This window comes from Furipterus horrens, unplaced genomic scaffold (genome assembly GCF_987537825.1).
Source record: "Furipterus horrens unplaced genomic scaffold, mFurHor1.1.pri manual_scaffold_7, whole genome shotgun sequence".
Taxonomy (NCBI): domain Eukaryota; kingdom Metazoa; phylum Chordata; class Mammalia; order Chiroptera; family Furipteridae; genus Furipterus; species Furipterus horrens.
Genome location: NW_028327177.1, coordinates 46,063,978 through 46,136,066, shown reverse-complemented (window position 1 = coordinate 46,136,066; position 72,089 = coordinate 46,063,978). Strand labels below are relative to the sequence as shown.

General features: G+C 37.1%; 1 protein-coding gene across 1 annotated transcript; it reads left to right on the top strand.

Annotated features, from left to right (window-relative positions):
* The first annotated feature begins 20,673 nt into the window (after nucleotides 1-20,673).
* UBXN2B (UBX domain protein 2B) lies at nucleotides 20,674-51,908 on the top strand. Its single transcript, XM_090283663.1, has 8 exons — nucleotides 20,674-20,783; nucleotides 29,463-29,566; nucleotides 35,585-35,735; nucleotides 37,502-37,585; nucleotides 38,393-38,502; nucleotides 40,718-40,855; nucleotides 45,472-45,633; nucleotides 51,409-51,908. Exons 1-8 carry the CDS (start codon nucleotides 20,703-20,705, stop codon nucleotides 51,569-51,571), a joined length of 993 nt encoding a protein of 330 aa, XP_090139789.1. The 5' UTR covers nucleotides 20,674-20,702; the 3' UTR covers nucleotides 51,572-51,908.
* Nucleotides 51,909-72,089: the final 20,181 nt, after the last annotated feature.

Genomic DNA, 72,089 nt, shown 5'->3' with positions numbered 1-72,089 from the left:
AGAGACTCCCTATGAAAGTAACCCTATTCTGAATGCTTATGAGGCTGTGGTCTGACCCCATTAAGTTTTTCTCTGTTGTGAAGTTATGCATTCAATCAGAACTTTGGTTTATTATCTTTACTACCTGTGTATTTTTGCTGACATCACTGGGTTGAACATTGCCAGTCAGTGCAATGTAAGCCAAATTTATCTTTTGTTTCTGAAGTTTCATTTATTCTGCAACCTAAAAAAAAGGACAAATTTAGCTTTATCCTTGTTTCTAAGCTAGTGGTTAGCAATTTCTAGAAACTTAAAAAGAGGTTGGAACCAATGGTTTCAAATTCAGATTAATATATGGTTATTTAGCCACAAAGGAAATAACGACATCTAATCAGGATATTCTTGGAGTCAGTAGGGCCGCCTGCTTCCAATCAGTAATCCTATATGCCAAAACATTTTCTGAGAAGTGCATTTACAGATGTATTTTTGAACTTCCTGTATGTCTTGCTATGAGAAGAAACATCCCTAAAAGTACAATCCTGCAAAACAAAAAGGCGAGAGAGCTGTGGTTCATGACCCTCTGAGACGTCCTTTTAGGTGATAGTTAGCAATATTGTGTCACATATGATCTGGCACAATAGGAAGTCACAAAATCTAATGTGTCAGCAAAGGTATCTGACCAGAAAACAAACAAACAAACAAAAAAGATGTGTATGTATATGCATGTATGTGTATGTCTGAGACCTGAAAAGAAAGTACAGTTCATTGTTTAAAATTTTACACTAAGGGGATTCTATGATCAAAAGTTACTGATTAAGTTGCAATCAGTATTTTTGAGCTATTATTTTATGTGAAGAATTGATCTAGACTCCATAAGGCATACAAGAGAAGGCTTATTAGGGACCCTCCTTCAAGGAGCTTATTGCCTAATTGGGCCAAAAATGCTAACACATAGAAAGATGATAACTTTCAGAGGCAGAATGTAAATGACTGTGAAGTGACAGAGACAATAAATGCTGTGCCTCAAAAAGATTACTTTAAGCCAGGAAAGTCAGTAAATATTTCCAAGAAGAGGGAGATATAATTGACCCTGAGCCTTGCTAGGCAAAAGCTAATCCTTTACATTCTAGTATTTAATATCTGGTGTATTAGGTAAATTCCTTGATCACAAATATAATTTTTAAATAGTTTATTTTTATTATATTTTTCCATTAACATTTATCCCCCTTGTCCCCTTCTTGTCCCCTCAATAACCACACTGTTGTCCATGTCCATGAGTCCTTTTTCTTTTTTGCTCTAACCTTCCATCTTCAACCCCCCACAGAACTGGCCACCTGCTCTCTACCTATGACTCTGTCCCTATTTTTTTGTTGTTGGTTCAGTTTGTTCATTACATTCCAAAAGTGAGTGAAATAATATGCCATTTGTCTTTCTCTGACTGGCTTATTTCATTTAGCATAATTTTCTCCAGGTCCATCCATGCTGTCACAAAGAGTAAAATTTGGTTCTTTGAAAAGTTAAACAAGATTGAGAAACCTTTAACCAGATTCATCAAGAAAAGAGAGGACCCACATAAATAAAATTAGAAATGAAAGAAAAGAAATAACAACTGATACCAAAGAAATACAAAGGAGTATAAGAAAATACTGTGAACCGCTATATGCCAACAAACTGGACAACCTGGACAAAATGGATAAATTCCTAGAAATACACGATCTTCCAAAACGAAATCAGGAAGAATCAGAGAATCTGAATAGACAGATTACACCTAATGAAATTGAGGCATTAATTTAAAAATTCCCCCAAAACAAAAGCCTTGGACTGGGTGGCTTCACAAGTGAATTTTACCAAACATTCTGAGAACTAACACCTTTCCTTCTCAAACTATTCCAAAAAGTTCAAGAAGAAGGAAGACTCCCAAGCTCATTATACCATACCAGCATTATCCTAATTTCAAAACCAGAAAAAGACATGACAAAGAAAGATTATAAGCCAATATCCTTGATTAACATAGATATTAAAATCCTCAACAAAATATTAGTAAACTGAATACAACAATACATCAAAAGGATTATACACCACGATCAAGTGAGATTTATTCTGGGAATGCAATCTTGGTACAACATTTGCAAATCAATACATGTGATTCACTACATAAACAAATTGAGGGACAAAAACCACATGATTTTATCAATAGATGCAAAAAAAAGCATTTGATAAAACCCAGCACCCATTTTTGATTAAAACTCTCAGAAAAGTGGGAATAGAGGGAACATACCTGAACATAATAAAGGCCATATATAACAAACCCACTGCCAGCATCATACTCAATTGACAAAAACTACAAGCATTCCACTTAACATCAAGAACAGACAGGGATGTCTACTTTCACCACTCTTATTCAACGTAGTACTGGAAGTTATAACCATAGAAATCAGACCAGTAGAAGAAATAAAATTCATCCAAATTGGAAAGAGAAAAGTAAAACTGTCATTATTTGTAGAAGACATGATACTGTATATAGAGAACTCCAAAGATTCCACCAAGAAACTACTAGAACTGATAGATGAATTCAGCAAAGTAGCAGAACACAAAATTAATATCCAGAAATCAGTTGCATTTTTATATGCCAATAATGAACTAACAAAAAAGGAAATTAAGAAAACAATCCAATTCACAATTGCTTCAAAAAGAGTAAAATACTGAGGAATAAATTTAACCAAGGATGTAAAAGACCTTCACTCAGAAAATTTTAAGACACTAAAGAAAGAAATTGAAGAAGATACAAATAAGTGGCATTAGATACTATGTTCATGAATAGAAAGATTAACAGCAGTAAAATGTCTGTTACCCAAAGTAATCTATAGATTTGATACAATTTCTATCAACATTCCAATGATGTATTTCACAGAACTAGAAAAAGTATTTCAAATATGTATATAGAACCACAAAAGGCCCCAAATGGCAATACTGATCTTGAGAAAGAACAAAGTTGGAGGAATCACTCTACCTTATATCAAACTATACTGTAAGGCCATAGAAATCAAAGCAGCATGGTGTTGGCATAAAAACAGTAAAAGATCAGGAAATGAGTGAAGATACTCTCATTAGCAATATTTAGAATAGTGTTTAAGATATACTAGCATAACAAAGTCAACTTCCAGTTAAATGGCAAAAGCAGATGATGACTCTGTGTGTGTGTGTGCATGAGAGAGAGAGAGAGAGAGAGAGAGAGAGAGAGAGAGAGAGAGAGAGAAACGGAGCAATCCAACCATCAAATAATAGAGATGTTAGAGGAAATAGAGCCAGCAATTCTAAAACAATACTCAAGGAAATAAAGTTCAATGGATACAAAGAGAATCCCAGTAAAGACATTATAGAAGAACCACCAATTTCTATAAGAATAACACAAGCCTGGAGAGAATAGATGACATGAACAATTAGCTGCACTAACAAATATAGCAAGGCCAATGAGGGAAAACATTACTGACAAGAAAATATCTGGTGTATTGGATATCAGTATGAAAAATAAATAAATTAGATCCAAATGTCACATCATACACCATAGTAAACAAAAGCATAAAACACATACTAAAAACTATATATGTCAGAAAAAATAGAAAACACATTTATAAAATGACATGGAGAAATGTTTTTAAAAGAAAGCAATGAAATTTCAAACTGACAACATAAGTAATGAAAGTTTCAAATTCTGAATATATAAAGAACAGATATAAATAATGTCAATGCAAACATTTCACTGGAATTAGAAAAGAAATATAAATCAAAATTTAGTTACCACGATACAGCTGTGAAAGCAACCATAATAAACACTATAAATAAGAGTCAAATGTTAAAAACAAAAAATCTGCAGGGAAAGAAAGACATTCTCAGTAAACTACTTGACTTAATGTGAAACAATATTTACAAAGCCATACTAACATAGAGTGTTCACAAGGTAACATGCAGAGTGTGAGGGCAGGCATGAGAGTTACAAAAGCCAAGTGGATGCAGTAGTTAATTTCTAACATTGTAATTAATGCAAAAGCAATTTAAGCCTTCAAAAATACATGGACCTAATTACTGAAGAAACAGACAAAAAGAGTTCAAAGTCATGACTGGAGGATGGACTTGTGGAGGAGAAATGTGGAGCCGAAGATTGCTGGGTTTTTGTTTTGTTTTTTAATAAAAGTTTTAATTCTAGTTAGCTTTGTGATAATGCTTTCTTTGAAAATAAATTATTTTTCTAGCACAATTAATTTGAGAACGACTTGAGCATACCATAAATTTCCCATTTCCTTATGTTTGATTTTGTCTGCAAAAAGACCTAGGAACACTGCACCCAGCTGAGATGGGAAGTAATACACAAAACACACATACACAGCCTCAAATATCTACCAGCTCCCTCCGTGCACTATGAGTAAGAGCCATACACAGCCATATCCCTTACTATGTAGAAATATTACTCACAAAGATGAGCAACAAACACTAAGTACAACTACTTCTTCTTTGTCAAACCAAGATTGACTATTTTAGTTTTTATAACTTTTGATTTTAACTAAAGTATTTTTAAAATAGAATTTTTTTCAATCATTATATGTCAAACCATTGTATGTCATTGATAAAGTATTTGAGTGCTGTGGCCCTAACCTCATCTTTGCCTGGTGATATTTGTTTATTATTTGTTTTTTTTTCAATTAATACTTTTTTAGAGCAGTTTTAGTCTTAGAGAAAAATATAGCAGGAAGTACAAAGAGTTCCCAAACACAGTTTCCCCTGTTATTAATATCTTGCAAAAGTGGGATATATTTGTTACATTTGACTAGCAATATTGATGCATTATTATTAACTGAAGTGCATAATTCACTCTTTCTGTTGTACATTCTGTGGATTCTGACCAAATGTGTTCCATCTACTCATCGCTCCAGGCCCCCAACACCTGGCAACCACTAATATTTTTGCCGTCTCCATAGTTTTTCCTTTTACAGAATGTCACATAGGTGGAATTATATAGTATGTAGCTTTTTCAAATTAACTTATCTCACTTAGTAATATGCATGTAAAATTCTACCATATGTTTTGTGACTTGATAGCTCATTTTATTTTATTGCTGAATAAAATTCCCATTGTATGGATGTACTAGTTTATCAATCACCTACTGAAGGACATCTTGGTGACTCACAAGTTTTGGCAATTATGAATAAAACTGCTATAAACAATTGTGTGCAGATTTTTATATGAACATAGGTTGTCAGCTCATTTGAATGAAATTGAGTTTTCAACTCAACGAGCATAATTGCTGGACCATATGGTAACGGTATGTTCAGTTTTGTAAGAAATTGCCAAAGTATCTTCCAAAGTGCTTTACCGTTTTGCATTCCCATGAGCAATGAGTGAGAGTTCCTGTTGCTCCACATCTCTGCCAGCATTGGGTGTTGTCGGTGTTTTGGGTTTTAGCCATTCTAATCGTTGTGTAGGATTGTAATTGTTTTACTTGCAATTCCCTAATGACATAATGTTGAGCACCTTTTCACGTGCTTATTTGTCATCTGTATATCTTCTTTGCTGAAGTACCTGTTCAGGTCTTTTCACACTTTTTAATTGGTTGTTTCTTATCTTATTGCTGCATTTTAAGAAATCTTTGTGTATTTTAGAGACCTGTTCCATACCAAGTGTATGTTTTGCAAAGATTTTCTCAAAATCTGGCTTGTCTTTTCATTCTCTAAATAGTTTCTTTGGTAGAGCAGAAGCTTTTCATTTCAAATAAGTCCAAATTACCTTTTTTTTTCCTTCTGTGGGTCATGTACAATTTTGCACAACTCAACAATTTTTAGGAATTCATAGTGTGTAGTAGGCACTGACAGCATTTATCCTTTTCAACTGTTTATTTATTTCACCAGATAATTTAATTTTGAGTCAAGTCTCCAAAATAATTGATGAAGGTACTCAGTAACATAATGTATAGCAAAAAATTTGAAACCCAGTGCCAAGCAGTTGAGAATGGATAAGTAATACAAGAGAATATTAACAATCTGAAATATATATGAAGAGTGTGTTAAAGATTGCTAGCATGTCAACATCCTTTGCATATAAAAATAAGTTCATGGAAATGTTAAGCAAAGAAAGTAACATATAAAATATCATGACTCATTAATTTCAACTAAGAAAAAATATAATTTGACAAATAAAAATAACAATTCAGGAACATATACTAGTTAGAATAAGTAGCACCAGTTGCTGTAAAACAAATCCCACATCTCACAGTGAAAGTTTATTTTTCATTCATGGAAAGTTGAACACAAATGTTTCAGTCAAGAATTAGCCAAGGGACAAGCTCATCCCATCTGTGGCTCTTCCATGGAGTCCTTGGCCAATTCCATGGCCAATTCCTTCCTCTGCATTTGACTGGGAGATGGACAAGAGTCTGAGGAGAAATCACACAGGAAGCTTTATGGGCCAAGTTTGGAAGGTTGAACTCACTTGCATCTAAGTGGTCACACCTACATTCAAGGCAGGGTGAGCTAAATGGTCTAGCTGGGTGCCCAGGAGACAGAGGAATACTTTTGTGCCCACAAAGCACCTGACAAAATGAGACTTAGGTTTTCTTAGGCTCCTTTCTCTTTTCAATTTTGCTTAAGCTGTAATAGTACATAAATATCCCATGTTATCTTACTCCATTTTGTTCCTGAGTCTAGAGTACGAAGAGGTTGGCTACCTCTTATCCTAAGTTCCTGTGTTCAGATAGGAAGTTTTGATAGCTAGAATGTATTCTTTAAAAAAAAAAAGAAAGAAAGAAATTTGAAATTTGCAGCCTCTCCGAGCTCATTCCCTATCCTTCAGTTCAGACACCTCTTAAACCAACTCAGAGTATTACCTTTCCTATTTAAAAATTTTTACATTAAATCACACATCTTACCAAGGAAACAATGTGTAAAATCCTTTCAGTAAGTGATGCTTCATTCATAACCTAAATCTTTTTGGTTTTTTAAGATAAAGCACAATGTCAAAAATTGTTTTTCTAAGTAGCACAAAATAACCCTACTTAAATCTTCTAACCTGCGTATTAATAACTAGTATTTGGTTATGCATTGGTAACATTCATTAGTGTCAATTCTTACAGAAGTTTTTATATTAACATAGATACTTCATATAAGAATCTATAAACATGCTATATTTTAGCAGTGAAACCTCTTTATCATAATTCATTCTAAAATGACTTTCTTCTATTTTAATGATTACCTTAACATTGTTCTCCAGTTATCATTTAATTTCAACAAAATTTTTGTAAAGCGTTTGGAAATTTTATAAAGTAAGTTAATTATTATTATCTTTTTATAGATTTTTTTCCTGTTTTATTTCACCAAATTTGTTCACAAAGCTATACTTAAACAAAACCTATTTGGCACTTACTATCATGAAGATGTAACCAAAGAAAAGTCTACTAAATTTTAATCAATATTAGTTCAAATAAGAGTTTTAGTACAGTATACTCTCCTCAGAAATAAACCAGTATTTTCCAAAGTTCTTCTGAAATATGCAACACTGCATTTTCTCACAGAAGATTGTAAATTTCAGTGTGAAACTGCAAACCCAGAGCACTGTTGCCCTTGCTAGGGCTAAATGTACACCTGTAAAACTGCTTAAATTAAATATAAAAACAAAACAAAACAAAACCTGATCTGTTTTGGTTGAGAACAATAAGTGTCCAAAAAGATTTTCAATTCCTGAAGATTCGGGAAGGCTGACGGGCTTTCTCCACATACTTTTTCATCCAAGTTGCTTCTACTTGAAGAACTAGGGAAACACTACATACATCCCGTGTATTCTTTTAGATGATTCTATAAAACTTAGGTTCGACGTCAAAGCATGAGAGTGTGTGCTATAAAATGGCTAAAACCTGTGAAAAGAAGCCACCACTACACAAAACATCTGGCCAGATCCCAAGGTGAGGCTTTCAAATGGTGTCATTTCTTTTCCTGCTGCTTGATACACTCCAGCAAATTGCAGCACCCTATTTATGAGGTCTGAGGGCGAAGAGGGCCAGTGATTCAGCGGGGACATGGGCGAAGAGAGAGGACGCCAGTACCCACAGGAACCCAATACCATACCACATCTCTGAGAAGCCGCAGAGAGAACTGGAGTTGGAACACAGGGTCTGTTGCCCGCTCGCGGCTTGAGCTTCAGGCTGAGGAACTGACTGACCCAGGAGCTCTGCCCTCCTTGTGCTCCAGCCTGCAGCCGTTCACCGGGGGACATATGTCGGGGACAGCCCCTGCCCCATGTGTCACCTGGCTCACTCTCACTTTCAGCCTGCTTGCTCCTCTCCCTACCTCCACCGCCGCAGCTTCACATTCTGCCTAGGCCTTCTTCCAATTACTATTACTACCTTAAAAAAAAATTTTTTTAAGTACTTGCTTCCTGTTTTTTCCAGATTTTATTATTGTCAATTTGTATAAAATGTTTCACATAGGCTCTTAATGCGTGTTTACATTTCATCCATGTATAAAATAAACAGTATTTTTATGTTTACTATAGTTAATCTCTGTAATTATGAGGGTCTTCTTTTATTTTTCCTACTAAGGTTCTTATTATATTCTGTTAATATATATTTTATGCTCCAAGATAAATCGCTACTTATTTTTGCAAGACTTTTGTTGCTAAGTTATTACATTTATTTCTCTATTGTCTAATTCCATGTCATTAATGTTAGTATGCACTTGATTTTTGGAAGATTATATTAAAATATTTCAACTTTGTGATCTTCCAATTTTTTTATTGATATCCTTGATTTATGTACAATTATACAAGTAGTAAAAGTTGACTTGCTAATAAGATATTCAGAGACCTTATTTGAAGCTCTCCTTCAATTGTCTTATTACACAGTGTTTTAATGTTTCAATTAAATAAACAAAGTTTAATCTATAGCCACTTAGTCTCCTAATTAAATAGATTAATTAAAAACAAAACTCTTTATAAAATTAACTGAATTAAACTGCGAGAGATAGAAAATCATGTCATCTGAAGTAATTGGATTTGAAATTTGATATCTGTACACTAAACAAATTAGCAATTAACTGATATCCCAAGAGAATATATTAAATGTAACATAATAAATTTTATAAATGCACTCTTTGTATAACATTAAAATTTTACTATAATAGCAAAGACTATTTCTAAAACAAATCCTAAAAGGAGAATTGCTGTCAGTTACTAGATCAGCAACTATTTTGAGTGTTTTAATATCACCACCTACTGGAGAATGAAAACCAGAAGGGTTTACTTTGGAAATCCTCATTGATAGCAATATTTGTTGAATTTAGACGTTCCTAGGTTCATAATATTTTTAAGGTGTTGAGTTCCTAACCTTTCTCTTTATAAACATGAGAAAATATACACAGAGAGACTAAATGGTTCAATGGTTTGTCCCAAATCACACTACTAATTATAGATTAAATGATTATATAAGACCAATTATATATAAGCCTATACTCCAGGTCTACTAGTTCTCACCCCCATGATCTGTGTTCCTTACTTTGCCCTCTGAGGATGACAGACACCATGTTTATTGTCAGTGTTCATTATAATAATGGATAAAACACTCCTAAAGTGCAAGCAAAGTTGGTTTTCCTACCAAAATGATTAACCATAATTTCCCATTTTTTACTGCCTCATAGAATAATTAAGAGTGAAATTTCTAAGAAGTTTTTATGTTTTATCCTACAGATGACCATTGATAAAATTATTTAGTATAAACAATCTAATATTTCATGTCTTCCTTTTATTTTCTCACCCATAAATAAAGAAAGAATATAGCACTTTCCAACTCTTTGATTGACAATTTAAAAGGTTATTGGAAACTGTGTGGGAAAACAGGCTACCTCTTAAACTGTAAGTTAGAGAATAAACTGGTGCTAAAGTATGCTAATAATTTCACAGTATGTATCAAAAATTTAAATCATATAGCCTGCCAACCACAATTCCACTTTTAGAAATTTATTCTGCAAATATTAATTTTAACATTATTGATGATAGAAAAAATAAAACAAATCTGACAACCTAACTGTTATTAATAGAAATCTTATAAAATAAATTACAGGTCATCAATACAGCCATACTATATGGAATACTATGCAGCTATTTTTCGAATTGACATAGTGCTGTGAATATTTATAAGAGTAAACTTTATGATTGAAGAAAAAAAGCCAATTTTTGCATTATATGTGTAGTATTACTCCACTTATGTAAACATATCTATGGTTTTATATATTTATCACATTTATGCAGTTATATACTGTATACATTTATAGTTACATATCTTTCTATGCATAAACAAGTGCATTTTTGTTTATGTATATATGCATTTATAAGCACACATTTATATAGTTATAGACTAAATGGTTCAATGATTTGTCCCAAATCACACTACTAATTATAGATTAAATGATTATATAAGACTGATTATATATAGGCCTATACTCCAGATCTACTAGTTCTCACTCCCATGATCTGTGTTCCTTACTTTGCCCTCTGATGGTGACAGACACCATGTTTGTATACTGTAAACAGTATGTAACTGCAGTCACACATTTTAAAAAGTAGGGAGGGAGACTTGAGGAGCGTTCCCAACTGCAGACCAGACTACACAGCTCACAGTTCCCGCACCAGGGACAATAAAGCCTCTTTGCTTCTGACTGTGCAAACCAGTGGGGGTTGGGGCGGAGGAAGAAACTGCCAGTCTCTCAGTGGAGTCCACTTGTTTAAAGGGCCCCCACAGTCCTAGAGTGTCTGCAGATGCACCCACTCCGGGAACAATGGCCAGGGCAACAGCTAGAGGGGCGCCAGTCCCATAAAGAAGTGGGAAAAGTCCCTGGAAAAGAGGCGAGTGCTGAGCAAGCAGCACTGTTCCCTCTCAGACCCCTCCCCCACATACAGTGCCACAATGTGGTGAAACAGATTGCCCCATACTGATGAATACCTAAGGCTCTGCCCCTTACAATGTAACAGGTGCAATAGCTCTACCTAAGACACAAAGGCAAACACAGGAGCCTGTCAAGTTGAGGAGACAGAGAAGTATGGCCCAAAAAAGGAAACAGATGAAAGTTCCAGTGGGAGAACTAAGTGATGAGAAGATAGTCAACCTAACAAATGAGGAGATAGCTAACCTAATAGATGCAGAGTTCAAAACACTGGTGATAAAGATGCTCACAGACTTGACAGACATGCTTGAGGAAAGCAAGCACAGAAGGAAAGAAGTGAAGGCTATGCTAAGTGAAGTGAAGGAAAATCCACACAAAATCAATGATGAAGGGAAGGAAACTGAGATTCAAATCAATTATTTGGAATATAAAAAAGAAATAAACAGTCAACCAATAGAGAATGAAGAAACAAGAATTGATTTGAAAAAGGAGAGACTTAGGAACCTCTGGGACAACTTTAAACATACCAACATCCGAATCATAGGGTGCCAGAAGGATAAAAGGAAAAGCAAGAAATTGAAAACTTATGTGAAAAAATAATGAAGGAAAATGTCCCAAATGTGGCAAAGGAAATAGACATACAAGTCCAGGAAGTACGGAGAGTCCCAAACAAGCTAGTCCCAAAGAGGACCACACCAAGATACATCATGATTAAAATGCCAAAAGTTCAAGATAAAGAATCTTAAAAGCAGCAAGAGAAAAGAAAAGAGTTACCTACAAATGGGGTTCCTATAAGACTATCAGTTGATTTCTCAAAAGAAACTTTGCAGGTAAGAAGGGACTGACAAGAAGTATTCAAAGTCATGAAAGGCAAGAACCTACAACCAAGATTACTCTATCTAGCAAAATTATCATTTAGAATAGAAGAACAGATAAAGTTCTTCCCAGACAAGGTAAAGCTAAAGTAGTTTGTCATCACCAAGCCATTATTACATGAAATGTTAAAGGACTTATTTAAGAAAAAGAGGATCAAAACTATGAACATTAAAATGACAACAAACTCACAACTATTAACAACAGAACTTGGAAGAAAAAAAAAACTGAGCAAACAACCAGAGTAGGAACAAAATCATAGGGTTTGGAGGGTTATCAGCTGGGAGGAAGAAGGGGGAGAAATGGGAAAATGGTGCAGGGATTAAGAAGCATAATTGGTTGGTACAAAATAGACAGGGGGAAGTTAAGAATAATATAGGAAAGGGTGAAGCCAAAGAACTTATATGCATGACCCATGGACATGAACTAAGCAGGGTGGGATTGCTGGAGGGAAGGGCATTACTGGACAGAGGGGAGCAAAGGGAAAAGAAATTGGGAGGACTGTAACAGCATAATCAATAAAATATACTTAAAAAAAGAATGTGTTTTCTAGCATAAATTTTTGTCTGTTTATTTTTAGACCTTTATTGAGGGACAACTGACAAATAAAATTGTAAGATATTTAAAGTGTGTGTGATGATTGGATATATGTGTGTATATAGTCTGTCTGGAAAAAGTCCAATTATTGTTAACATAATGAGAACGGTTTGCATGCCATGAATGTAACCTGGCAGCCAAGGAGAGTGGACTGGAATGTATATGTATGAACAATGACAACTTTACTGTACTAGCCAATGGGGGCAGTAGATGCCGTTGAGTGAGCATGTGTATTGTGTGGCTGTCACATTTAAAATGACTGAACAAACAGAGCAATAAATCTTCATCAAATTTTCCTTTAAGCTTGGACTTCCTTCACGGAAACTAGTTAAAGATGATTAAGAAGGCCACAGCTATGGGTAACTGGTGATCGGCAGCTTCATCATAACATTCCCACTCACACATCACGTCTCATGCAGATTTTTTTTAGTAAAATATCAAATCACCCATGTGACTCAGCACCCCTTACAGTTCAAATTTGGAACCCTGTGACTTCTGGCTTTTCCGAAAACTAAAATCACCTTTGAAAGGGAAGAGATTTCAGACCATCAGTGAGATTCAGGAAAATACAATAGGGCAGCTGATGGCAACTGGGAAAACTGTGTAAGGTCCCAAGGTGCCTACTTTGAAGGGGACTGAGGCGCTATTGCCCTATGTACAATGTTTCTTGTAGCTTGTATCTTCTTCAATAAATGTCTCTACTTTTCATATTATATGGCTGGATACCTTCTGAACAGACCTCTTGTATATATATGTACATTGTAAAAATATTCCCACAATGAAGTTAACACATCCATAATCTCACATATTTACTTTCTTTTTTCTTGGAGAGAAGCCTTAAGATCTACTCTCATAGAAATTTTCAGTTATACAATATAGTATTATCAACTATATTCACCATGTTATTCATTAGACCTTATTCTTCTTGTAGGTGAAAATTGGTGCCCTTTTGTCAACCTCTCCCCATTTTCCCCACCCCCAGCATCTTGAAACTACCATCAATTCTGTTTCTATGAATTCAGCTTCTTTTTAAAAAAATTTCTACATATAAGTGATACCAAGCAGTATTGTCTTTTAAATTTCTCTGGTTTATTTCACTTAGCATAATGGCCTTAATTATTATCCCCTGAGCTCCCTAGGTACTATATCTTTGTAGTCAGTGATGTTCTTTGAAAATCTCTGACTTGTGCCTGGGAAACAACAATGAAAATATCCATTACTGCTGCTTTGCACAGGCCTAAATGCATCCACTTACTTTGGCCATATTTACTTATTTAATAGACATACTCCTTTAATCCCTCTGTCTAAACTGGTACTCCCAGGCGCAGACACTGTTTGTATAGCTGTGCTTAGTCTGAAGAACTCGCTGATGATTTTGTTGATAGCTGGAGAACAATGGGAGCCTGAAACTAAGTCTTCTGATCAGATTAATTCATGCTATTTGGCAAGAAGTAGGACACAAAAAGTGAAGAGAGGGAACCAGCAAGAGCTTCCCCCTATCTCCTCTACTGTAAAAAATTTAAGAAGCATAGACAGGAATAAGGTCAAGGCTGTCTCACTTTGACCTAATCTCTTCCTGGCTATAGTTGGAGTCAAACAGCAGCAGGCCCAACACATCTCACCCAGTTTCAAAAGCCAGACAGTTCTTTCTATTCAAGAATACAATTTTTGTTTTAGTCTTACATCTCATAAATCTCAAAGATTTTCCTTTTCAGATTTATGCTGCATTATGACAATGATGGTTCTATAAAATGTAAAAGCAACTGTCAGGCTCACTTCTCTGGGCATGGAGGATCCTGGTGTCATAGTGGGAATTTAGGGTGAAATTGTATATATTGCATTTTGTTATTCATATTTACAGCCCTAATTCTGGTCCTTACTCTGAGAGTGGGGAGTGGGAGCGTTTGTCCTGAGGTTAAGGGACGGAAATGAAGGGTGGGAGTTGGGGAGGGCTTGGGGCAATAGAGAAGCAAAACCTGGGCTGTTTGTTAAATCTCTAGAGAGAGTGCTTTTCTCAAAAAGATGGTTTAAGGAATAGCCTGGCTAAAATTTGTAATCAATCAGTTAATAAAATTCAGTTACACTAGATGCTTTAAATAATTTTTTAAGCTTTCTTTCTTGAGCTATTATGAAATGAATGAAAACAACCACTGAGAATTTCATATCAGTAATTCATTTTCTCTCTCTCTCATTTTCTCTTTAATGCCAAATTCAATTTTAAATTTCTATATAATAATCACAGTAATATATTTATCCTCTCATGTATATTTGATCTAACACTGTATTCTTTTGTTCAGTCAAGAGCGGAAAGAATGTGAAGCTGGAGGGGATTCTCAAGTTACATCTGAAATCTGTGAGCTGGTGCTCCCTCTGGTGAACTTTTTTTGCATTGCATATGCTTATTCCCCCCCACCTTCTTTTTTTTTTTCTTTTCTCTTCTTTCTTTTCCTTTTTTTAAATACAGGAACACCTCATTTACAGGCCAAGAAACATCTCATAAAGTCATGAACAATCAAGAAGTAAACTCAAAAGATCACTACATGATAAAAAATGTATGAATCTGATAAGATTAAGATGATTGTATTCACAATTCTTCTAAGGGAACTTGTTAAAAGTAATGGCTTGATAATAGCTCCAGATGGTAGATAAAACCACAAGGGACTTCTCAGTAATCATTATTTTGAAACAATTGTTCTAATTAATAAAGCAGGGGGGATTTGGATTTTGGGGTTGAGAAGGGAGAAATTCCACCTTTACCCTGGGACAGTGCATAAAGTAGATGGGGAGCCGCAGAAACACATGCTAACTAGTATCTGAGTGAACCGCTTGGAGTAACTGAGATGTCAAACCCTTCCATAGATCCTTAAAATTCTCAGCAGAGAATACAGAAAAATAGAGGCTTTTGTAATAAACCTAAGAAAATATAACAGACAAACCACGAGCTTGGATGTGAATCTCTGACATTTCTGAGGAGTGAGGAGGGTAAGGTATAAGTCAGAGAGGATGACATGTGCTCTGGCATAGACAGTCATTGATCTGTGGAGCTTAGAGAAAATCTTTTTGTTTTATACAGACTGGGAGCTTTCTGAATGCATTTTGCTATAATTAAAAAAAAAGGGGAGGGGTAGAGGGGGTTGGATCCCGAGCTAGGAGCAAGCCCTGGGAAGTTAATTTACAACTTTATAGACAGTGAGGGATCCAGAGAGAGAACTCTAGAAGTTCTCATGGTATGTGTTTAGATGGCAAGGAAAAATGAGGCCCAGGACTGTGGCGACATCTCCATGTTATAAAAGAGACACCTGAGAACCTGTTGCCCTTGGAAAGATATATTTACATACCAGAGGTTTTGAGTGAGAGCCCAGCACCCTTTCTATCCCATCTCGAGGAAGCAAAGGCTGTCTCCCTTCTTTCAGGCAGTTGCCCTTTTGTCCTGTATATAAGGAGAAAAATTACATTTTTCTCTTTCCCTCACCTTTGGAGCATCTGGCCACTTGTCATTCCAGGGAAATGGGAAAAAAAAGGCTTGGTTTGAGATAGCCGAATAAAAATAACAGTTAAAAGGACAATTTGAAATATAATGGCAAAAAGTAAGTGTTGGAAAATAGATTTGGAAATCCTCAAAACAGTCAATCCTCTCCTCACAGATTCCATATTGCAATTCACCTACTCAATAAAATGCATTTGTAACCCCAAATCAATACTCAGTGAATTTCAAGCCACCAACAGGCTTTCACTGAATGTGGAATAAGGAACAGATGTGCAGTAGCATGCCATTATATTGTACATGCACAATAAGTGTAAATAGCCTCAAGAACATAGCTAATAATAAACATTATTTAAATAATCAGGAAATAATTTTTGAGTATTCATTTTTAATATTGTTTCATTGTAAGTTTATATAATTTAATGTTTAATAATAGCTGTGTTTAACTATAATAAAATCCTGAAAATTTAACAATAGCCTCTCACGAGCCAGTATAAGCTGCCTCCTGCACGCTATTGACTTTAAGTACTTTGAAAATACAGCCTTTACTATCCTAGCTGTCACTCTCAAATCACTAAAATACAGGTTTTCCTCTCTGTGCGATTAGTAGCGACCTTTGCAACAGCAATCTCCTCTTTCCTTAATCCAGTGGATACTTTTCAGTCCTAATCTTACTGGATTATCTGTAAAAAATGACACTATTCATCTCTTCCTTGAAACCTCCTTGTCACTATTTTTTCCAGTCTCTTCTCTCCATCTTACCTCTGAGCATTCCTTAAGTCTCCTTTCCCCATTGAGTCCTTCAGTGCTAATGTTTCTGAGCATTCTCAGACCTCACATCTTGTCACACACCACACTGCCCCTGGAAGCCTCATCTACTACACTATCATTTATATGCAGTCAGCACCAAATCTATATCCCCAAACCAAAACTCTCTCCCAGCCTCCTAATACCTACAAATTTACAATGGCACCATGACATATTTTTACCCTACGGTCCCACATAGATTTCAAATTCAAAATGGCCATAACATAGTTTTTTTCTTTAAAGTTTACTTTTCCCTTTCAGCTCAGTAATTTGCAGGTTGCGCCATTAATGAAATTATCTAACCAAGACCCCTGATGTCATTCTTTATTCTTTCTTCTTTCAAGTGTTCTCGACATGTCAGATCCTAGCACCTTTTAGTCTGACCCTAATGTCTCTACCAACTATTGCTTCTCTATATACTCACTGCCAATGATAAAATTTAGGTCCTATTTACACTTCATTGCTGTAATAACCTTTCAATTTCCCGATTCAATCAACACAGTGATGCCTCTATGATCTTCCTAAATCAAAAATCCATTAATAGCTCCCAATTGCCTTACATCAGTCGTTCTTAACCATGGGTGGACAGTAGAATTAGTTGGGGAGGTTTTTTCAACCAACTTTATAAACGTATAGTTTACATACAATAAAGTGCATTCATTTTAAGCATATAGCTCAGTGTGGCTTTAACAAATACCTGTGTGATTGCCACCACAATCAAGATATGAAAGATTTCCATCACCTCAAGAGGTTCCCATATGTCCCTTTTTCAACCTTCCCAAGTTTATTCTTCTCCAAAGAAACAATCTCAAGCAACTGATATGAGAAAAATTCTGAGGTGTTCTAAATTTAATTACAGCAGGCCTGAGAATGAGGGAGAGAGACAGGGATGTTAACCAGTTAACCTCTGTGAGCAGAAACAAAAGAGTTTACATTCAGTTTACATTCCTGAATGTAAGCTGAAACTTTGAAGCAACATGCCATGGGCTATTTCAGCTATTATCTAGAGCAGCAGTTCTCAACCTGTGAGTCGGGACCCCTTTGGGGGTCGAACAACCCTTTCACAGGGGTCACCTAAGACCATTGGAAAACACATATACAATTACATATTGTTTTTGGATTAATCACTATGCTTTATGTTCAATTTGTAACAATGAAAATATATCCTGCATATCAGACATTTACATTACAATTCATAATAGTAGCAAAATTACAGTTATGAAGTAGCAACGAAAATAATTTTATGGTTGGGGGTCACCACAACATGAGGAACTGTATTAAAGGGTCGCAGCATTAGGAAGTTGAGAACCACTGACCTAGAGGGAATAGCTAAAAATCAGAGGCCACCACATCTTGCATGGCCCTTACAGAATGTAGCCTACAGGCAACAAAAGTAACAAACATTTCTTTCTTAAGGACTATGCCTCTATCCCAGAACTGTCTCCACTTCATCTTTTCCCATTCCCATTATCTACAGCCACTGTAAGTTCTTTTAAAATGATTTACTGTATTTTTTTGCACTATAAGACACACCTGACCATAAGACACACCTAGGTTTAGAGGAGGAAAGCAAGAAAAAAAATATTCTGAACCAAATGGTGTGCTAAACTATTTAATAAAATATAACAGAATAATATTTCAACCATGTAAAATGAACAACAGTCAACAGAGGTATTTAGAACCATCATCACTGTCATTAACAAATGAGGAGAGACTTCAAGGTTCAAGGAATTTTCTGGGGACCCCAAGAACTCATCATTGCTAGTGTCGGAATTTATGAAGCTTAGTTGCTCACAATCACTGATATCACTTTCTTAGCTATCTTCATACTGACCGAACACCCTGAGATTCAGCAGTAAAGGGGACATTTAAACGTCCCCAGGGTTTTCCTCTTCTAAGAGCTGTCGCCACTGTTGACAGGTCAGGTAACACACATCACGGTCTGTGACGCAATATTTGCTCCATAAGATGCACAGACACTTCCCCCCACTTTTGGGGGGAAAAATGTGCATCTTATGGAGTGAAAAATATGGTACATCTTTCTTCCCCAAACTCACTGTATAAGAAAATACTGATAGCCACAGGACAGAAGATGTGTTTGGCTTTCCCAGCTGGCCCTTGCTGGTGGTTTGCTCTTGGCCATGAAGATTTTTGTTTAACACAACCACCAGCTCTCTGTCAGTAAAGATTAGTCTTGCCTATTCTAGAATTTCATACAAATTGAATCAAACAATATTTACCCTTTTGCATGTGGCTTCTTTTACTCAAGATAATGTCTTTGAGATTAATCCATGGTGTATGATTTCTTCCTTTTTACTGTTGAGTAGTATTCCATTGTATGAATTTATCAAAATGTTATCTATTGTTTGTTGATTGGTTATTCACAATTTGGGGCTGTTATGACTAAAGCTTCTATTAACATTTGGGTATAAATATCTTTGTAAATGTGTATTTTCATTCCTCTTGGATCTGTACTTAAAAGTAGAAATGCTAGACCTTATGACACCTGAATTACTTTAAAAGAAACTATTTTCCAAGATAGCTACCCCATTCTCCATTCCCACTGCATTGTAGGTGAGGGCCAGGCAGAAAGCCACAGCAAACCCAGCTCATCTTGCTTGGTACCCTTCCCTGGAAAATCACAGGCCTGTACTGACTCTTACTCAAACGTCTGAAAACAATTGTTTCATATTTTGCTTAGTTTTTTATTTGTTGCGAGTGGACGGCAAGTTCCATTCCAGGTACACAGTCGCCTGAATCCAAGTCCACTTGGAGAACATTTAAAAAATATAATGCTTGAGTTCCACCACCTACTAATTAAATCTGATTGCCTGTGGTAAGGGAGAAGGAAAGTGAGTTTTAATGTGCAGCAACAACATTTGAGAATCACTGGCCCAGAGGTAATGTTTAATTTCTTCGCTAAGGAAAGATCCTTCAGAATATGTCTTAAGCTTCCTCTTCACTCTAGATCCACATAACCCACCCCCAAACTATCTTTTGTCATTTCTCCTAAGCGTCAACCATGCAGTTGTTTATCAACATGCACATGATATTTCAAATATATGCTTTTTCCTGTGCTGCCTTTTGGTCCACAGTCTACTGAAAATATTTATCCTTTAAGATTTAGCCAAAATATTATTGGCTCTATTGGACATAAAGAAGATCCAGGGATTTCTAAGGCAGAATGTTGTATTAAAAAAAAAATTGGGACAAGAAATGCAAGTTTTACTATCTGGTACTGCCATTTACAGCAGGTAGAGTTAGTCATCATTTGGTTTCCTCAGGCATAACACGGTAATTAATAATACTTATCTGACAGAGGGATAAATGGAATGCACCTAGCATGGAGCACACAGTAGGCACCAGCAGAATACTTCCCTTTACATCCCACATCCCACTCATAACATTTCCTGCAAAGCTCTACTGCAAATTGCATTTTATTATGTTTACGTCACGCTTTTCCCCACTAGATGGTGAGTTTTTCTATTGAGCGGGACTACTTTACCTTTGCATCCGGGGGTCGTAAAGTGCCAGGGATAAGACACGAGTTTAAATAAATCTCAGGTCAGTGAGGAGGATTTAGTAGTCTCTAGTTCTGATTGCAAAGAATATTTACGATGTTTTTCATTCTCAACACCAATTCATGCTTTGGGGCAACATGAAACCCAGTGCTTGGTAGGAAAGATGAGAGAATTTTAATGAGAAAAGTAAGGTAGCATTCTTGCTCATCCAAAGGACGTTTTCATTGTTAAAAGACCCTGCAAGTCTATGCTGCCCCCTAGGGCGGCCTACAGCACTTTCAGGCTTGCCAGAGAGGAGGACTCAAGCAAAGGATTCTCTGAGGAGGAATTCTCGGAGTCAATTAATTCCCTTTAAGAAGGGTAAAAAAGGTTTAGGAGAGGTGGGCAGGCGCCGGAAAAGAGAGGCTCGCAGGAGCTCGGGAGGAAGCGGGGGCACGCAGGGACCGCCCCCTTTGGTTGCCAAGCAACCTGCCCCGGAAGTTGCGGGAGGCAAGTCCGCTGCCGGCGCTGGCGAGCGGGTCAAAGATGGCGGAAGGCGGCGATGGAGTGCCTGACGAGCAGGACGGGTCGTCTGGGCCCCGGCCCCCGAGCGCGCGGGACTTGCAGGTGCGGAGAGCGCCGGAGGACCGGGACTAGGCAGCAGGTGGGGCCGCGGGCGGGGCGTGTGGGAGGCCGCCTCTGGCCTCAGCTGAGCGTTCCCCAGGTCCTCGGAACAAAATTGTGACCCAGGTCTGCGCAGCGTGTAGTAGAGTTCCTGGAAACAAGTGTCCGTTTCCCCTCCACACCACTTAAATTTAAGAACGGACTGTTCTTTTAGAATGTCATTTTTGGGGGGTCGGTTGAGTGGCTTCACAGGTTGATGCTTTAGGAGATTTGTTGCTGAGGAAAGCTTTAAAATGTGGCCGTGGGGAAATCGGAGATCGCTTTAAAAAGCAGTAACAGGTGTGCCGTTTTGATCTTTGCCTTGGATGGTGTTGGTCTTGATTTCTTGTATATAAAAATGGTTCTTTTAAAAAATCAGGTAGCTCTTCTCTTTTAAAGGGATGAACTAAGTTATTTCATCCTAGTTGAAAAGCCAGTCTGTAAAATATTGCAACTAAAAAATGGGAAAATAAAACTTGATGATAAAATAAGACACTGACACCGGGTAGCTACTAAATATGAATGCACCAAATTTTGCTTTAGCAGGTACTTAACACTACTCTGCTCATGTTAGCCTTCTCCTTACAAGGTCATTGATAAAATTCAACAAGTGGCTTTCGATAGGAGCTATAATTAAACATAAATGACACTAAATCCACAGCCTTGGTAGAAAAGTTCTATTATTTTATAGTCACACCTTTCTACTTTGAACAAACATCTTGAGCACCTATCCTGTAACATACATAGGATACACAGGACGTCAAACCCACAGTTGGTTCTGGACACGGTTGAAAGGGGTAAAATGTAAAAAGACATTTCTACCTATTGTTTGGCAGAAATAAGATATGAATATATTTAACATAACATTTAAGATGGCTTGTGATTGAGTGCCAAGATAAGCAGTGTGTAAAATGAGGAATTTGGAGAATGGGAAGATGGGTGTAGAATAGTTCCAGTGCCCATAAGTCATTTCAGTAGTAATAAAGAAAATCAAGAAATAGGAAGCTATCATCTACGTTAACTTTTCTGTTGTAGACTACCGTCACTAAGAGGCAACATGGGATGCTGGGGAAAAAATGGTGTTTCTGATCAAGCAACTTCAGTTAGCATCTTCGTCCTGCCACTTCATAGTTGAACATAGGAGAAAGGTTTTAACATCTCTCATGTTCAGTGTCTTTATTTATAAACCAGGGGTGATGTCAGTGGTGTAATGGGTGAAATAACGTCTGTAAAATGCCTTTGCACAACTCCCATATTATCCTGGCCCAGTACTTGGTTGGTAAATATTTGGTTCCTTTTTCTCTTAAAGGAGAAAACTTGTAATGTTTCCCTGGTTAGTCCATTCTAATGTCATTAAAGTTAAAACTAACTTAATTTAAATCTATTTCTCTTTATGTGAATAATGAGAACAGCTTGATTATTGATCACCTGAGTCTTGGCAAATTTACCAACAATCCAGTGGAGTAACATATGACTAATGACCAGAGATATTCTGATGATGCCACCAATTGTGAGAATGCCTTTGTTTCCACCATCAATTAGAAGATGAGATTTTTTTGGTTTTCTTTTTTATGCATGCAAGTTGATATATTAAATACACTAAGTATTGATAATCTTTCCTTTTAGAATTTAGTAAGAATGTGAAGAAATTGCAAAGAAACCTGAAAACAACAAGTGATGACATATGAAGAAATAGAGTATGTATCAAAGGTTTAAAAGAATTGGATAATGTTCTTTTCTCTGACTGGTTTTTTTGATATTAATTATCTTATATTTTAATCTAGCCATGCTCATCTTAAGAGTTACCCAGTTAGTGCGGTTTTCTGTAGACAATTTTTTGCTTTCCGACAGCTTGCTTTAAGAGTCTGCCATGGTATTATAGAGGAAAAGGGTTATACATAACTAATGGAACAAGCAAATGTACCCCTAAGTTATACATATATCTTAGCTGCCACATAGTGCAGTGTTTGTTGGCACCAAAATTGGGAGAGATTTCCTCATTTCCCACAACGGGAAAAATGAATAGTTGTTTCCCAGAAAATCTCCCAGTATTGTGAGGCTCTGACTTACAAACTGCAGAAATCTTCTGTAGATATCCAACCAAGAGTAGTTATCTACTCCTTTCATCTCCCCAAATTTGGAAACATTCTGGGGGAAATTTGGGGGCAGGTTTGTTAGTGAAAGTACTAACCCTGAAAACCTCAGTGTTCTTTTTTTATGAACATTTTCAGAAACCTTTGTAACTCTTCTGGTACCCCTCAGTCAGGCCACACACATGGATTTAACAGTAGCTTAAAGTATTATTAGATCACCTTATGCATACTTCTTTCCCAGTTTTTTCCAGAATAATATCAAAAGAAAAGGTTTTCTGTTCTTAATTCTGCATTTCCATATAGGCTGGAGTTGATGAGAATTTGGGATAACTTTAGGGTTAGGAGTGGGCTTCAGGTGAGACAAAGGAGAAATTCTGTAAGTAAGGAAAGAATAAGATTGTTTGATACTGTGTTATAATTGCCACAAGTATCCTAATCCTGTTTGATCTCCGTATTCTGTATCATCGATTCTCACTTTTAGAGGGCATCAGAATCACATGGAAGGAAGGCTTGTTAAAACACAGATTGCTGGTCCCCACCCCAGAGTTTCTTTAGATAGAGGACGGACTTGGCATCTGCATTTTTCAAGGTTCCTAGTGGATGCCGATGTTATTCTGTCTAAAAAATATCTGTATTATACCTTCTGGTCTTTGTTTCTCTAAGGCTGAGAATTCCAGTACTTTTAACCTTTTGTTATATACTTGATTTTCTCACTCTCAATACCTTTGCCTTCAGGTTTCTTTTCATGTTCTTCATATTGCAAATTCTAGAAAAAAAGATTATCAGTGCTTATATACTTAATTCTCTCTGTGTATTTGAAATATCTTCATAATCAAATTGTTTCAGTTGTGGAAATTCCATCCTGATAATTCACAATACATCATAATTTCATGATACATATGTTTTATCTCTTAATTTTATTGAGATTTTGTTGTTTTATTGGTTTTAACCAGTACTTCACTTTATTTTGATCAGTTTAAATAATTATTTCCTCTGCTGATGTGTTGTCATTTGTTATATCAAATAATATAAATTAAATTTCTTTGAATATTCGTTCACTAATGAATTTAGGCCCCCGTATGATGCTACAGGGACATCATGAATCCTGGCATTAATTCCCTCTGAATATCATTCATTTTCTTCTAAGTTAATGATGTACTGTTAATAACTAGGACCTTTTAGCAAGGTGGACTCCCTGCCGTTACACAATTTTCTTCATATCCTGTTTTGTTAATATATATTCTACATTCCATGGAGTCAAAAGGCATTGCTTGTTTCATTTACTTAATAGAAGAAAATTATTTGATTGACAGGATTTATTCAGATCCTCTTAAAGCAAAAACCTAACAAGAATCAAAACTGTATAGCAAATATTTCAATTTTAAAATCTATAACTTTGTTTCTATCTCTTTATGGTTTATGTTGCATTTGAGGTCTACATAATTCAACATGAATTTGATGAGTGCCTATTAAGTACTAAATTAGAAACAATTTGGGAAATGTACAATATAACTGGGGATATAAAATAGTAAGAAAGTTATACAAGTGATGACATCATAATGTTTAATATAAATGTCAGTAGTAAGATAGCATATGTTGTGAGGATTTAGAAAAGAAATATCATTTGGTTGAGAAAATTAGGAAAGGCTTCATGAAGGATGGATGAAATGAGCCTTTGAAGTACAGATAACATTTCCATTGATGGGAAAAGGTATAGCATAAAAGTAATTCATGAAGCCAGAATAATATAATCAGCTCAGAAAGAAATTAAAAAAGAAATACTATTTTTGAAGAGATTTCAGGGAGGTAAAATTTCCAAAATCTTTGGGCCCAAGTTTTCAGTCGGAGTTTCTGGTCTCTGATTGCCTCTGTCGCTCTCACTCTCTTCTTGTTGTTTTTAAGGGATAAGGTAGGGAAAGGCCATCACAGATATATAGATAACACTGCAGAAAGAAAAGAAATCTTAGGGAAAATGAAACATTTTTATATAATTAAAATAATGAATAATTATTATTAAACATTTTACAATAATATCTTTTAGTAATGGAGCACTTGTGTTTCACAAACCCTATATACTTCATAAAACAACCCTCTAAGGTAATTTTTTAATAAACATTTAAAGATGAGGGAACTAGCACTCAGAGAAGTTAAAAAAAAATTGCCCAGTGTCACAATAAGAGCCTAAATTAGAACCTAATTCAGTTCTTTTAAATTACAAAACATTTCTATAATTAGGATGTAAAGAAATTTGCTATGTTAAAAATATGAAAGTTGATGTGTATGGGGATAGGTGAGGATAAAAATTTAAGGAGGAAAAATAAAGACTTTTATTTTGGTTTTGTTGTGTGTATATTTTAAAAGTTGGTTAATAGAATTTTCCAAAAATTAACTTTGTCCCAGTTTCCTGTTTTTCTTTTCCTACTGAGGAAAGAAACTCAGAAAGTAGTTTTTTAGCTTTTTTGTTTCTAGAAGGAGCACTTTATCTGGGGTTTTTGTTTTTGTTTTTCCAAAGGCCATGCCAATTATAGTTGAATGGTCAGGAGCATTGAGGAAAGTTTTTGAGTTGTTGTCCAAAGATATCAAAAGTGAACAAAGTAACTTAATACTGAAATATTTGGATAACTTTTTTAAATTCCAGTTTCAAGAACTATGTTTTGTTTATTTCATTTTGAAGATAGTCAGCCATGTATCTATAATGCATAATTTGGTAATACTTCCTTCTAAAAGTTATACAAACTGTATATGTAATTAATTATGTTTCATTTTTCAGTGGTTCATTTTCCTAAACTTTATGAAATTTATGAGGGAGGCCCTCCCGCAAAAACTGAATTTATTTATAAAAAGTTGTGTGTTCTTACATGTTTAAACTTCAGTCACCTTCAAAGGTACTTTCCTTTTGATGAAATACACCTATTGAAAGGATGCCTTTTAATGCTTCTGCTGGGTTTTTTTTGTTTTTATTTGAGAACTTTTTTCATCTGAGGAACCAAAAAAAAAAGTCACTCAGGCAGGATAGGGTGAATAGGAAGGGTGGGGCACAGGAGTCATGCCATTTTTTGTTTAAAAACTGCTGAACCCTCACCATGGTGTGGGCAGGTGCACTTGTAAGTCATCCATCATGAAATGAGCAAACATGTTGAGTCCTTCAAAAAATTCACTGAAGTCAACCAGTACAGAATGAAGAAACAAGAATTGAAAAAAATGAGGAGAGACTTAGGAACCTCTGGGACAACTTTAAACGTGCCAACATCCAAAGCATAGGGGTGCCAGAAGGAGAACAGGAAGAGCAAGAAATTGAAAACTTAATGAAGGAAAACTTCCCAAATTTTGGGAAAGAAATAGACATACAAGTCCAGGAAGCACAGAGTCCCAAACAAGCTAGACCCAAAGAGGACTACAACAAGACAAATCATAATTAAAATGCCAAAGGTTAAAGATTTAGAGAGAGAAGACTTATGGCCAAGATGGAGGCCTATACTGATATGCTCCATCTCCCTCCACAACTAAGAAGGAATACAACTACCGCAAAACCAGAAATAACCAGAAGTTCTAGAAAATAAAGCTACATGGAAGTCCAACATATGAAGTTATAAACAGTGGTGCTCATCTGGACAGGTAGGAGAGATGAAGCCAGGGCAGAGAGATCAAGCTGTGCTGCCAGCGGCAGCTGCGGCGACAGATGGTGGGACGCTGGTAAGCACAGACACCCGTGTTTAAGGGGAGGAGAGAAGCACCAGGGGAGCACCCCTGGCTGCAGTCCAGACCCGTCAGCTCATGATTCCAACATCGGGGAAGGCAGACCCCCATTGCCTCGGACTGTGAGACCCAGAGGGTGTGGGGATGGAGGAGGAGGATCCCAGTTTCTCAGCGGAGAGTGAACAACAGGAATCCATCTTGGCCCCCCACCCCCACACAAAGCACCACAGTGTGGTGAGAAGGGTCACCCAGTTGTGACGAGTGCATGGGGCTCCGCCCCTGTAGCGTAGGAGGTGTGACAGCCCTGCCCAAGAAGGAAAGGTAGACAAACCTATCAGGACGGCAGGGATAATGATAGAGATACTAATCACGCAGCTGACCAGAAAGCAAATATACAAATTAACGGACGAACAGATAGATAATCTTTCTGAGGCTCAGTTCAGAGCTATAGTTATAAGACAGCTTACAGAAATAACAGCGGAACTTAAGATGGGGAAGAAATAAAGGCTAGTTGTGCTGAAATGAATGAAAACACATACAAAACAAGTGGTGAGGGAAGGAAAACCAGGGATCAAATCAACAAATCAGAACTTAGGGAAGGAACAAACAGTCAACCAGTGCAGAAAGAGGAAACAAAAAGTGATGAAAATGAGGAGAAGCTCAGAAACCTTTGTGACAACTATAAGAGAGCGAATATCTGAATTATAGGGTTGCCAGAAGGTGAAGAAGAAGAACTAGAAATGGAAAAATTATGTGAAAAATTAATGAAGCAGAACTTCCCTAACTTGGGGAAGGAAATAGACTTACAGGTCCAGGGAGCACAGATTTCCAAATAAACTGGACCCAGGGAGAACCACACCAAGACACATTATAATCAAAATTTCAGAAATTAAAGATAAAGAGAGAATCTTAAAAGCAGCAAGAGAGAAGAAGAGAATTACATACAAAGGGGTCCCAATTAGATTATCAGCTGATTTCTCAAAGGAGACTCTGCAAGCAAGAAGGGACTGGCAAGAAATATTCAAAGTAATGAAAAGCAAAAACCTACAGCCATGATTACTCTATCCAGCAAAGCTGTCATTCAGAATAGAAGGGCAGAGAAAGTACTTCCAGGACAAAGTAAAACTGAAGGAGTTCATTAAATCCAAACCACCGTTATATGAGATGTTAAAGGGACTTGTTTAGAAGAAGGAGGATCAAAACTATGAACATTAAAATGAAAACTATTACAACAACCAACAACAGAAGCTAGGGAATCGAAACAAAGGCAAACTAAGTAGGCAACAAGAGTGGGAAAAGAATTATAGGTATGGGGAACATATTGGGGGGAGGTCAGCAGGGAGGGGGAAGGGGAAAAGGGAGGGAGATGATGCAGGAATTAAGAAGCATAGTAGGAGGGAGTGGAGTAGACACGAAGATGTTGAGAAGAACTATATGCGCAACCAATGGACATGGACTAAAAGGGGGGGACACCTGGAGGGAGTAGGGTCACTGGGTGGAAAGAAGAGGGAAAAGAAATTGGGACAACTGTAATAGCATAATCAATAAAACATTAAAAAAAAGATTTAGAGAAAATCTTAAAAGCAGCAAGAGAAAAGCAGAGAGTTACCTACAAAGGGGTGCCTATAAGACTATCAGCCGATTTTTCAAAAGACACTTTGCAGGCAAGGAGGGACTGGCAAGCAGTATTCAATGTGATGAAAAGCAAGGACCTGCAACCAAGATTACTATATCCAGTAAAATTGTCGTTTAGAATGGAAGGGCAGATTAAGTGCTTCCCAGACAAGGTAAAGCTAAAGGAATTCATCATCACCAAGCCATTATTCTATAAAATGTTAAAGGGGCTTATTTAAGAAAAAGAGGATCAAAACTATGAACATTAAAATGACAACAAACTCAGAACTATCAACAACTGAATCTAAAAAACAAAAACAAACTAAGCAAACAACCAGAACAGGAACAGAATCATAGGTATGGCGATCATTTGGAGGGTTATCAGCTGTGAGGGGGTCAGGGGGAGAAATGTTGCAGGGATTAAGAAGCATAATTGGTTGATACAAAATAGACAGGGGTGTATTAAGATAGTATAGAAAAGGGTAAAGCCAAAGAACTTAACATGTATTAATACGACCCATGGACATGAACTAAGGAGAGTGGGATTGCTGGAGTGAAGGGGGTTACTGGGCAGAGGGGAGCAAAGGGAAAGGAAATTGGGACAACTATAACAGCATAATTAATAAAATACACTTAAAAAAGAATTCACTGAAACTGAACACAGCCTCTCACAACAATGCCAGCTGGTACACTGATACAGATGGGTTTCCAGAACACTCACCTAGTAGGAGAAGCCTGTACTGCAAGGGGCCCACCCTCTGAAAGATAATTCCAGTTATTTTTGGGTCCCCCATCATATATGTCTGGTAGACTTTTAAATAGAATAATTTTAAAATTATTTTATGTGTTTGGGTTTTGAATACTCAAACAGCTAAATGAAATAATTTTTGAGATCTGATGAGAGCAAATCGTGAAGCATTTTCAAGTGTTTGAAGGAAGTGTTGGTTCAACTTTGAAAGTGATCTGTTATCAAATAGTTTTTGAAACTGTTGAATAGTTTTTTTAAAATAATTAAATAATTATTGTAACTTTAATTTAATATATATGGCATTTTGGTTAGTTTTATAAAATGAGAGCCGCAATGGCTCTATTTTAAAAGGGAGTCATCTTCTGGAGCCTTTGTTTTTCGTTAGAAACCTTTACTATGCAATTACAAGTTAATGTTCTACTCATAATTTCTCGTTGTGTAAAAGAGTTTTTTTCTCATGTTATATTGGCTGATGAATATGTTATTTTGTAGTTGGCCTTGGCAGAATTGTGTGAAGATGAACTGAAATGCAAATCTTCCAAATCCAATAGACCTAAAGCTTCAATCTTTAAAAGCCCACGAACACCACCTCAAAGGTAAGTTTTTTCTGGATTGAGCAAAAAGGAAAAAGGACTCATGGGCACCGACAACAGTGTTTTGATTGCGAGGGGTGGGACAGGGGTGGTATAGGGGATTAAACGGTAATGGAAAAAATAAGAATTTTTTTAAAAGAAAAAAATTGTATCCCTTTTTAGTTTACTAATTCAAAATTATTTTAAATAGCCTTGGGAAATTTTTTAAGTCTATAATTTTTAAAAATAAATATTTAGATACTATTTCTAAAACTAATATTAGAAAAGCTGGAAGAAACTTATGGAAACATAATCTTAAATACCTAATATTTTGGTGTACACAGAATTATGTGGTTCTTTGTTGAGTCATAAGACTCATTGAGGATTTGTTGAAAGCCACAGCTCCTCTCCTCTCAAAACAACATTTATGCACAACTTTGTCAATTGTTTTTAAGAGTTTCTGTGTTTCTTAAAGACCATCCTGCCCTGGCTGGGTAGCTCAGTTGGTTAGAACTTCGTCCCAATATACCGAGTTTGCAGGTTCGATCCCTGATCAGGGCACATACAAGAATCAACCAGTGAATGCATAAGTAAGTGGAAAAACAAATCGATGTTTCTTTCTTTCTTTTTATCTATCTCTCCCCCTTTCTCCCTGAAATCAGTAAAATAACATTTTTAAAAGCCCATTCATCAATTCCCCTATGTGTGTATTGTCCTCCATTTAAGAATCTATAACTTCAGGAATCTGTCTTTGCTTCCCTTGGATGAATATCCACCTAACAAGTGAACTCCTAGATAGTATTTGCAAATCCCTGAACTATAAAAAGAACTAACCGTGAACATTGAAGAGATGAGAGTCAGTTATCTATTTTATTGCCACAAGTTTTCTTGTTTTCTGGGATCGTTGTTAACATCTTTTTAGTACTGCAAATATCATTTCTGGGGAGAAACTTGAATTTTCCCATTTTATCTCAGTCTCAGAAAGTCTGTTATTCTACCAAAAGCTAAAAAATACCCTGAAAAAAGAATTTATTTTTTTGTCTTGTCGCTATGCCACATCCTTTATTTCTGTAGGGGAGCTAAAAATGACATATCTTTCTGGACCTGAATGAGAAGAAAAAATAATATTTAAAATTTCCCCCAACTTTTTATTTCACAAGTTTTCAAACCCATAAATAATCAAAGCATTAGTACCATGAATATATCCTATATATGCTTCATCAGTTGTTAACATGTTGCAGGATTGCATCCATGCAAGGGATCTTATGCAACTATTTGAAAGTAAATCGCTGCTATCATTATACTTTACCCCTAAGTACTTCAGTGTGCATCCCCTTTTAAGAAGCACACACTCCTTTATAACCCTGAATCACGTATAACACCTTAGAAAATAACAGTAATTTCATTAAATCAAATGATTTAACCTGTAGTCAGGTATCTCTTAGGGCCAAAGGCCATGCATTTCATTTGATTATGCCTGTTTTGAATCTGAATCGAGGACATCCTCCCCACATTTTTGTTGTTTACTTTTTAGCTCATCTGTATAATCTAAAATTTATGGGGTTGGCCAAGAAGTTTGTTTAGTTTCTCCGTATGATGGCTCTAGTAGCAGTATTTTAACTTCATTTGAAACAATTTTGTTAGATTGTATTGTGACAGCTGTCATATCAACGCGCATTTAAAGAAAACTTAATAAAATTGGTGAATTTTTGTGCAGCCATTTTAATAGTTTCTTGGTACTCTTGACATCTTGGCTAAATAATTCTTTGCGTGGGGCTGTCTTGTGCGTTGGAAGATGTTTAACAGCACCACTGGCCTCTACCTACTAGAAGCCAATAGCAGGAAATAGCTGACATACTCAAAATATCCAAATCAATAAAATTGTTGAAAATGAAAAATGTGTCTTTTATGGAAAAAACTAAATGGACCTTTTGGCCAACCCAATACATTGAATTTTTTGAAGAGTCTAGGCAAGATGTATTATATAATGTCCCACATTCAAAATTATTTCCTCATGATTAGATTTTTGTTAAACATGTTTGTCAAGAATACTAGTAAGTCATATTGTCTGCTATTTATTATATCACATCAGGAGCCATATAATTTCAGGTTTTCCTACTATTGGTGATATGTACACTTGGTTAAGATGCTGACCACCACATCACTCCATTGTAAGGTACAGGTTTCCCTTTGTAATATGTAGGTTGGTAGCTTGGCACTGTTTTAATATCCTACCTTTCATTTAATTCCTATTTGATGTGTATGTGTCTATATACATACATACATACATATATATGTATAATATCTATATTATACATATTTAACTGCTTCCTTAGTTTATACATTCTCTGAAGTTTTGAAAATACTTGAAATATGTATGTACAAAGGTTTTGCTCTTTAACTATTGGCCCATTGTTTCCCCAATTTGAGTATATTTTGAATGGCTTAATTTACTCATTATATAACTAAAAATATTTGACTTCTTATAAGATTAGTATATTAATATTTTATTTGCTGTTCATATAATCATTTGTTTGCTACATATATTTAGATTATGCCATCTGAAACAATGTTGTCAGTAGTAGTTGTATTTGATAATGGCAGTTTTTAAGCAGAGTATGCCTCAGATTTGATCTCTAGAATTATTTATATATCCAAAAGGAGGAGCTGCCTTAAATGATATTGGTTGAGGTTTAAGCTATGTTTAATCTGCTTAAAATACAATGTGAAACACATTATTACCAATCATTTCTTTTTTGCTAAGCATGACATTTTTAATACTAAATATACAGTTCTTTTGAGTTCATATTCAATATAGACATTTATTCAGTTTCATTACATATCTACTGCTTTGGTTATTACAGAAAATAGTGCTTATTTCCATCGTCTACATTTTTAGACAGTATTAGATATCAAAATATGTATCTGCTCATTGTCATTTGAACTAATATATCTATTTTATTTTTGTATTTTTTGTATTTTATTTTATTTTTTAAGTATATTTTATTGATTATATTGTTACAATAGTTCCAATTTTTTCCCCTTTGCTCCCCTCTGCCCAGCACCACCCCTCCCCCACTGATCCCTCCCCACCAGTCCATACCCATGGGTTGTACATACAATGAACTAATATATTTTTACTACCTGAAACTCTAGACATAATATGGTCTATGTTTATATTTACAAGAGGAAGAATGGAATCTACGGGAAAACTTTCAGAATATATTCTGACACCTGTTGTAACACATTTATCCACAAAAGGTTATATTACAGGTAGAACTCTAGAAATAATTTGAGTATCCTCCTTCAAAAATGTGAGAACTTTTTAAAATGTCCTCTGCAAGTAAGTAGATAGTTAATACTGGTTTGAGAATTAAATGGGACAAAGTGTATAAGATATTTAGCACAGTGCTGGTACTTAGTTGGGTCTTAAAAGATTAGGATATAGATAAGCACAGGAGAAGAGACAGAATTCTAGTAACAAATAGGCACAAAGGAAAAAATAATAAAAATGACAAGAGGGGCCTTGAAAAGGTACCAGCAGAACTTTAATAGACAAGTGGCAAATAAGGTCAGGTGGGTAGAGTGCTTCCAGGGTGTGCTTTACAGGTATGTGGTGTGTGCAGTCACACAGCCTGTGCTGAGAAGGAACTCATGCTGGTTTAATGCTTTGCTATTACTGTCAGTTATAATTTTTTTCTATGTTTTGCCACTGAAAAAGTGTTTTAAATTCCTTAAGCTTCAGTTTTCTTATTTGTAAAATGGGGATAATACCATTATTGAGGAGTAAAAAAGCACAAATTATCTTGACAAATGTTAGCTATTGTTACTGTATACTTTTAGGGAAATACAGTATAAAATTAGTAGTAATGGGAGAATAGGATAAGGAAACAAATCAAGAAGGAAACAATTGTGGCAATCTAAGGAATGTAAAATTTTGGATTTGGGTTGAGTCAATAGAATGGAGGAGAAAGGGTGGAATTGATATAGGATACTTTCAAAAAAATATATTGTCAAAACTGGATGACATGGGATATAGGGAATAAGTGAATGGTAAAGACAGAAGTCTTTAAAGGTTCTTATTCTAGGATACAGGAAAAAATGTGATTGTTAATGGGGAATATAGGTTTAGTTTTGGAGAAATGAACCTGATTCAGATAGAGGCTTTTAAATTCATCACTGGACCATAAGAGGGTGCTGAAAACATACCTGAGAGTCATCTTTATAGAGGATGTTGTTATTATTGATGGGAGTGCACAAATATTTTGATGATCAGATGAGTTTAAATAGAGAACAAGAATCAAGGATATAGTTATACTTAATTGCAAAAGAGGAAAACTGGATGGATTGTGGATCTAAATATAAAAGGAAAACAAAACTTCTAGAGGCAAATAGAGTACCATCATGACTTCAGGGTAGGCAAAGATTTCTTAAACAAGCGATAAAAAGCATTAACCATAAAGGAGCTAGTAAGTCTTTTCCAATGTCTGATTCTCCAGTAAGGTCTTTCTCACCAAGACCATGATAGAAAGGAACTAGATACACTACTTATATTTTCCCAGATATGAGATGTGCGATAGGGAGCGAAGGACCTAGCCTCCCTTGCTTTTCATCTCTTCTCTTTTTTCTTTCCTCTTTTCTCTCTTTTCTCTCCTCCCCCTTTCTTTATCATTTTCTATCCCTTTCTCTTCCTTTCTCAAAGCTATCTAAAATCATCTGCCATCCAGCTCCTAATACTAACACTTGCCTTAATAGCGAGCTATGTATGGTGCCAGGAGAGTACATGAAACATTGGGGGATCGTTTTGTAGAGTTTATGGGCTGTAGCCACTGTGCCATCCACCTGAAACTAATACAAAATAATATTGAGTATAAACTGTAATTGAAAAGTAAAATTTAAAAAGAAACGGAAGAGATAAAAGAGCCAGCTATGGCAGCATGCGGGGCCTGTGAGTATAAGCTTGGCAGGAAGGCTTCCATTGGCTCTGGGTAACCTGGGGCCTCAGTGTATTCCCCAGAGCTCTAGCAGGAAGGGCACAACCCCACCTCCCTTTCCAACCCTGCCCTCAGCCGTTGTGAGCCAGCCTTACATTAGGTTATGTTCGTGGGTTCTACTTGCTGGTGTCCACTTGTTTCCAGATGGATTTTCTTTTTCACTTACAGCGAATTCAGAGCTGGTCTGCCCTTCACTCTTTCTGTTCAGTTTTGCATATACTAATTTTGGAGAGAGTATTGAAGGTGAACTCTATTCTTAGTCTCCAGTGCTGATTAATTTGCCCCCTTCCTTTTGTGAGTCAGTTCAGTGCAAATTTGAAACTGGTTTGGAGCGAAGGGGTAATTAAAAACATGAGTTGTGATTTCACCTTATACTAGAAGTCTCCATGTTGATATTTCATTGGTTGTATTTTCTGTTACTCTTGATTGAAAAAAATTAAAGGACAAAATAGGATACTAACATAAAGGAAATTTTTATGCTTGGAAGTTGAAGTGAGAGTAGAAATCAGTTTTAACTTATTAGTTAATACACTGAAAAAACTTGTTTGTGGTCTAAATTATTTACCTGTAACACAGGGGTTATCGTTTTTCAATCTAAAAAACTGAGGAGTAAAACCTCTATGTGTAGCCCTGTGGTCTAGATTTAAGTGTTCACACTATCTGAATCCAGAGGTCTGCACTACCTAGGTCTGTACTGAGTGTGGATTGCTCAGGGAAGAGATTTAGCTTCTGGTTGTCAACACTTCTTCCCCTCACACACCAAAAGTGCATTTGATAAGCCATTGCAGAGGGTGAGGGAGGAAGAACAAGCCGGTTGTCACACCACGTGCTGAGCTTGCTACAGGAATCTGCAAACTCCATGAGAAACTATATGAACAGTTCACTATTTAATTCTTTAGTTCTACATTTAAAATTAAGTATTTCCACAGAAGGCATATAAATTATTCTTTTTAAATAAAAGTTATGTTCTAAGACTGTATAACTTTTTATTTTAAAGTAGCTTATGTCTGTATTCTAAGTTTTTATTCATGAACTGTGATGTTTAAAGGTTCTATTCAAACGAACATGAATACAGTGGGTTACATATAGTTCGACCTTCAACTGGGAAAATTGTGAATGAACTTTTCAAAGAGGCAAGGGAGCATGGGGCTGTCCCTCTGAATGAAGTCACAAGAGCTTCAGGTGATGACAAATCTAAGGTAAAGGCTCAATTTTAAAACTAAGTATGCTTTGTATATTTTTTAGTTCCTCTAATTTTTTATGTAACATTCTTTTTATAACTATATATTTCTGTATTAAATATTTGATTTATTTTTATAAGATTATAATATTTCTATTAATGATTGAAAGTTGAGGCAGTTTCTTACATTTTTATGTAAATTCTCTTATTTACCTTTTTATTTTGAAATAAATATAGACTCAGGAATTTGCAAAATGTATACGAAGAGGTCCTGTGTACCTTTTACCCATGTCACCCCTTACTCTAATGGCTAGTGATGTTATTTGCATTTTCCTAATGCCCTGTATGTTGAATATCTCTTTATTTGCTTATTTGCCACTATATTATCCTCATTAGTAAAATGTCTCTTCATGACTTTGGCCCATTTTCAAATTGGATTGTTTTGTTACAAACAGTTGTTTGAGAGTTCTTTATTTTAATAGATGTGGGTTCTATATAAGATAATTTTTGCATATATTTCCTCCTAGAATGTAGCTTGTCTTTTCAGTCTCTTTCCAGGGTTTTTTACAGAGCAAAATTTTTAGTGTTAGATCCTGAAGGTTTTCTCTGTGTTATCTAGAAGAGTTTCATAGTTTTACGTTTTCCATTTAGACCTGTGACCCATTTTGAGTTAATTTTACATAAAGTTTAAGTTGAGGTTCATATTTTGACTTATGAAGGATCAGTTGCTTCACCGTTATTGAAAAGGATCTTTTTCTTTCATTGGACTCTTTTTGTACCTTCTTCAATTTCTGCAAAACTATAGGCACAGTATTGGTATATTAAAGAAAACTCCTAGTGTATTTTTGTGTGTAATTGTCATATGTTATCATAATTGACATTTCTCCACCTGATTTTCCCTGTCAAATCATTTGGGGAGGTTTTTTAAACTACCACGTGGTCTCAGGTATTACAGATCAGTCAGTAGCTTTCACGAGTGCTTGGGACATATGTCACTGTGACAGACATCACTGTTGAGAAACTATTTTAAATGAAAAATTAAATTTTAGTTTTTGTTATTTACTGATAGCTTGAAATTCTTTTTTAAGGAAATCTAAGGTAATTTGGGTTCTTGAAAGTTCTCTAATTCTGTAAGAAAAAATGTGGAATTGATATAATTTAGTCAATAGAAAAGAAAGCAATGTAATAATTAAAAGCTCATTTATGATATAAATGGTAGTTAAAAGAAATGGAATTTTTAACCTCATAAGCTGTCCTACCTAGAAAACAGAAGACCTTGTAGTAAGTATAGCAAAAAAAAAAAAAAGCACAGGCAAAATTGACTTGTTAAAGTTGAGTAAAAAGCAACTTATAAAATAAGTATAGAGCTTTCCTTCAGGGTAATTTGTACCCACTTATAAATTTTTTTCTTTACTCTATGACTCTCTTATTTACTTTGTGAAATATGAATTAAACATTTATAATAATTTTAATTGTAAGACTTGTCATAAAATATTAGTGATGGCTTTTAAAAATCTATTTATACTTGAAAATTTACATTTCAGTATATAAATGCATTTCTTAGTTTAAGATTGTCTTAAATTATTTCCGCTCCTGAATTACTTATGTTTTTATGGAAAGAAGCATAATTTCTTACTTGATTACACTTCTCTGTAACATAAGACTTTAATTTTAATGTAACATTTTCCTGGAAAATACAAACCAGTTTGACATAATTACAGTTTTATCTAGTTTTAAAATATATATCACACAGTGAATTTTTAGCTCACTTCCTGTGTATTTTAGTCATTTACAGGTGGAGGATACAGATTGGGTAATTCCTTTTGTAAGCGGTCTGAATACATCTATGGAGAAAATCAGCTGCAAGATGTAGGTACAATAATCAGAGTGAAAAAATATAGATACTGGCCTCTAGTTACTACTATTTTAAAAAATTAAAAATTGGTTATGTAAATATAATATTTTCATTTTCTTAATTTTGAAACATAAATTAAAAGGTTAATGAGTGTTAATGAGTTTTCAGTCTCCGATTTTATATTTTGTATCCCAAATGTGCCTTGCAAAAATAGATGCATAACTATTGAAAGAATGTATGCTTCACTGTAAAATGTGCTTACATATATACGATAATCATGACTATAAATGCTGTACTATCATAATATAGAATGAGTTGAGTTGTGAACATTACACCTTGTCATTATTTCTATTGCCTTTTGAAATTTTATAGTTATAACTTCATTTTAAATGTGTAGTTTAGCCTTGGAGGGTCACTAGAAATTGTCTTGCCCCTTGGGATGAATGTGTAAGCTCTGTAGCAGAAAATATGGGCACAGAAAGAAAAAAGGTGGGTGTGGAGTGGCAGCTGGATGCTCTTATTGCTTTCGTTTACTCAATGAACTAGAAATAATTTTACTTTGAGGCCAGGGTCCAGGTGTAGGACCCGTGGGACCTTTGCTATTTCAGCCATTGTCCATTTGTTAAGCTAAAGACAAATCTGCTTATCAAACACACATCATTTTATTTATGTCTTTATTTTAACTGTGAATAAAGAATAGTACAAGTCCATGTTTTAAATTAAGTAAATGGCTCAATGTTATGAAGTATCATATTTGAAACTTAAAATTGTCTGATGTAGGTGGATTTATTTTATTTCTTTTATTTTTCTATGTTCAAAAGGTTCAGATTTTGCTTAAATTGTGGAGTAATGGTTTCAGTTTAGATGATGGAGAACTGAGACCTTACAATGACCCAACGAACGCTCAATTTCTGGAGTCTGTTAAAAGAGGGTAAGCTGTATTATTTGTGTTCTATTTGTTACTTAGGGTAGATTTGTTTTTTAGCAGAATTCTGTTCAATAGGTCACTACTGGTTTTTAAGAGTTGTATTACATGAGTACTTCCTGGGAGAAGGATCTTTTTAAGTATATAAAGGACATTGCTCTCTGTAAATTACTGGTTCTCAGCTGTGAGGGTGGGGAGGCAGTAAGACTTCAGTCCCTTTAACAATCTGATGAAGCTATGGTCCCAACTCCAAGAAGTGTCTCAATGTAATAAATCAGTGAATTGATTAGCATGTAGCTGCCCATCCACTAAGCCACTGTCCTGCTTACTGTTGACAGGGTCACTCTCATTGCATGTATGCCTGAAATTCAGCAACTTATATTAGAAATCTTTTAAAGTGGCATTACAGCTGGCAGAAGATTTCAAAAGGTTAGTTTGAAGTTGTAATTTATGAAAGTGAACCAGATATGCAGTACTCCGACCCATCTAAACAACATTGTAACTCATTAGCTCTTCTTGCTGAATGATAAGATGTTTTGCTGAGATATTGGTGATGAACTGGGAGATTTAAGCAGCAATGAAGGGACTATACTCCACCCAGGAATTGAAGGTGGGGCTTGTCCATCCATCCAAGTGATGAAATATGTCCAAGGAGAGTGGCTATAGTGGAGTGAAGATGAAATTCATTGGAGTTGAGATAGTGAAGGAACTTTGAAGCAAAGGTATTTTAGAACACTAATTAGCATGAATTTTCTATTTGAATTATTCTACAAAGATAATGTCAGGATACAAAAAAGAATGGTGGGCAGGAAATGCTGTAAGCAGTATGTTGAAGTCATTGAGAAATGTGGAAAGCTTCCTGTGAGGCAGTATATGGTGAGTGGTAAATACAAGAATATAAAGTGGTGGACTTGGAACCCTGCAGAATCACCGGGAAGAGCTGGGAGTGACTGAGTAGGCAAAGTGTTCATCTGCTAAGTGAAGATCAACAATACTGTTGAAATTGATGTTTATTTCAAGATGATGAATGTATTATACTGTAGATCAAAACTAATTTATTAAATGAAAATAATCTCTAAACCTCACCATCATGGTATACTAATTGAGTTTTTGTTTGTTTTTTTTATTTGAACCACATTATCTCCTCAAGTGCAAATTATGATCAAGAACAGTTTTAGGAAAGACTCCTTGAAAACAATGAATGATGTCAGATAGTGATTGTCAACAGTATAATCACTGTCCCCTGTTTATAACAAATATTTTGTAATACCATCTTTACTATCATCAAAGGAGAACTCATTAATAATATCTATATATATCATTTCCAAAAAACAAAGTAAATTATGTCTTTAAAATATTTAGGGCATAAAAGAAAGCAATTTACCATAAAATTATACATATTTCAATTTCTAAATGCTCAGGTATGGCCACACCAGAAGATATAACAAAGCAGTCAGATAGTTTGCACTTATGTGCAGCCTAGCACTTCTCATATAAATGTGACAGACATAAAAACAAAATAATAAGGTATGTGAAGTTGGCAACTTCATTACTATAAGTGGCATTGCATGAACTTGGTAAAGTTCTAAATAAAACCAGTTGCAATCTTTCCTCAGTTTATATGGAAGATGGAAATTTCAAGGCATATTAGTATAGTATGAATAAAAACAGTTTTTTGAGTTTTTGCTTATATATATGAGTCTAAGCCTTAGGTTTTAGGCTCAGACATATAACAGTATTGTCATCATATGACTCTGGCAGGACATTCAGTGGTTCACCAGAACCCCTGACAAGTCTTCACTGTGGAAGATGACACCCGATGCCGGAGCATCTTTCATCCCTGCCCTGACCGAACAGCAGCTCTCAGGAGTCAGAGAACAATAAAAAACACCCCTATCATTTTGAAAACTTCCTCCAGGGAGTTTAGAAAGAAATGCCTACATTAACTGTATGTCCTCTCAAGAATTTTCTAGTGTTAATTTAGGTAAGAATTGCTGTCTCAAAATTTGTCAAGACAACAAAAAATCCCCTTGTTGAGACTCACTAAGGAATAATATGATGCAACTTAAGAAATATCTACAGAAATATCTGTAAAGAAATATCAATCATCACAGAAATTTTATATTACACTTTACACAAATATAGTGATTTTCCAGTGTAGCTCACAATTTGATTAATTTTCTTTTCAAAAGTTAACTAAAACCTTTTTCCCCTTTTTAAGAGAAATTCCCCTGGAGCTTCAGCGACTGGTTCATGGTGGCCAAGTGAACTTGGATATGGAGGACCATCAGGATCAAGAATACATAAAACCCAGATTGAGGTTCAAGGCTTTTAGTGGAGAAGGACAAAAACTTGGAAGGTAGAATTCTAAAATGAGAAAAAGACTTGTCTTTATTCAACATGAATTTCTTTTGAGAATTAAAAAAAAAATTAAGATAAGCTAGAAAGTAAAACCTTAAGACTTTGCAATTGGAATTAGATATGCAGATCTGGTGATAATATTAATTGCTAATACTTAGATAGCAGTTATCACATTCCTGGTCCTCTAAGCACTTAACGTACATTAACTCACTTAATCTTTGCAACAACTCTTCCATGTCAATTCTGTTATTCTTCCATTTGCAGATGCGGTATTTTGCCCACATTGATTGAGCTGTGGAGTGACTAGCATGTGGGATTCAAACTGTACACTCTGGCTTCAGAGTCTGTTTTTACCATTGTGAAATCCTGCCTCTATCTGATTACATGGTTTCAAAGGGGGGTGTTGTAAGGGTTGTTGATTAGATAAAACAATAGATATCTTAGATCATAGCTCTAAGCATACCTGTCTGTCATTAGGCTCTCACAGCAAGAGCAGTATATTTCAGTTGGTGGTTTTCAATATATTTTTAGTAGCCAAACTCTTCATTCAATTAATGGAAGCCCAATATATAAAACACATCTAAAACCTGAGCTCTTCTGGTTACAGGAGAGGAAGGAATTAGCACTTGAGACATTTCCAAAGAACCCCTAGGACTTTGCCAAGCACAATTTAGAAACCAGTGTGCATGGTGTAATGTATGAGTGGACTCCTTCATAACAGTCTGGCTTAAAAGACTCTTCATAAACCTTGTAAAATAAGTTGGTAAAAGTTACCCTCTATTTGTCCACATATCACTACAGGTGACCATGAAATTGTGGCATTGGCCATGAGTCTTAACATACCATTTTGTACATGTTTTGTTTCTTTTCATGTGATTCCTTCCCTTCCAAGTTCTTTTCAATTGCACACTGGTTCTCCGTTCCCTACTCAGTATCAGTTCTTTCTGTCTTTCATATCTCAAGTTTCCATTTCTGTATCCTTTTCTGCTTTTAGAGACTGATTTCTGAGACATGTAGGAAATACAGGAACACGTGTTGCCCTGGCTTTTTTTAGCACCCAAATCCTTCAGTGCCCAGTCACCGGTTTACTGGAAAATGTTCTTCCTCATCTCTCTTTACTACCAGCGCAGGTCAGACTTCTCCTGAATTGTTCTTTCTTCCCTCCTTTTGTTTTTATAACTATGACCCACAGATTTTTAAAAAATATTTTCTAGTACTTATTTTTTACTTAATATTTATTGAGATTATGATTTTTAATTAGATTATAGATAAAATGCCTGGTCATCTCTTTGTTTTGTACATATTCTTTTTCTGTTATATAAGTTTATGACCAAGAATTAATGTTAGAATGCATGTTTTTATAGTAGAAGTACAATAAATCTAGAATTGAAGAAGTTAGCATAAAAAAAGCTGATTCTAATCAGTAATTTCCACAAATGAAACTTAGGATATTATGTGGTTATAGTATCTTACAAAGGCCAGGCTTTTTCTTACTAAGCAGGTAGCTAGAGAAAATGACCCAAAAAAAGGAGAAAATGATGGAGGAGAATGACAAAGATTAGAGATGGTAATGCTATGTTAGTTGTTAACCATACTGGTCAGGGTTTTTCATTGCAGAAAACAAAATCTAGTTGCTATTTTAAATAGTAAAGGGTTTCTTATAAAGCCTTGGATAGTTTATAGAATTTCTGGAAGAGATAGCAAACCAAGCATTCCTTAGTCAGAAATAAGCCAACAGAGAACTCTGTAGAGAAAACACCTCCTGTGTCCCCATCAGTTTGCTCAGTGCTAATGAATGTAGGGACCAGACACTAGAACATGCCATCATGACTGCTCCAGAAGAATGAAATGCCTCCCGCACCGTGGTAACGAGACGCACTGCATAGCTTCCACCCCAGTGCTCACTTTATCATTGGTTTGCTCAGTAGAGGCAGGGGTATAAAATCGTAGCTGCAAAGAAATATAATCTTTAGAATTTTCAGCTTCTTACGTGTAGGAAATTTAGCATGATATTGTGAGCCTGTGTACTGCACATGAACCCAAATATATTGAATAGTTTAATATATATATATATTCTAAGAAAGCAAAGTGGCATAGAAAAATTTTTGAAGACTTTACATTAAGAAATACAGTGATAACTTGGTACTTGTCATTAATTCGTTCTGCAACTTGTGACTGGTGCTGAAACTGGCGAGGATCAAACAAGCGACAAGTGATGCAGCATTTTTCTTGTAGGGCGGCATCATGACTCATACAAGTTTTAGCAAGCGCAAAGAGTCCTAAGCAAGTGCCAAGTGCTGAAACATTTTTTTCTCTTCAAAATGCGACGAGTATAGGGTTTGATGAGTTCTGAAGCCAGCAGGTACCAAGATATGACTGTATATTGAAATTAAAAAGCTCTGACAGTTAACAATGGTAACTTTTTAAAGTAGCTAATTTCCCCATAGTTCCAGACAGTTATTTACTGAACAGAGAAATAATTAAAAAGAAGCAAAAAATAAAAACAAATGGAAATAATTCCATTGTCTTCCCTAGCTGGCAGTCTTAATTGTAAACAGAACATTACATAGATGGAAACTAACCTAATTTTTTATTGTGACATACAGATAATTATGGGGTAAACCTAAACATAATGAAAAACATTAACCAGTACCTTCAGTTAGTATAATAGTAGCATAAGTCACAGACACACAACTGCAGAATTACAGTGGTACAACAGCTGGTCTTATTTAATAGAAATAAGCTTAGTGAGCTAGAGCAGGACAAGCAGAAGACCTAGAAAATCACAGGCTCTGTTTCGATAGGCAGGGTTAACAAACAGACACTCAGTGCAGGCTTTTGAGCTGGGGTGTATGAAGATGAAATCACGATGTGAAGCAAGTCTCTCTTTCTACCAAAGAACAGTCACTACCTATTTTTTGTACTGTGCAATCCAAAAAATTCTCTTTGCTACACTCACTCATTCCAGGCACTATACCTGAGACTTGACTTTGTCTTGGTCTCTGTACCTTGAGGGCTGTTTTCTCTAAAATCTTAACAGCCAGCCCCTTCTTTCCTCCCTTTCTGCATTTTCTTATCCCAGCAGTTCTACAACCCCCTTGCCTTACTGTACAGCTGTGAGATTTGTCTGCCCTGTGCTGTTCATTGCTGCTGGGGACGACCATACTTCGGTGCTGGGCAAGCAAGCTGCCCGTCTCCCACTGTCAAAGAACATTCCCACGTAGCCCCTGCTTTCCCTAAGCCTCCTGTTCTCCCCCTTCCTCCTCAGCACATGTCTTTGCTTCCAGCTTTACTGGGAAAATAAAGAGCCTGGTAAGAATTAACTGAATAAAGTCCCCTTTACCTCTTAGTTTATTAAATTCATCCTCTTTTCAGTGCGAAGATGTTTCTCCTGTCCAAGGGAATTACTAGGCTTACAACCGACATCCCTTCCTTCAGTTTGCCTAGAAACCTTGTCTTATCAATTAACTTCTCTACTTCCCTTTAAAAAAATTTTCTTTTTAATGTAATACTTGAAACATACAAACTGTATTAATAACGTCACTATCTTTGATTAATTGAATGATAAAGAGAAAGTTTTAAGTGGCAAATAGGTGAGCCTTTGAAAGGTAAATATTAAGTTAACATACCTTTTGAAATTATTTTATTTCTGCCCTGGCTGGTGTGACTCAGTGGACTGAGTGCTGGCCCGCGAACCAAAAGGTTGCTGGTTCGATTCCCAGTCAGGGCACATGCCAGAGTTGCAGGCCAGGTCCCCAGTTGGGGGTGTATGAGAGGCAACTGATGATGAATCTTTTGCACATTGATGTTTCTCTCTCTCTCTCTTTCTCCCTCCCTTCCCCTCTCTCTAAAAATAAGTAGAATCTTAAAAATATATAAAATAAAATATTTTATTTTATTTAATATTAATTTATAGTATGTGCAAAAATAGCTAGCATCTGTTGATACACTGTCCTAGGATTACTGGTACAGGCATACCTTGTTTTATTGCACTTCACTTTATTGAGCTTCATAGATGTTGCATTTTTACACATTGAAGGCAAGACCCTTTACTAGCAAAAAGATTACCACTTGCTTTATTGTGATACTTCATTATGGTGGTCTGGAACCAAACCTGAATACCTTTGAGGTATTCCTGTGTAACATACCTTCATAACATAATATTCCCCCATTTTATAAATGATAGAACTATAATTCAAAGAGATTAAGTTGGTGCAATGAGCATAGCTGAGATTTGAAACCAAGTCTGTCTGTGCTCTTACTCATTCTTCAATGTTAACTTAAAGTTGCTCAGGTTTCTGACTAAAGGCTGGTGTATGCAAAACAGTTTCATGAAATTTCAAAGGGATAAAAGGAGGAAAGAATACACAGATAGGATTTTGAATGAGATTGGAAAAACTAAATCAGAATTATAGGATCCAAAATAATTATAATGAAAGAGGCTGGAAGAAGCATAGGAGACCCAAAGGAAGCCATGTTCTTGCCAGTCCAGAAGCCATGGGGTAGGAAGGATAGCTCGTGAGTCAGGTATAGGTGTAAATGTTTATTCCACTGTCTTCAGTTTGTCTTATGTGTTTGGGTTTGTGTTCTAATCCTTTCATTCTTCTTTCATAGCCTTACGCCTGAAATTGTCAGTACACCTTCCTCCCCAGAAGAGGAGGATAAGTCAATACTTAATGCAGTTGTTCCTATTGATGATTCAGTGCCAACAACAAAAATTCAAATCAGGCTGGCAGATGGGAGTCGTTTGATACAAAGATTTAATAGTACACACAGGTAAGCTTCTAGTTTGCTGTCACACACATGGTTACTTATATATGTAAAATTGTATGTGACTTGAGGAATGAAGAATATTAAATTCTTTAGATTTGCAGTAAGTTTTTAACAAAAGGAAGAAAAACTTGAAAAGGGTAATAGCTATGTTTAAGAAGTGAAATAGAACTAAACATCTTTTGTAAACTGTCCAAATATTAATGCAAATCCAGATATCACTCAAAAAAATAGTTAGCCCTGGCTGGTGTGGCTCGGTGCATTGAACGCTGGCCTGAGAGCCAGGGGTTCGCCGGTTCAATTCCCAGTCAGGACGCATGCCTGGGTTGGGGGCCGGGTCTCCGGTTGTGGGTGGGCAAACCACACATTGCTGTATCTCTCACTCTCTTTCTCCCTTCCCCTCTCTCTAAATATAAATAAATGAAATCTTTAAAAAAAAAAAAATTAAAAGCTGCAGTTTTGCACTGTTGCTAAAACTATGTGAAGTGGAATCAGATTTAATATAGTAAAACCTTATTTGGACCTTTGCTCAAATAAAAATTTATGGTAGTTCTGATTGGGATTAACTTTTACATAGCAAATTCTTCATAATATAAATTTTTAATGTAAAGTTTAATTGTGGTATTGTCAGGTACTTCATATAAACTGTTATAAATGCCATTTTAACATCCATTTGTGCATTGACATTTGTGCTAGTAAGATATTTTTGTTTATTATATCCCTCTGTGGGATACATTTATGATCTTAGTTGAGTTACTATGTATATGTGAAAGTAATTTAATCATTTTTTATTTTCCAATTACAGTTGACATACAATATTATATTAGTTTCAGATGTGTATAACATACTGTAAGACATTATAAAACTTAATATCATTTTGGTAAATCTTGTACCCAGCTAATACCATGCATAGTTATTAGAATATTATTGACAATATTCCCTGTGCTGTACTTTACATCTCCATGACTACTCTGTAACAACCAATTTGTACTTCTTAATTCCTCCACCTTTTTCACCCATTCCTCCCATGTGGCAACAGACAAAATGTTCTCTCTATCTATGAGTTTGTTTCTGTTCTGCGTGTTTGTTTTTTAGATTCAATTGTTGATAGATATGTATTTATTGCCATATTATTGTTCATATTTTTTAATCTTTTTTTCTTCTTAAAGAAGACCCTTTAACATTTCATGTAATACTGGTTTGGTGGTGATTAACTCGTTTAGCTTTTTCTTGTCTGGGAATCTCTTTATATGTCCTTTGTTTCTAAATAATCGCTTTGCTGGATAGAGTAATCTTTGTTGTAGTCCAGGCTTTTCATCACTTTGAATACTTCTTTCCAGGCCCTTCTTGCCTGCAGAGTTTCTTTTGAGAAATCAGCTAACAGTCTTATAGGAACTCTTTTGTAGGTAACTCTCTGCTTTTCTCTTTGGGACTCTCTATGCTTCCTGAACTTGCATGTCTATTTCCTTCACCAGGTTAGAGTAGTTTTCTGTCATTATTTTTCAAATAGGTTTTTCAGTTCTTGCTCTCTCTTCTCCTTCTGGCACCCCCATAATGCAACTCTTGGTACACTTAAAGTTGTCCCAGAAGCTCCTTACACTATCCTCATTTTTTCGGATTCTTCTTTTTTCTTTTTGCTGTTCTGATTGGGTGTTATTTGCTTCCTTATATTCCAAATCACTGGTTTGATGCTCAGTTTCATCTATTCTACTGTTGATTCCCTGTAAATTATTATTTATTTCAGTTAGTGTATCCTTCATTTCTGACTGATTCTTTTTTATGACTTCCATGTCCTTTTTTATGCTGTTGAAGTTCTAAGTTCATCTACTCTTTTCCTTATCTCATTGAGCATCCTTATAACCAGGGTTTTAAAGTCTATATCTAGTAGATTGCTTGTCTCCATTTTGTTTAGTTCTTTTTCTGGAGTTTTGATCTGTTCTTTCAGTTGGGGGCGTGTTTTATTTGTCTTCTCATTTTGGCAGCTTCCCTGTGTTTATTTCTATATATTAGGTAGAGCTGCTCCGTGTCCCAGTCTTCACAGTGTGGCCTTATATAGTAGGTGTCCTATAGAGGCCAGTGGTCAGTCTCCCTATCACCCAAGTTGGATACTTGAGGTGCGCCCCACCCCCCATGTGGGCTCTGTATACCCTACTGTTGTAGTCATTTAGCCTTGATTGCTGTTGGCACATCAGTGGAAGGTATTTATCCCCCAGCCAGTCAGCTGCAACTACTGGCTACAGCCACCACTGTAGAGGATCAGCTGTGCAGGGGACCATCCCACAGAGCAGGACTTACTTCAGCAGGGCTCTGGTGCTTGGTGAGTCTTCCCCTTAAGTGTATCAATGTGGTCTGAAGCTGTCCACTGGGTGTGCTGGCGCTGGGGCCAGCCACCACCTGTGTTCTGCCCGAGACACCTGGCATGAGCCACAAAGTGATCTGCAGATGACTCCTACTTGTGTCCAGGAAAGGCCATCCTGTGAACCAAGGCCAGGTGCCACTAATGCTGGGCCTAGGGCCACTTAGTAAGAGGTATGAGGCATACCAAGACCAGATGCTGCTTGTTTTAGAAATTTTAGGAACATCTGAATCATAAGCCAAGACAGGCCCTTTGTATGGAAAAGCCACTGGAAACAGCTTGGTGAGCCCACAAATTGGGTGTGGCAGGGTCTCAGGAAATCACTGTGGCAGGTCTAACGGTGTTAGCCAGGTTGATGGAGTCTCAGATATGGTCCCTGCCTGCTTGTTCTATGTAGGTGGACTCAGAAAAGGAACAGTGGTTTCTGCTAGCACTTCTATGTGATAGAAAGCTGCCTCTCCTGTCTCATCCCCAGATGTCAGACATTCAGTTCCTTCCAGTATGTCCCAGGTGCCTTTTGAGCTGCTTCCTGCCCCAATGCTGAAGCTCAGACAAGTGAGTCCAAGTAAGTCCATGCACAGGCCCTTTAAGAGGAATTGCCTGAAATTACAGAAGCCTCTATCTCACTCAGCCACCATAATCCCTGCTGGTTTTCATAGCAAGAATTTACAGGGACTTCTCTTCCTGGCGCTGGAACCGTGCACTGCAGGGCCTGGTGCGGGGCTGGGACCAATTACCCTCAGGGGGAACTTCTGCAGCTTAGATGTTCCCCCCAATGTTTACCTGCCACATGTGGGTGTGGGACCAGCCCATTCTGCATCTCCGCCCCTCCTAACAGTCTCAATGTGGCTTCTTCTTTATATCCTTAGTTGTAGTATTTCTGTTCAGCTAGATTTCAGGCAGTTCTGAATGATGGTTATTCTATAGTTGTAATTTTGATGTGGTTGTGGGAGCATATGAGTACAGAATTTACCCATGTCATCATCTTGACTGGAAGCCCTATGTCAAAACTATTTCTAAAAATTATTCTTATGACTTTACACTTCATAGATCCAGACTCAATTTGACATAGGCCAATTTGAGGTACCTCCTTCTGGGTCATGTGCTGCTAAAATACTTTATACTCTGTAAAAAGTAGGACCTCCACTTGCATTGTAATAATATGCTTGACATTTTGTGCATAGCTCATGTGAAGATTGTCTCTGTTTTAGGTACACTCCTCAAATATTATCTTTCTTTTTTTTAAGTATTTTTTATTGATTATGTTGTTACAGTGGTTCCAATTTTTTTTCCCCTTTGCTCCGCTCTGCCCCAGTACCCCCCTTCCCTCCAGCAATCCCACCCCCCTTAGTTCATGTCCATGGGTTATGCATATAAGTTCTTTGGCTTCACCCTTTCCTATATTATTCTTAACTTCCCCCTGTCTATTTTGTACCAACTGATTATGCTCTTAATTCATGCACCATTTCCCCATTTCTCCCCCCCCCCCAGCTGATAACCCTCCAAATGATCCCCATACTGATGATTCTGTTCCTATTCTTGTTTGCTTAGTTAAATTTTGTTTTTATTTTTTAGATTCAGTTGTTGAGAGTTGTGAGTTTGTTGTCATTTTAGTGTTCGTAGTTTTGATCTTCTTTTTCTCAAGTAAGACCCTTTGACATTTCATATAATAATGGCTTGGTGATGATTAACTCTTTTAGCTTTACCTTGTCTGGGAAGCACTACATCTGCCATTCCATTCCAAATGATAGCTTTTCTGGATAGAGTAATCTTGGTTGTAGGTCCTTGTTTTTCATCACATTGAATACTGCTTGTCAGTCCCTTCTTGCCTGCAAACTTTCTTTTGAAAAATCAGCTGATAGTCTTATAGGCACCCCTATGTAGGCAACTCTCTGCTTCTCTCTTTCTGCTTTTAGGATTCTCTCTTTATCTTTCACCTTTGGCATTTTAATCATGATGTGTCTTGGTGTGGTCCCCTCTAGGTCCAGCTCACCCGGGACTCTCCATGCTTCCTGAACTGGTTTGTCTTATTTCCTTCACAAAATTTGGGAAGTTTTCCTCCATACTTTTTTCACATAAGTTTTCAGTTTCTTGCTCTTTCTCTTCTCCTGGCACCCCTGTGATTCGGATGTCAACACGTTTAAAGTTGTCCCAGAGGTTCCCAAGCCTCTCCTCTTTTTTTCAATTCTTGTTTCCTCATTCTGTACGGGTTTACTGGGTTTTTTTTTTTTCCTTATGTTCCAAATCATTGATTTGAACCCTGGTTTTCTTCCCTTCACCATTGGTTTTGTATATATTTTCCTTTGTTTCACTTAGCATAGCCTTCACTTCTTCTCTTATGCGTTTGCCATACTGAAGCATATCTGTCAAGCCTGTGAGCATCTTAATCACCAGTGTTTGGAATTCTGCATCTGTTAGGTTGGCTATCTCCTCATCTTTTAGGTTGGCTATGTCCTCGTCACTTAGTTCCCCCACTGGAACCTTGATCCATTCCCTCTTTTGGACCATACTTCTCTGTCTCCTCATCTTGACAGGCTCCTGTGTTTGTTTGCCTCTGTGTCTTAGTTAGTGTCGCTCCTGTTATGTTGTAAGGGGTGGAGCCTTAGGGATTAATTGGTACAGGGCAACCTATTTCACCATATTGTAGCACTGTGTCAGGTGGAAGGGTCTGAGAGGGAGCAATGCCACTTGCTCGGCACTCGCCCCTTTTCCAGGCACTTCTCCCACTTCTGTATGGGACTGGCACCTCTCTAGCTGTTGCCCTGGATGTTGTTCCCAGAGTGGATAGGTCTGCAGACATTCTAGGACCATGGGGGCCCTTTAAACAAGCAGACTGTGCAGAGAGACCGGCAGTTTCTGCCTCCGCCCCAACCCCCACTGGTTTGCACAGTCAGAAGCAGTGAGGCTTGATTTTCTGCAGTACTGGGACTGTGAGCTGTGCGGTCTGGTGTGGAGCTGGGAACGCTCCCCAGGTGTCCCTCCTGACTTTTTAAGACATGTAACTGTGCTTACCGCCGGTCTGCCACTGCTGCCACCACCACAGCGTGTCCTCTCCGCCCGGCCTCCACCTCTCCTACCTCTCTGGATGAGTATTTCTTCTTTATATCTTTGTTTGTTGGACTTCCATGCAGCTTGATTTTCTGGAACTTCTGGTTGTGTCTAGGTTTGAGGTAGTTTTATTCCTTCTTAGTTGTGGAGGGAGACACAGTGTGTCTGTCTATGCCTCCATCTTAGCCGGAAGTCCCCCTCAAATTTTATCTTAGGGCTGAGATAAATCCAGCCATTGAAATAGTGTAAATTAAAGAAAGTTACAACACATTTAAATAAAGGTTAGAATTGTGTAATTTTTATTATCTAATTTTAGCTAAAAGCTTTCATGGCAATAAAACTTTTGTATCACAAATTATTTTTATCTTATTTTTCAGGATCCTGGATGTTCGAGACTTCATTGTACAGTCCCGACCTGAATTTGCAACTCTTGACTTTATTCTTGTGACTTCGTTTCCAAACAAAGAGCTAACAGATGAAAGCCTGACACTGCAAGAAGCTGATATTCTTAACACTGTGATACTCCAGCAACTAAAATAATACTGCTTCTATTCATGGAGTAACATGGAAGAGAGATAATGTGCCATATTAATAAGAAAAACTTACTTATAAAATTACCAAATTATTTTTGTTATTTATACAGGTACTTTTTGGTTTTATTCTTCTTCTATCCTCCAGCCTTACTATAGATGAATGTGGACTAGGAATAGATCTTGAGATAAATGTGTTTGAGTTTTTAGTTGTCAAGCTGGCTTAATGTTCATAGCTTTTAAAAATCCAGTCAGACCAATTTGTTACGTGCTCAGTGTTAATGAAACAACATTTGTTAGCAGAGAAAATGAACAAAAGTCCATTTTGATAAACTTGGTAAAATTTGCACTGAGGTCTCTTGATGCTTCATTGATCAAGAGTCATTTAGGAATCTTCTGATCAAAAATTTTGAAATTTTTTCTGTAATACATACTAAAGAGTATCTGTATTCTGATTTTGAAATGCTTTGATCATACAACAGTTATTTCTCCTATTAAGATATTCATCCTTTTTACTTACTGATTTGGCTATATTAGTGTATAAAAAAATAGTTTGGACTAGTATTTTGCAGAACTATGAACATCATAAACTGGAAACAGACATAAAGGTCAGCAATCTTGAGATGTGGTAAACACTTCAAAATAGAGAAATTACAGTCCCTTTCAGAGCATTCCTGATCACATTCATTTATTCGTTCAAAACATTTCTCTAGGGTAGAGAGCCCTAAGCCCCGTTAGGGACCCGACCACACAGCAAGAGGTGAGCGGCGAGTATGAGAGTGAAGCTTCGGCTGAATAACCGCCTGAGCTTCACCTTCTGTCTCCTCCTCCCACACAATGTCTTCCCAGAAACCAGTCCCTGGTGCCAAAGAAGATTGGGGACCGCTGTTCTAGGGGACCCATTATAGATATTAAACAGTGTTCTAAGTGCCAAAACCAGAATGTATTATACTCCAGAACAAAACAAGTGTAGAAATACAGGACTGTCAATTCTGTCAGGCCGCCTGAATGTAAAGGATGAACAGCAGAAGCCAGGTATTTCTGAATGAGGCACGCTACATCAGGAATGATAGGAAAGCTTTTTTTTCTTCCCAGATACTACTTCGTCTTAGGTCACCACTCCTGATTAGTTTTCTATTGCTGCTATAACAAATTACTACAAACTCAGTGGCTTGTAACAGCAAAGATTCATTATCTTCTAATTCTATAGGTTAAACTAGTTTCTCTGGTCTGAACTAGGTGCTGACAGGACTGCATTCCTTTCTGGAGACTGTGGGAGAAGCAGTTCATGGCCTTTTCAGCTTCTAGAGGCCACTTGCATTCTTTGGCCTGTGGCCCTCTGTTCCCATCTTCAAAGCCAGCAACATTGTATCTTTCTGACTTTTCTCTGTCATTACATTTTTGTCTGTGCCAACAGCCAGGAAAGATTCTCTGCTTTCAAGGACTCATGTTATTAGACTGGATCCACAAGGTAATCCAGGATTATTTTCCTGTCATATAATGACATCTGCAAAACTCACAGGTTTGGAGATTAGAACAGGAGAATTTAAGGGGTGGGGGGTGGGTGCAGGGGGGACTCTATTAACCAGTTTACTCCTGCCTTAAAAATTCATATCTATCCCCAAAAGTCATACTATCCAGAGGTGCTCAAAAGTCTCAGACTATTACAGCATTAACTTCAAATGCAATATCTTATCTGAGTCTCACTCACTGAAAAATCCCAAATCTCATTTAAATAATCTAAATCAGGTATGAGTGAGGATCTATATGATTCCTGAAATACAGTTCCTCTCCATCTGATCCTAGAACCAGTTATTTTCCCCAAAATATGAAGGTAGGACAGGCATAGTGTTACAGAACCCCAGTCTATGCTGTTCTGGAACAGCTGTAGGGTCTGTTTGCCCACTGCCAAGAAGCATGACTCCTAATACAGAAGTTTGTTGGAAGAGGAAAGGGGTTTATTTAAAAGTTTTACAGATTCAAAATAACAGTGGATTTCTAATGTTATGTCCCACTCCCTTTAAAATACCCCCAAATACTTAGTATTGCCTCCCCCTGCCAAACCAGGCCAGTTTCAGAATACACCAGTCAGAGATACTGTCTTTCAGAGAAGCAGAAGTCCACAGCTCAGTATTCATGCTCACAGTTCAGCATTTCAGGCATCTCTGACTAATCCATTCTTGGTTAGGCAGGTCCCTATAATTCTAGCCTCAGAAGCCGTGCTGCCAGGCAGGTTTCCCAGTGGGTCTACTCTTTCTTCAGACCTTGTGGCAGACTCCCCAAACCACATGGTTTCTTCCTTACACATCCGACGTCCTAGCCAACTCCCACCTACCCCCTTTCAGCTCTTATGGCCTCTCCATCCTCATGGCTCTCCCTAATTTTAAATGCTGACCCAGAGCACCACACATCATTGTTATGAGAAGTATCTTAAGCCTATCATTGGCCCTTATACATGAGGACATCATAGCTTCACTTCAGGAAAAGCTCAGCTATCACCTTGTTATTGTTATGCGAGGTATCTTAAGCCTATAGTCCACCTTTTTGCCTTGGGCTGCAGCGCAGCTGTTATCTAGCTGTGAGCTTGCCATAGATATGCAGAGTACCTTAAAAGCTGTACTATCTCCTTTCCCCATTCCCCAAACCATGAGCTGTGGTGAGTTTGGGGTCCTCTCCCCAGCTCTGATACAATAGCATTACAGTTACTGATTCAAAAACTCAGAAAACGGAATGAAAAAAGGCACCAGTGCCATGCAGCTTAGAAATTTAGTTAGGCGTGCTCCATGGGGTCTCCTAGCCTGGAAAGAGTTCTGTAGCTGACAGCAAGCACCATCCTCCAGGCTTGTGACTTCCTCTCAGAGGCCTCAACCTTTTCATGAAAGGTAGCACATGTTTGCAGCTGAGTAATTTTGTCAGCTTGTTTCTTGTCTGGAATTCTGGGAGGTCTGATCATCTTTCATTTCATGTACTCTATACCTTTTAGTTTAAGAGGGCAATGTCTGCTGATATAACGTTATCAAAAAACTTGTGGATCTTCTGTGTATGTTACAGGATTCACTATAGACTAGAGGTTCTCCACATATGTTTTTTATTTTTTATTTTTTTCTAAAATGAATAGCCTGTCTCTGATTTTTTCTGAGATGGGTGAGAGAATCTATAGGTACACTCCCAATCTCTTCAAAGAGCCTTTTGTGTGACTAAATACTCAGGTGCTTTTTTCTCTCTCACGAGAGATATTAGCAAAAGTTGTACAGCTACCCTCTTATCTCTTTCCCTAGAGCAGGCTTTCCTGAATCTCTTTAATTTTAATATATTTTGCCATCTGGGTAGGCTAAGAATTTTAAAGTCATCAAGTCCTGTTTTTCTTATATTTAACAGTTTTTCCCTCAATTTCCCCTCACTTTTTACTATAATCTGCAAGAAGGAAGCAGGCCTCACTTTCCCCGCTTTGCTTAGAAATCTCTTTGGCTAAGTATATTCAGTTTGTCATTTATAATTTCTGCTTTCCACTTAACGACAGGACACAATTCAGCTAAGCTTTTTGCCGTCATCTAACTATAATCTCTCTTCCTTTAGTTTCCAACTGCGTGTTCCTCATTTCCCTCTGAGCCCTCGCTGGCAGCACCTTTAATGTCCTCATTTCTCCTAACAGTCCATTCACAACAACTTAGATACCACTCAGCTCCTTTGAGCCTTCACTAACAGTGTTAAGGCAATCGTGGCTATTTCTGTCATGCTCCTAAAATGTCTCCCAGTTTCAAAGCCACTACTGTAATTTTAGGTCTTTGTTGTAGCAGCACCCCACTTCCAGGTACCTAGAAAAGATTTTTGCCTACTCTGCCAGTTGACTTGAAGGTGCCAATGAGAGATTTGGAATTCGCCTCTCTCAGGTGGCTCTGGCTATTTTAAGGCAGTGAATTTACCTGTATTTGGGGTCTTAATACTGGGAATGCTGCCAGAAAGTCCACAGGTAGAAGTGTTGATCCCACCACCAAAAATAAAACTTTTTCTGAGTGTCATAGAGTAAGAAGATTATTCCTAAGTCTTCTCCTCAGAATAGGACACCCTGTATCTTTCCACTCACTGAAGACAACTTGGTGAGTAAATAAATAATAGTTCAAAAAATCAATCTCGGTTCAAAAAGATGACCAAGGATACACTACATTTTCTCAGGAGCAAAATCATCTTCCTAAGGAAATGATCTATTGAAACAAATGAGCATTGTAAATAAAAGGGCATTGCCCCACTTTGGATTAACAAAATAGGGTGGAGGGAGCCAAATTCTATTCTTACAGTTTATTTTTATCAATTATGTTCACATATAAAAACATCTGCCATTTTTGTATATAATAGTCTTCCAAAATACAGGGATTTACATTAGGAGAAAGAATGAAACATCCAGAAGGTATGAAAAAGACTTTTACATGAACTGCATAGTATTTTGCTCATTTGGAGTTATTTTCCTGATTTCTTTTTACTTCTGTAGTCATGGTAACTTTTAAAATCTAATTTCAAAAAAGAATTTGTCACAATGATCACTTAGGCAACCACGTGTGAAGTCAGTTGTTTTGCATGATGTATATAATCAGAAACTTCAAGTGTCTGCTTACCAATAATCTTTTCACAGAAACTCATTGAAAATCCTTTTCAAAATTTCCTTGAGTTTCAGTTTTATTTGAGTGACTTTATAATAGAGTGTTTTAAGCATGAGTAACATTTCCTGTGGTGCATATTTTTGATGGGCAGAGAAGAAACTGAGTTAATAGCAATGTAACCTCAATTTCCCATTACCGTTTATTTTTATTCCACCAAAATAAAGGTGTAAATTTTTCTCAACTTTTTACCACAGTGGATTTCTGAAAATCTTGTCACAACATATATTGTTGATAAAGTGCATCATCTTGCCCCCTTGAGTTTTTGTCCCTGATCAATGATGCAAAAAATTCAGTAGAGTAAATTTGAGGATCTGATTGGCCAGCATCTCATCTAGCAGGCAGAGAGGAACTCCAAAGGGCACAGAAAGGGGAAGGTTTTTAAAGGCAAGGAAGTCAAAACAAAAAAGATGATATCAGGTCCAGGTAACATACCTATGGGGGACAGCAGGAGGCTATGTGGCAGATTACTTCATCTTCCTGTGAACAAAAAGATCTGTGTAATAAACCTGGCAAGCTCAGGAAGTCACACGGCAGGCCTGACAAGTTCAGTGACCAAAAATAACCACACAGTGCTCTAATCACAAATTCCAAACTGGGCAGGTCATAGCCGATAGTTAACTGCCCAGACCTATTTCTTAGCAAAGGTCAATTTTTAAGTGAGCCCTTCCCATCTGCTCATGAGTCTACAATACCATATCTTAGAGACATCAAAGTAATTTCCTTTTCCATACCCCTCAGGGCTTACCCTCCCACCAGAGCATGAGACCACACAGCCACTCATTGTTGTCTTGTTCCCCCAATACCATCTGTGCTGTAAATGTTCATTATTAACCATCCTGTACCCACCCATGTAGAAATATGTTTCTCCATTTTGCTTATCTAGTCCTAGAGATTTCCCTGCTTTGCTTTCTCCTGCCTCATTAATGTGCCGCCAATGAACTTCGTGTACCTTCCTTAATGTTTTCTTCTTTGATTTTAAATGCATAAAAGAGATTGCAGAACTCTAATACTCTGGAGTATTTTCTCAGTATGTTGATATCTTGCTTCCAGGCATGTCCTCAAAATTTGGCTTGAATAAACTGTCAGTTTTTTCTATAGGTTTGGATGTTCTGTAATCCATATTCCTTTGAGGGATGGAAAGGCCTATGTGGCAGATTATTGAGGATGACCAGAAAATTTCACACTGACCAGTTCCTATTGCATTCCTGGGCAAAGTGTAACTGCAGTTAGCTTAGGTATTAAGTCGCTTTGCTTAGAATAAGTGACTCCATTTGGGGCTTGTCATTTCTTTTTAACAGTGGCACAGGCTTCTTTTAATGTTAACAGATTTTATCATTGTTATCTGAGAATCAGGAATGGTAAAAAGTATAACTTTTAGTTTTCTATAAGAAATTTTGTTGATTAAAAAGTTACAATATTCAGAACATCAGTGGGCTTAGAAGTGAAAGCATGAACATGGTTGAGTTCAAGGGGAGCCATGCTTTCAGCAGCATGGAATTTTACACTGGGCTTGGGCTTCCGAGCATAGTAGGTGGTAGGATGAAGTAACAGCTTGTAGAAAGAAGCATTCATCCTTTCTACAAATCAATGTCAGGTTTAACATTTCCCGAGGTGAGGTGGTCATTTTTATTAATGTGGTAAAACTATATACAAATAAATGTTTTATATATGAATGATATAAAATACAGGGTGATAACATCAAGGCCTTGCCATCTTTTTCCCATTGAAAACCTATTTTAATATTTATGGTGTAAGTAAATGTTACTGTTTGAAATATTGTATACATAAGTGTTCTAGGGCAACTCAAACTAATCTGACTTTATATTCTTTAAGTATTGTGTGATTTATTTCCAATAAGGGGTATGTATCTTAGAGATAACTACTTGCGTTTAACATTTACCGAAGGATTACAGAGAGCAGAATCCTTCATTTGGCAGCAGCCTGTTGATTATGGTCAGTGTCACAGCTTGTCCTTCTGACCTCAGCTGAAATGTGATTTCTTCAGAGAAGCCTTTCCTGATGCTTAACCTAAAATCATTCCTTGTCTCTCTCAATTACATTACTCTGTTTACTGTATAGCATTAGCAATACCTGATATTTTCTTGATCTACTTGACTATTTTTCTTTTTTGAAATTATTTTGATTATGCGATTACAGTTGTCCTGATTTTTCACCTTTTGCCCCCCTCCACCCACCACCTCCCACTCCCTCAAGCAATCCCCACACCATTTTTCATGTCCATGGGTCATGCATACAGGTTATTTGTCTACTCCATTTCCTATACTGTACTTTACACCCCCATGGCTATTCTGTAACTACCTATTCTTACTTCTTAATCCCCTCACTTCTTCACCCATTCCCCCAACCCCCCTCCCATCTGGCAACCATCAAAATGCTCTCTGTATCCATGATTCTGTCTCTGTTCTTATTTGCTTAGTTTGTTTTTTAGGCTCAATTGTTGAAAGATGGGTATTTTTGCTATTTTATTATTCATAGGTTTGATCTTTTTCTTAAATAAGTACCTTTAACATTCCATATAATAATTGTTGATGATGAACTCCTTTAGTCTTTTCCTGTCTGGGAAGCTCACTATCTGCCCTTTGATTCTAAATCATAGCTTTGCTAGGTAGAGCAATCTTGGCTGATTTTCATGACTTTGATTATATCTTGTCAGTTTGTTCTAGCCTGCAAAGTTTTTTTGAGGAAACAGCTAACAGCCTTATGGGAACTCACCTGTAGGTAACTAAATTATTTTTTCTTGCTGCTTTTAAGATTCTATCCTTATCTTTAACCTTTGGCATATTAATTATGATATGTTTTGGGGTGTGCCTCTTTGTATCCATCTTTGTTGGGACTCTCTGTGCTTCCTGAACTTATATGTCTATTTCCTTCACCAAATTAGGGAAGTTTCCTTTCGTTATTTTTTCAGATAGATTTCCAATTTCTTGCTCTATCCCTTCTCCTTCTGGCACCTCTATGATGTGAATGTTGGACCTCTTGAAGTTGTCCCAGAGGCTGCTTATACTAGGTATCTTCATTTTGGATATGTGGGAGTGGGTATTTTTTCTTCTTCTTGTTCTGATTGGTTGTTTTTTGCTTCCTTATGTTCCATAGCATTGATTTGATTTTTGGCTTCATCCACTCTACTGTTGTTTCCCTGTAAGTTGTTTTTCATTTCAATTAGTGTATCCTTTGTTTCTGACTGGATCTTTTTTATGCTATTGAGGTCCTCACTAAGTTCTTTGACATCCTTATAACCAGTGTTTTGAGCTCTGCTCCTGATAGATTGCTTATCTCCATTTTGTTTAGCTCTTTTTCTGGAGTTTTGATCTGTCCTTTCATTTTGGCCATGTTCCTTTGTCTCATCATTTTGGCAGCCTCCCTGTGTTTGTTTCTATGTATTAGGTAGAGCTCCTTTGACTCCATGTCTTGGTAGTGTTACCTAATGTAGTAGGTGTCCTATAGGGTCCAAATTAGGTACTCAAGGTGCACCCTTTGTGTGGGCTAAGTACACCCTCCTTTTGTAGTTGAGGTTTGGTTGCTATTGGCAGATCAATGGGAGGGATTTACCCAGGCCAGTCAGCTGCAGCGACTGGCTGTGACCACTTACCACCAACATCTGCCCTCTGTAGAGGATCAACCGCGCAGGGACAGGATGCTGGTGCTCTGACATGGTCTGTAGCTGTCCACTGGGTGTGCTGGTCATGGGGTTTCCTGGGTGGTGCAGGCCAAGGTCAGCCCCCACCAGTGTTTTGCCCAATGCTACCCTGCCTGAACTATAAAGCAATCTGAGATGGCTGCTACTGTTACAGAAACAGGGGTGTCCAAAAACAAACCCCAGAGTTTGCGGCTGGGAGATAGGGAAAAGGAAGCAGATTTCAGGATGCCCTTGCATGCCTGGAACTAGTGACTGGAAACATTGTTGCACAAAGATCCGCTTTACTTCCAAGGCTCAGGAAGATGGGAGGAATCTTGGACTGTGGGATGGTAAGGAAGAAGCCTAGAGAGCCTGCGTAAGGTTCTGTGAATGGTCAGAACTGGTTGCAACAACCACTGCATCAGAGGACGCAGTCAGGGATATATAAGCAGCTGCAGACATTTTAGCTAGGTCTCACGCTCTCCCTCACTCTCTCGCTCACTCTCGCTTGCTCTCTCTCTCTCTCGTGCCGCCTCCATGTGGCTTGGTGAAGGGGCATTCTCCATGCGGATTAAAGAAGCTGAGTTCTCCATGCACTTTTGAGAGAGCTCTCCAGGCCACTTTAAGAGGCTCTCACCATGCGGTTTTGAGAAAAAGAGGAGATCCATGTGGTTTGCAGGACAAAGGCAGTTTACAAGGAGGCTGAGAATCCAGGCGGTTCTGCATTGAGAGCTGGAGGACACCACAGCACCGAAAGGACCTCCCCAATCAGAACTGAGTGATTGGCAGCTACTGGTAAAGCTGAACTGTGCCTAGGAAGTAGGGAAATGGTGTTTCTGACTTTTCTAAGGCTGGCCTGGTTTGGTAGGGGGAGGCAGAACTATGTGTTTGTGGGTATTTTAAAGAACATAAGATTCAGCAGCAGAAATCCACAAATAATCTAAATCTATTTAGCCGTTAAATAAACAGTTTTTTTTCTTTTCACTAAACTCTAGTACTAAGAGTTGTAAATCTGGCAGCGGGCAATCGGGCCCCTAACTAAAGGCCTGTGGGTTTGTGAGAAACGCTCACAATAAAAACTGGGACACAGGACTTGAGCAGTAAAATGAGGCCTTTATTCACAAGTCTGCAGAGCCGGGCGCACCCTCACAGCCAGGAGAATGTGCGCGCCAAGTAGACAAAGGAAATTGGTTTTATAGTCGTAGCTTCCCCACCCTGAAATTGCCACCCTAAAGTGATTATCTTCTCCACCCTAAAATTGCCACCCTAAAGTGATTATCTTCCTTGCCCTAAAGTGAGAGCGATTAGCTTCCCCACCCTTACGCAATTAGCTCCTCCTCCCCTCTCCTACATCCCCGTTTCCCCATTACTGGTTGCTCCGGAGTTACAATCTAACACGGTTATCTAATTGCCCCTTCTGTGGTTTGTAGATATGCCAGTGCTGTCAACTCCCTTCTCAGGGATCCTCTAATTACATTTGCCCTTTGTTACTAATGACTTTTTACTGGTTTGGGAGTCACTATGTCCTTGTTTCTAACAGGTTCTGTCTCAATCGGAGCAGCCCAGAGGTTCTGTTACACTACTAGTGCTGTGTTTAGAGATTCCCAGGTGAAGCCAAGTTGTGAATCAAGGCTGGCTGCTGCCAGTGCCAGGCCTGGGGCTCACTGAGGCCAGCTGTTGCTTCTTTGAGAGGATTTAGGAAGTTGTGAAGCAAGAGCCAAGACCAGCCATTCATATGGAAAAGCAGCTTGGTTGGACCCATAAGTTGGGTGGGGCTGAATCTCTGGGGATCTCCAAGGTGTGTCAAACAGTGTTAGCCAAGTTGATAGAGTCTCAGATAAGGCACCAGCTTACTGGTTTAGTGGCTCTGTGGGGGAGGGGTTTAGGGAAGGGACAATGGCTTGTGCTTGCCTTGATGCCAGACACTTCAGTTTCTCCCTGTATGTCACTGGTGCCTTTCAAGTTGCTACCCCAGTGCTGGAGTTCAGAGGGAATGAGTCTGAGTAGGTGAGTCCGTGTGTGGGTTTTTAAAGAGGAACTGCTTGAGGTTGCAGCATTTTCTTCCACTGAACCCATCCCTCCTGGTTTTTGCAGCCAGAAGTTGTGGGGACTTATCTTCCTGGCATTGGCACCCTGGGCTGGGGAGCTGCGTATGGGACTGGGACTCCTTGCTCCCAAGATATCCCTCCCAAAAATTTATCCACCACATGTGGGTGTGGGACCAGCCCATTCCACATGTGCACCCCTCCTAACGGTCTGGATGGGTGTGGTTTCTTTAATTCCATAGTTGTCAGACTTCCATTCAGCTCAATTTCTGATGGTTCTGAGTGATGGTTGTGCTATATTTTAGTTGTAATTTTGATGTGGTTATGCCACATGTGCAAGCCATACCTGTCTACACTGCCCTCTCAACTGGAAGTCTGCTTGACTTTTATCCCCATCTCCTAACATGAAGATCATCTTTCCCCATTCCTCCCTCCTATTATATGCCAAAACAATTTAGTAATGCAGTTAAATGTACTTTATTCAAGGGGAAAAAAATATTCATGGATTGGTGAGGGAGGGGGGAAATATTGTGCCTCACAAACAGTGGAGCAAGGGATTTGGGGCCATAGTGAGCTTTATAGAGGCAACCGGTAAACAAGCCATGATTGGCTAGAAGGGCAAGGATTTCTTTATAAAGGCAGTAGATCCTATTTTCTAGGGCAAGATAAGCTAATTAAAACTGAGTTGGAGGATTGTGATTGGTGTAGGTTAGGTTTCTTTGGCAGATGTTTCTGTAAATGCAGCTGACCTAGGTTTAAATTTGTGATGTGGGGTGGCCTCCATTTGGTGAGGCCTGATATATGAATTAACTTTATCACTCAAGATTCTTAGAATGAGTTTGTGAGAGCAGGGGTTTTTCTTATCCACTGCCATATCCTTAGAGCTGAGAACGGTGTCTTCAATGTAGGAATCACTCAGTAAATGGTTAATAAGTAATAAATTAGTGAATTAAGAATGGGACCCTCTGAACATTGGAATATACATATTGATGGCTTAAAAATGGGAGCTGCAGAATAGTGCCCCCAAAGGTGAAAGTTGATTTAATGAAATTTAATCACAATAAATTGGAAGTGTGCTAAAATAGACATATGTAAACACTTCTGTAAACTAAAAAGCCACAGAAAGATGACACTAGATGCTTATATACCACTTTAAAACGATACTAGTTTGAGGAGCTGTTGACTTTGGCTACCCTCTCAAGTTGGCTGAACTTATAAAGAAAATACTCACTAGTCATTAGATATTGTTCTTGTTCTCTAATTAACTCCATTACCCAATCTTCCACGCAAGCAAAGAAGGCAGAAATGACCTGGAGTTACCGATTTCCAAATAACCTTTTAAACAGATAAGCATATCTGCAAACATCTATGAGTTTCAATGTTCTTATTTTTCAGATAGATAATAATGTTATACAATTCTCCTAATTTTGATATTCCTTAATAGCAACCTTTTATATATGTTAAAATATTCAACTACTACTTAATGTGCATAGATCTCTTTTTTAAAATATAAATAACAAATCTTAAGTATATTTGACATAAAAAATGGCACCAAAGCTTATAATTATAAATGATCAGGGGTTCTCTATGTGCAGTCTTGAAATAAGAAATTCCTTTTGATGCAGAACTTTATTCATAGTCTTTGTGATCCATTTGTTTTAGATACAATGAAAATAGCAAAGAGGCTCAATTTAATTCCAAGAACGCCATGGCATATGTTCCTTTGATCTAATCTCCTCAGGTGCACAGGACCACTGATAATTCACAAACTATTTATTTTTTCTTTTTCTAAATTCTTTTTAAGATTTTAAAAATTTAATAGTGAAAATAAAGTTATAAAAGTTGCTTGCATTCCTAGGTTATTTTTTAACTTTATTTTTATTGTTGGCACATATGTCCCCAATTCCCCCCAACCCCCTTTGCCTACCTCCACCCAGCCCCCACATCCCGTCCCTCTGGCCATCAGCACACTATTCGTTGTCTGTGTCTATGAGTTATGCACATGTGTTCTTTGGCTAATCCCTTCATCTTCTTTCATCCAGTCCCCCCTCCACTCTTCCTTCTGACACCTGTCAGTCTGTTCCATGTATCCATGCCCCTGTTTCTATTTCATTCATTAGATTGCACATATAAGAGACATAAGATGGTATTTGTCTTTCTCTGACTGGCTTATTTCATTTAGCATAATAATCTCAAGATTCATTCGTGTGCTACAAAAGATAAGATTTCCTTCCTTTTTATGGCCATGTGGCATTCCACTGTGTAAATGTACCACAACTTTTTTTATCCACATATCTACTCATGGGCACTTGGGCTGTTTTCAGATCTTGGTTATTGTGAATAACACTGCTATGATCATAGGGGTTCAAATAGTCTTTCAAATTAGTGTTTCAGGATTCTTAGGATTTATTCCCAGTGGTGGAATCACTGGGTCATAAGGCGGTTCCATTTTTAGTTTTTTGAGGAAATTCCATACTGTTTTCCACAGTGGCTGCACCAGTCTGCATTCCCACCAGCAGTGCTCCAGGGTTCCCTTTCCTCCACATCCTCAGCAGCACTTGTTGTTTGCTGATTTATTGATGGTAACCATTCTGACAGGTGTGAGGTGATATCTCATTGTGGTTTTAATTTGCATCTCTCTGTTGGCTAGTGATGTTGAGCATTTTTCATGTGTCTATTGGCCATGTGTATGTCCTCCTTGGAGAAGTGTCTAATCGGAGCCTTTGCCCATTTTTTAATGGGATTGTTTGTGTTCCTGGGTTGAGTTGTTTAAGTTCTTTTTGTATTTTGAAAATTAACCACTTATTAGATGTGTCATTGACAAATGTATTCTCTCATACAGTGGGTTGCTTTTTCATTTTGTTTATTGTTTCTTTTGCTATGCAAAAGCTTTTTAGTTTGATATAGTTTTGTTTATTTCTTTTCCTTTGTTACCTTGCCCTAGGAAACATATCAGCAAAAACATTGCTATGAAAGATGTCAGATTTTACTGCCTGTGTTTTCTTCTAGGATTTTTATGGTTTCACAACTTATATTTAAGTCTTTTATCCATTTTGAGTTTATTCTTCTGTATAGTGTAAGTTGGTGATCTAATTTCATTTTCTGTATGTACCAGTTCAGTTTTACTAACACCATTTATTGAAGAGACTGTCTTTACTCCATTGTATGCTCATGCCTTCTTTGCCAAATATTAATTGCCCATAAAGCATCGGTTTATTTTTCGGCTCTCTGCTGTTCCATTTATCTTTATGCCTGATCTTATGCCAGTACCAGGCTGTTTTGGTTACAATGGTCTTGTAGAATAGTTTGATATCAGGTATTGTGACCCCTCCAATATTATACAACAGTCCAGGATGTAAGATGAGAAAACATGCATTTTCACCTGCCAAATAGGTATGTATGGACAGAGAGTCAGATGAGGTAACAATGAATGAAGTAATTCTTTTTCCTATGTCATCATCTGGCAATACATGCTTAAGGCCACAAGCCCTATTAATCTTTACAAAGATCAAGAAGTTGCTGATAGTAAAACAAAATCTCGAGTTACCTTTGACAAGTTAACATGGGGACATCAGTGTGTGGGAATTTGGTTACCTATCATCTCCACCAGAGGGTGTGCGGGCCCTGGCAAAGAATTCACGTCATTTTCTTTCCCTTAGCTGGTTTAATAAAATGAAATAAGAGAATAAAAGTTACTTGTTCAAATAAGAGTAAGGTATTACCCAGAAATCAATTTTATTTAGCATTGTATTTTCTCTCCACCTACAGTATAGATAAGGAATACTTGGCTAAAAATAATTAGCATTTTCAGAAGTTAACAATGTTAAATTCTAAAAATATTGCTATAATGTCAATGTACTCTAGGCCTTAGAGTTTTTTCAGTGTGATATTGACCATGAAACATTGCTCAGTTCTTTATCACTTCAGTGTATGGCCCACTGATGAACATTTCCCCTGGAAGAATTTAAAATGCCCTGCTAGTATCTCAACTCCCTTGATTATGCTTTCTCAATTTTGATGCACTACCACAAAATTACTCCTTTACTCCTTTTCCTTTTTTCTTTCTTTCTTTTTTTTTTGGTTTTAAGGCTAAATTCTGATTACTCAGATGTCAATTCTTGGATCTATTATTTGCAGTCACCACTTCTCACCATAATGAATTCTGCTTTAATCTTTACCTTTCCCTCTTCCAAAATGGTGCATGCAACTTTACAATCTCCAGGTCCACTAATAGAAACATGAGTGACAGGATTATAAAATGAAAATGGAGCAATTGGAATAAAGATTGGATGCCCTAAATTCCTTATCATGTTTCTACCACCAACTCTGCAGGTCCCAATTTTCTCATCTCCAGAACAAGGAGATTAGAACATGGACCTTTAGTTCTTAATTCTGATTCTTTTTTTCATGAAATTAAACACTGACCAACATAACATGCCTGAAGATTTTATGATGGAGTTAAAGATGGACAAATGATACAACTCATGGGAAACCACTGAATAAATTCAGAGAAAATATAACTTTTGTTGTTTATTCTCTTCCTTTTGGGTTGGTTTTGGGGGGCTATTTACTGGTAAAATTTGATAATACTTATTAAAAATATTTTCAGTCTAGTAATATCTGTGGAATAGTTGGTAAAGAATAGCATTAACAAATAGTCAATGAAATTTTTTCGGGCAATACAATTTTCTTAGACACAGGTCTATTCAACAAAATAGGTTGGTACCTTCCTATAATACTATTGTTACTTTTTAAACATTTACTAGATTATTTAATGATGTGAAAAAAATTCATGATGAGAACAAAGTTGCCCTGGCTGGATAGCTCAGTTGATTAGAGCCTAGTCCTGATACACCAAGGCTGTGGGTTCAATCCTCAATGAGGGCACATACACAAATCAACCAACGAATGCATAAATAAGTGGAATAATGAATTAGTGGAGTCTAGTATTTTTGTTTTTTGTTTTTAAATCCTGTTTACCATTTCCAACCCAAATTTTGGTCTTTTATAATTCCTCACTAAAAGTCACCAGGAGTCCTGGAAGAAATGGCTGATGCCAGGTTTGGGAAAGGGAAATACAAGACGAGCACAGGTTATCTTGTGACCATAAGTAAAGGTGGTTTCAAAGACCAGTGGAGTCAGGACAAATGGCCACAAAAGCCAGGTTGAAGTGGTTCCCACTGGTCTAATCTGGCACCATTTCAACATCAAGATGATAGTTAACTGAAATCAAGTCTATAAAAATCCCTCAGTCCTTCATGATTCTCAAAGGAGTCATTAAAACCTTTGTCATCATCTGAGGTAGCCATTAAGCCACTCCTTACTTTGAAAACTGGTAAGTAGAGGGAAGTATGCACTTATGCTGCCTTTCTAGTAAGCCCTGTACTTCTGAGTAACCAATAGTCCTAGCTGAATAGTGAAAGCTGTATTTTACAGAAAAATGCCAGTCAATAAACATACATGATGATAGAAATATAAAACCAACATTTTGCAGTCCCTCCTAAAAGTATTGACTCAGGCAAGGATTATCACTTGGTGTTAAAATAATTAGTGGATTTGTATGTGGTATACCCAAGTAACATAAAAGAAGATGATACACTCTCATCGCAAGGGGGAAATCATAACTGTACAATGAAAGAGGAGCTGTGACACAGGGTACAATGTTCTCCTCCTAATTCACTGCCAAACCTAGCACACCTCACGATGGAGCAGCCAGGTGTCCTGCACCTCCTACTGGCCTGCCTGTGGTGCCTACATGCCACCCACGATGTACTCTCGGCCAAAGCATTTCACATGAATCTATCAAACCTTTAGGTGTAACTTTCACTTTACAGGGAATACATAGAAGAATAAGTTAAGTTTGCCACAGAAAAAGTAATCTGACAAATCCAAAAGGAAAACATTTTACACAACAGATCAGTGTCATAAAAAGAGATTCTTCTAGATTAAAGGAGAGGTAAGGAATGCCACTAGACTAGTATGACTTGGACTAGATCCTGATTTGGAAAGACCAGCTGTAAATGCTATTTTGAAGGCAGCTTGTAAAATACAGACTGGGTATATTGAAAATGATTAATTTTGCAAAGTATGATAATGTTTTTAGCTGTGTGGAAAAATATTCTTTTTTAACGTATATGGAAGTCAAGTCTTCAATAAATGTTAATGCTCATGAATACAAAATGTTAAGGGTAGCAGAGTATAAGCTTTGGAGACAGGCCTGGATTTGACCCTGACTTCACTATTCACCAGCTAGTCAAGGCATTAAAACTACTCCTTAGTTACACTGATATACTAATCAAACTTTGATGCAAAGGTAAAGGGAATTATATGAAATAATCTGTAGTATAACAACTTACTATTGCACTTTTTCCATTAACCTGCGGATGGCTGACCTATTTTTCTTTTACTGTATATTTTTTAAAAATATTTTCTTCGTTCCTCACTGTTTTAGGCTTTCACTTGATTTCATTCTTATTTTCACTCCTGATTCCTTGATTTTCTATCTATGTACTATGAGGACTCAGTGTGAAATTTCCTCATCTCTCTGTACCATTGAATATTATCATTACATAATGATTTGCTTCTCTTAGGTCTTGTTTGTTTGTTTTATTTTTTTATTACAGTTGTCCCATCCCCCCCCCCTTTTCTCTCCCCTGCTCCACCAACCCCAGGTCTTTTGTCACTAAAAAATTCAACAATCCCTGCCACTCTGTCACTTTGTGACTCTATTTAGAACAACAGCTTTAAATTGTTTTTTCAAGTACAGTTGACATTCAATAATATATTAGTTTTAGGTGTACAGCATAGTGGTTAGATACTCACATAGCTTATGAAGTATTTCCTCCCAATAAGACTAGTGCCCACCTGGAATCATGTATAGAAATTACAATATTATTGACTATATTCCCTCTTCTGTAATTACATGCCTGTAACCATTTCATAACTGCCAATTTGTACTTCTAAATCCCTACACTTTTTTCACCCAGCCCCAAACCCTCCATAATCTTTTTTCTTATTGACTCTTCATAATCTTCTTCAGCTCTTTATTTCCTAAAATAGTCCTGTCTGCTTTATTCTCATGAATTCTCTCCCTCCACCTCCCCCCATCAAAGAGATATAAGGGAAAACACTTTTTCTCCTTGAATGTGTTTACACTTGTGATGTCTTTCTATTTTCCTTTATCTTGTTCCTTAGTGGAGTCTAAGTTTGCCTCTGAAGTGCTTTATTTAAACATCTGAATTGCCTGAGCTGTCCACTCTCCAATTTCTCCATGTGGGTTCTGACTTGTGTCACCCTCCACTGTCCAAAACGGTCATGATGAGATCTTCTTTGGCCTCTTCCTCCTTAACCACTTCCACAGCCCTCACTGTGATCTCTCATCTTCAAATTTTCCAGTTGCTCATAATTGTGATTAACATCTGATCTGGCTTTCTTACTTTCCCAGTATTTTATTTCAATCTCATTTGACTGCAGCCTACTTGTCATTCTCTCCCACTTGTCCCTCAGTTCTACGTAATGAACTCTTTCCCATATTTTCATTATACTTATTTTCTAATTTCTAAAATTTCCATAAAAGGAACAGAAATATTCTATTTTCTGGAGAGTATTCACCCAAGAAAACTGCCTCTGATGAAGAACAAATGCTGAAAAATAAAAAGGAAATTATCATAAGGCAAAGGCCATTCATTTATTTTAAATCACCTACTTATTTCTTTAGGGATCAGAACATAGATCGATAAACAATGAGTCACTAATATTTGACAGACTGAGCTTTTTAGATGATAAGTCAGAGAAGTTATCCCGGCCCCCAGTATAAGCAAATAATGCTTTTTAGCAGAGGTCCATGTCACTTCTGGTAGAATAAACATCACCCTGGAGTCAAACCACAGTTTAATCCCTAACTCTGCCACTAGTTCCTGAGTGACCTAAAAACATGCCTTAGATTTGTAAAAAACATATCTGTGAAGTGCAGTAAAGTGAAATAACATCTCCCAAGGGTGAGAAAGTTAAGTTTTGTAAAGATACTTACCTATTTGTTAACTGCCCACCTCCTAAAGAGGGGGGTGGGGAGAGAGAGAGGGCAAGGAAAAGAAAGTAGTTCTACCAGCAGTAGCTGTGGTTTTCCTTCTAATTTCTAGATTCCATTGACTCTGCCTTTTTCTATGTCCTATGTCGATCAAAAGCCCTTCCCAACATTCCTCCACATTCACTTCATCTTCATGAGCATCCTTGCTCCAAACTTCTTGCTTCTATTTAATTAGTTTGACTTATGAACAGTCACCCACTGCCCCTCCTTTGTGTCTCCTGTATACTACATTGACAGATGTCAAACTTAAAGCCTTTCTGTGGTTTCCTCGCCTATCATGCCATCCCAGAAAAGCAAAGCCCAGCAAAAACAAAACTTCACACACAAGACTATCTTCCTTTCAGCAGCAATCTTCAATAAAAGGAGGTTGCGTGGGAAGAGAAAAAAAAAAATTTCAGCCAAAGAAACAACTTTAATAGAACACTCAACATTTCTACTTTCAAAAGCCTTACTGTTTGTCTCTAAAGAGCTTTTCTTGACCTCCTGTTCTTCTGCACCCACAGACTTATGCCATTGTGCCAACTCCATGCTCTCTGTTTGGAGGGTAGTACGTTCTAGAATTCCAAACTCTTCCTCTAAAGTAGAGCCTCTTTTCTGTCTCTAATCACAAACTTAGGCCCTTAGTCAAAAAATTGAGATCCTCATAGAAAAAGATGGGGAGTTGGTTCAATAGGATTTGCCCTTCTTTAAAGTTGTAAATAGCATTTTTCCCATCCAGTACATAACAGTTTGGGTTTTTAGTGAAAGTGTCATGATAGTATTGCAGTTTGTTCTTTTAATGCCACTTATCTAGAGTTTGTAGGCCTAAGACAGCAGAACTGCCTAAGCCTAAAATGAAAATTAAAAAAAAAAAAAAGAAGTAGAACACACAAAGGATCAAGGCTACATGCAAGTGCAGTTTGGTTTCAATGTTCCAAACAGCTGTAGTGCTTTTAAAAAATAAAAAGACCTTGATAAATACTGTCCAAGGTCTACTCTTCTCAGTAAATGGCCTTGATCTTGACTATTGGGTCCAGAGTTGAACAGGCTCTGTATATTACCTACTGGCTTATGTTGATTTTGGAGGCCTTACAGCTCTTCAGTGACAAAAATGCTTGCCATTTCTCAGCTTTCTAGTATGAACACAGAGGCACACTTCACTTCTGATATTTCTTTGTCCTAATTGATATAGGTATGAGTTTGACTACCTCTTCTGTGAACCTTTTATTTATATGCTTTGAAAATATCCCATTTTAAGGTGAATAGAACAAAGGGTGGGAAATAAAGTCAAATCAATGAACTCATTTCAATAGAACCAACTTTGGGTCCTCCTGCTTTATTTGAGATATATTTTTTAAATAATCAAAAACCTAATGTGTGGGCAGTATCAGATGAACCCAAAGTAAACTGGAGGCTGGAGTGTAGGGAAACTTTTTGTTTTCTGTCTTTAAGTTTCAGTTAAGCAACCAACAAAAACAGCATGGCCCATGACTTACATGCTTAAACCAATTTTTCAAGTGTCTTAATAGACTAAAATCATGGCATTAAACTCATCAGATTGCATGTTTGAGATTGTTTATTTTTCAAATGTCCATGTCCCACATGGGTTCTCTAGGATCAGCATAGTATACAGGGTGGGGAAAAAGTATGTTTACAATTGTTCATATGGAAAATAATACAATGATTAATAAATAAGAATACAAGAATGAACTCTGTGTTTTGCATATTCACAACTATAAACCTACTTTTGCCCACCCTGTATATATGCAGCCTGGCTTAGGGGAAAGAAAATGACTATAACCTGGGTCCTAGTCCTTACATCACCACTTACCCAGTGAGATCTTAGACAAATCACTTCACCTCTGTGAAATGTTCTACAACACAATAAATGATTATGCACTATGAACTTATCATCTATTGATTTAAGGCCATCTTTGCCTGACTCCATGGGAAGCCGGGGTGCTTGGTGGTGGCAAATGTAGCTCAGCCCCAGAGTGGAAAACCTCTGGGAACATGGTGGCAAGCACGACCCACTCCACACACCGGTTTTCCCGCGGGCAACCAGACCTGCATTTATATAATAGCTAAAAAGCTTGCTTTCTGCTAAAGGACCCCCTCATCCTGGG

Excerpts from the sequence above, each read along its gene's own strand:
- UBXN2B (XM_090283663.1), top strand. The coding sequence starts at position 20,703 with ATGGCGGAAGGCGGCGATGGAGTGCCTGACGAGCAGGACGGGTCGTCT. Across the intron at positions 29,567-35,584 it reads CCACGAACACCACCTCAAAG|GTTCTATTCAAACGAACATG; the intron begins GTAAGTTTTTTC and ends TGATGTTTAAAG. Across the intron at positions 38,503-40,717 it reads CTGGAGTCTGTTAAAAGAGG|AGAAATTCCCCTGGAGCTTC; the intron begins GTAAGCTGTATT and ends CCCCTTTTTAAG.